Here is a 72089-nt window from a genome sequence, read left to right as displayed (position 1 = left end):
GCTCAGATGGATGAGCCACTATAACAAAAGGATAGGCGGTAGTGCTGCTGCTGCAGAAAATATATTGTCAGTGACGGATGGCTCCCTACTGCTTTGAGATTTTGATACAAGGAAGTTAATGAAAAATTTTTGAAACCTTTGAAGTGGTTTTTATATACTTACCCAGTGAAGGAAGGTATGTAGGCAGAAGGTGATATTCTACATCAGAGCCTTAAATTGTCCGCATCAAAAACTCCAACAGCACCGGTAAACCATCACATGAATATATTGCACTTGAAATGGGAGCGGGGAGTGTATCCTTTGGAGACCACTACAAGTTATAAATACGTAGCATAAGCACATAGTAACATTTGCCAGACATTTTGCAGCACCAGCAATAAAACTTCCAACAAAGTGTGTTAAGCCATGCACAAGGCTTCTAGCATACCATCAATAAAAATGCATTCTAGACGCCTTTACTCTAGCTGGTCAAGGTGGAATTAGTACAGTGATGATAATAAGCTACATAACTTACTCTTTTAAGCAAACAAGAATATGTGATTTGGGTCTCATTAACCTATATTATAATGATGCTATGTTTCCACATAATTTAATTGAATTGAGATAATGGTCATTTAAATTATCTTATGGTAAGTTTACTTAAAGAGAGAGCGAACTGATGACACACTAAAACAAGATGAGATGGAAGCAAAACTTACAGAATGTGAACATTTGAGCTTGCTATCATAAATGGAAATTTGGCTATCATGAAACACCAATAGATGTGTTTGATCATTATGAAACTGGACTTTCGTTTCTCCGACCAGAGGGGATTGACGGCCAGCTGGTGCTTGTATGAACCTGGATTTCAGCTTCTCCCATTTATCGATCCTCCACATACATAGCTGTATCAAAATAATTGAGTCTAAATAAACAACTTATTATGTTATGGACATCAAAAACCCAGAGGTAGCATTAAAGAGAAAGCTTCAACATAATTTTCGGGACCTAAATTGAAATTCAATTGCATTTAGAAGCAACTGCAGAAAGCCACTGTTGAAACTTGTTGAAAATTAAAGTCTTTCCCCATTTGCATGATTGACTAATCTTTTTAGTGTAGCAAGTGATTAGCTTTGCCAGTGGTAGAATATTTTCCTCTCTTGATTTCATTTGTAAAACCTACATAACTTATATTTTTCCTCCCTTAAGACTTATTTTGATTTAACATCACAGCCAAGGAATTTGAACTCAGGACACTTGGCACAATCCCAAGTTAAATAACACATCATGATCTAGAAGCCACATCAAAAACTCTAGCTAGGTAAGACCCCATTATTGGTATTTAATCTAACACTAACCAAGATATCCAGACTTATGTAAAGTTCAAAAAGAACATTTTCATTGCACTTTGCATTAGATATTCCCTCAAAACAATTTGACCATTCAACTTCACCTATTTGGAGAACGAAAACTTATACTTGGGCACTGTTCAACACCTATCACTAACTAGGAAACATACAAGTAGACTATATTTACATGGTAATTCAACTATATTAGAAAATTTTCCAAAGAAAATGCTTGTAGTATGCGGCCATTGATTACCCTCAATGGGTTATGATCAATTTCAAATTGCAACTCTCATGATATCTAACAAGGTACTAAGGAAAATATTTTGCTCCCCAAATAAGCAAACAATCAATAGAGCAAGCCCTTAATGATTTGAATGTGCTGGTTTTCTTACTATCGAGAAAAACTTAAAGCACCCCAAATAAACGAAAGAATAACTAATAGCAATAAACACTAAAATATTGAATTTTATATTAGTTTGACTCTAACCTGCACATCAACCCTTGAAGACACTAATGCATTTAAAGTTTGGGAAAATGCAAACCCTGTGATTTGATTTTGGTGACCCTTGAGTTCGGTTTTTACCTGCCAGCAACATTCAGCATAAATTATACTTCCACATTATGTATCATGCAATGAGTTTTAAATATTCAATAAAACTATTGATTAGATTATTTAGATAGCTATACTTGAGCTTTGACAGTTTTTTAGTAGGGTTTTTTTATACTGTAGTGGACTCATGTATGCCTTTTTGTCCTTTTGTTGCACATATGTTTTTTTGGGAAGTGGTACATTTCCCTATAATAATAATAATAGTAGAAAAATGATTTTAGTTGTTCTTATAGAATTATACTAACTACCAATTCCTAAAATAAGATAATAACATTAAGACTTTCCCACTAATAAACTGAGCCAACAAGCATATATCAAATTGCATGGTATGTGTAACGAGTCAACCAAACCAAAATAATATATGCATTATCTTTCTCAAAATAACATTATAATCAAATATAGATTAAAACTAGCAATAAATGAAGCAAACTCCAATTGAAGATGTCCTGTGACCAGTTACACACAAAACTAGCTTCAAAAATTAAGTAAAGAATATGACAATTCAAGGGAGAAACTTCACCTCATCAACTCTGACATTGTATATTTGAATAGTAGAATCCTCCATTCTAATGGCAATGATATTATTATGTTGGGGATGGAATGCCAAAAAGGTAGTTGTTGGAGGTAGAGGCATAAACATTGTCATGACTTGAGACATAGTAAGAAGTCTCCTTCAGTTATGTGGATATCTATAAATATTGCAAAAGAATTATCTCAATCAAGTATTGTTAATCGTATATGAAACACCGAACAGACCTAATTCTAGTTCAAGGGTGATAATGCCAGCCCCTAAAGAGCTGATGTTTATAATTTTATCTTCCCATGTGTTCTTTCTTTAAAAATTACTTTTTTAAAACAAGCTCAAACAATGACATGAGAGGATGATCAACAAACATGCAAGAATGGATTCAGATGGGACCCTATTTTTGTCAATAGCCCTGCTTTCTAACATTCTTATTAATCGAAATCCATCACTGTTGGCTAATATTTTGATACCATTGTCACTCGTTGTAACTGCAAGCAGAGATCCTTCCTTACTGAATCTCAGTCTAGGACTAGCCTGCAAAGAATAGAATTGAATGAACAACTGCTACATATTTACTGCTAAATACCATTGGTGCACAAGTAAACAGTAAAACTACAAACCAGCAATCCGCCATCTGCATCAACAGATGTCAGCATATTTGTATTGTTCATATCCCAGAATTTAATTTGAAATTTGTCACCAGCAGCCAAGAATCGATTTCGTGTTGCATCAAACTGGACAACTCTTAGAGAACGCTTTCTGAAACCAGAATATGTCTTTTTGATAGCTCCTTCACTCTCATTCCACTCAACTAAATGAGATTCGCCTTCTTCACTTGTTTCACATGAGAATAGCCTGCGAGATAAAATATAGAAGTATTACTCTATTTAGAAGATGTAAGAATAGTTAAAAATAATGGCACATCAAAAGCAGACAAGTGCCAAGGAGCTTTCCATCAATGGCAGTAGAAAATATATAGTGCATATTTCAAGATAGGAAGATGGATAATATGAGATTCAAAGTGATGGTAGCCATCTTATTTCTATCATTGAGTTACCATATAAAAACAGATAATGATACAGATCACCAATACATCATAGATGAGTTAAAAAAGATTAACCTGAATATTTTCTTTGTGGTGAGGGCAGACTGAATACACAGGAGCTTCATGGCCTTCAAATTTATACTGCCTGCGTCCAGCTACTGCATCCCATACCTGTCACAGAAGATACTACTCTAAGCTTCCCAACAAGCCAAACTCATTAATAGGATGAACATTGCAACGAGGATATATTAGTTATGTTTTCCCTAGAGAAGCAGTTCAAGTCCTTTTAAGATGATCCCTTAATAGTTTTATCATCTCCACATGAACAAATGCTCCACCAACATGGGCATCAATCTAAAACAATATGTTTTGAAACCGTATGTAGCCATTATCAAGGAAGAACTGATATTCAACATATACAGAATTTACTTCTAAGTGCTGTCTTAGTTCTCCAGTTGGATTGCAAGTACATATCTGAACAATATGTTTTGAAAATGCAACACCTAGACTGGCGAGATTCCAGTCAACCCAGCTAACTTCTCCAGCAACGCATCACCTCCAGACAAACTACTGCAGTACTCCACCTACAATCACCACTAATCACCAATCTTCCAAGCGCAATAACAAGAATGCAAATGAATAGAAATGATATATGGAAGAATTATGATTGAAGGAAATCTTGAATTCATTATTGGTCTCTACTATTCCACAATAATAATACTGATACAAATCATCAATACAGAATACAACCCTTCCCTCGGCACTCATACAACCCCAGCATTAGGGAGGCTGGATCTCTCCCTAAATTCCCTGTATTTCCTCAATTTCCGCTTAAGCCCTTTCCTTTCCTTTCCCGCTCCATATAATGCTCTTTTCCCTCTAATTCACTTCTATCTTCAGCTGCTGCCATGTCATTCTTCAGTTTACCCGTGGTCCCCTCATTCTGTTGAACCGTTAATTCTCTTATTGCCATTTTCTTGAGCTGTTGTGAATCCTGAACTGAATCTGCTTCAACCTGGTGTCAAGCTCCAGAATCTCTACCAACTGTTGCCCTTCCCTCTCTTCCCTTTGCTTCGGTTTTAGCCTTCTTACTTACATAAACTCGCGTCCTAACAAAGCCCTGCCCATTGAAAGGAGCAAGGTTGGAAAAAGATGAACCATGTTGTCATAGGATTCCCAGGTATTATCACAAGAAGGAAGACCTCTCCACTTAACTAGCAATTCCAATTCACTCTGGCTGGAATATCTATAATCCAAGACATCTTCAGGCTGGACCACCAACTCTAAATCTTCCTGGAGATCCTCTGGCATCTGCTGAGACTCAGAATCAGACCCCAATTGTTTCTTCAACTGTAAAACACAGAAAACAGCATGTATCTTAGCAGATTCCGGCAGCCTTAATTTGTAAGCGACTTGCCCCACTCGATCCACGATCGCAAATGATCTGTAAAATCAAGGACTGAGTTTTTCATTTGGACATGATGCTAATGACCGAAAGTGGTATGGCTGGAGTTTCAGATATACACGATCACCAACCTGAAATTACACATAGCTGCATTTTTTATCTGTTGTCTGTTTCATCACCTCCTGAGCCCCATGTAAATTGGATTTCAATTCATCCAAAATAAAGTTCCTCTGTTGCATTAATGCATTCACATTCTGAACATTGGATTGGTCATCTGCCCACCGTAATAGAAAAGGAGGTTCACGGTCATAAACTGGTTTAAATGGTGACATGCCAGCAGAGGAATGAAAGAAAGAATTATACCAGAATTCAGCCAAAGATAACTATTTACACCAACTTCGAGGCTGCCTTGCGCAAAAACAGCGAAGATATTGCTCTAAACATTGATTGACAACCTTCGTTTGGCCATCCATTTACAGATGATAGGCCGAACTAAACTTTAACTGAGTCCCTGAAATCCGGAATAATTCTTGCCAAAAATGACTCATGAAAAGGCGGTCACTATCAGAAACTATCAAAAGGGGAAAACCAAGGAGATGAACGATCTCCTTAACGAAGACAGCTGCAACATCACAAGCTGTAAATGGATGCCTAATAGCAACGAAATGAGCATACTTCAACAATCTGTCCACCACGACCAAACTAACATTCTGCCACTTAACCGTAGGCAATCCCAAGATGAAATCCATAGACACCTCTTTCCATATTTTGTTCGGTATCGGCAGAGGCTGAAGAAGGCCTGATACTTCATCCTCTAGCAAACTCCACATTCAGCTGCAAACCTCTGCACATCCAGTTTCATTCCTTCCCAGTAAACCACGGAAGCAAGGTGTTTGAAGGTACAAAAGTAGCCAGAATGGCCACCATAGGGAGAAGAATGGAATTCTGTGAGCAATTGGGGAATAAACCTGGAATGTGTGGGAATTACCAACTGTCCCTGATATAAGGGAGACCTCCTCTGATTGAATAGCCAGTATGCGAATTTGGATTGCTGATAATATCCTGAATCAGTTGCTGCAATCTGTCATCTTTACCAACCTCTTGCAGAATACAATCAACCCCTTGATTTTGAACTGTAGACATGGCCTGCAATGTAGTAGTAAAAGAGGGATTTCGGGACAGCGTATCAGTGGTTTTATTCTCACAGCCGGGCATGTAAACTATGTCAAAATCAAATCCAAGCATCTTGGCAAGCCAATGCCGCTGGTCATGACAAACAATCTTCTGTTCTGTGAGAAATCGTAAACTGCATTGGTCTGTGTGAACCTGAAAGTGTCAGCCCAGGAGATAATGTCTCCACTTCTGCAGAGCAAGCACAACAGCCATGAGTTCACGTTCATAAACCGACTTCCCCTGATTTCAAAGAGAAAGAGCTTTGCTTAGGTAAGCTATCAGTCGACCCTCTTGCACCAACACTGTGCCTAGCCCCTTTCGGAAAGCATCAGTCTCTACTATAAATTGTTTCAAAAAATATGTAATGGCCAACACTGGCCCTGTGATCATAGCTTGTTTCAGGTTCTGAAAGGTTTGTTGTGTTTCAACGGACCATTGGAAAGCATTTTTCTTCAAAGAGTTTAGTTAGTGGTTCAGCGATCTTGCCATAACCTTTAACAAATCCACGATAGTAGCCCGTCAACCCCAAAATTCCTCTGAGATCACGTATATCATGCGGTACAGGCCAACCTGCCATGTCTGCTATCTCCTTCGAATCTGCCACCACCCCACTGCTGGAAATAATATGTCCAAGATACTCAATATGATCTCTGCTGAATGAACACTTATTCTTATTTAGAACCAGCTGCTGATCTTTTAAAATCCCCAGAACAATCTTCAGATGCCACAAATGATCCTACTGTAGATGAGTATATCAGTGAAGAAAACCAAAACGAATTTTTGTTAATTCGGCCGGACAATGTCATTCATCAAACTATGAAATGTCACCAGAGCATTTGATAACCCAAACAGCATCACCAAGAACTCATAGTGACCTTCATGCGTCTGGAATGCTGTTTTTTCTACATCCTCTTCCCTCAGCCGGATTTGGTGGTAGCTGAATTTAAGGTCTAACTTCGTAAATACTGCAGTGCCACTCAACTCATCTAATAATTCATCAATTATGGGAATCAGAAACTTATCCAGAACTGTTACTCGATTAAGTACAGAATAATCGACACAAAAATGCCACCCGCCATCCTTCTTTGTAACCAATATAATAGGGCTGGAAAATGGACTAATACTGGGTCGAACTACCTCAGCAGTGAGCATATCATGCACAATTTTCTAAATCTCACCTTTCTGGTATTGAAGGAATCGGTATGGTCTTAAATTGGGTGGCTGAGCACCTTCCTGAAGCCAAATAGCGTGGTCATGTCTCCTCTGTGGTGGAAGCTCTGTTGATTCCCAAAACAATGCTTCGAATTCAGTCAATAATTCTGAAACCTGGCGATGTAAAGGATGGTCCTCTTGATCCAGTTGTAAGTCTCGGGACTCCAGGGCCACCCAAAATCCGTCGCCACCATCACAAACCAACTTAAACAAGCTTTTGAGAGAAGATTCCAGCTTAGTGAGAGCAGCATTCCCCTTTAGTGCTACACGTTTCCCTTCCCACTAGAGCTTCATTGTGTGTGTCTTCCAGTTGGTCTTCACTTCCCCCAACTTATTCAACCAGTCGACACCTAATATTGCGTCCACAGCACCCAATTTAAATGGCAAAAAATTATCTTTAATCGTTATCCCCTGTAGCTGCAGAATAACCTCTTCACATTCGCTCATCACCCAGTACCACGGAATAGTTGGCAGCTTGAATCGGAATCCTTAATTCTGTCACCATCGTCTGAGACAAAAAATTGTGGGTCGCCGCACTATCAATTAAAACAAACACTTTTTTCCCCATCAATTCCCCCATGAGCTTCATTGTCTTCGGTGAATCAATTCCCATGACAGAGCTCAAATTTAGACTGATTTCTATCTCTCTGCTATCCACCGGAAGTTCTTCGATCTCCGTTTCCTCCATTTCTTCCTCACTACAAATCATTACCCCTAATTGGTGAAACCGACACCTATGACCCAGCGAAAACTTCTCTTCACAGCGAAAACACAAGCCTCTCTCAACCTTGGATCGACACTCTTCGTCGGAAAGTGCCCTTTCGCCTCAGAACTGAAGACGATGCTACTGTGCTGGTGGTGGGTTTAAAGGTCGGGTTGGGGATCTGGGAGCTTTGGGTTATGCTTGGTTGAAGCACAGCAATTGGCCTTAATTCATTTAAGCCACGGGTCGGACCTTGTTGCGGATTATGGTCTGGGCTGGCCTGATTGCGTTGGCCTGAAGGAATGGGCGTGTTTGCTGGGCCACTAGTGCTTGGTTGGTTTGGACTTGATTGGGCTCTTAGGTGATGGATCCGGCCGGGTCGGGTTACGTATTTGTCATCGATTATCAGATTCTTCTTCTCCACTTTTTTGGCTCTGTTCATCACTTCCAGCAGCATCTTGGGATGGAACATCTTGACTTCCATCCTAATTTCATCAAACAACCCGTTCAAAAAGATCGTCTTTATGGTGTCTTCTGTCAATCTGTTTAGAACTTTCATCCTAATTTCATCAAACAACCCGTTCAAAAAGATCGTCTTTATGGTGTCTTCTGTCAATTTGTTTACTGCCCCTAACAGCAGCTCAATCCTACTCCAATATTCTTGCACAGTTCCCGTTTACCAAAGGGCGAATCACTCTTTTTCAACCATCTCTCAATTCTTCCAAAAAATTCTTAATTGTCTCCATATTCGATTCTAATTTTTCCATCCGAGTGTTCACGTTTTTCATATCATTACCTAATTCTTCCAATTACCTAATTCTTCCACTTCTCCTTTCATTGACTTCACCTCACCCTCCAGACCTTCCACCCTTGACTCTTTCCAAGTCATGTTGTGATACCAATTAGTGAGATTCCAATCAACCCAGCTAACTTCTCTAGCAACGGGCCACCTCCAGACAAACTATTGCAATACTCCACCTAAAATCACCACTAATCACCAATCTTCCAAGCACAATATCAAGAATGTAAATGGCAATACTAACTCAATGTACAAGAATAGAAATGATATATAGAAGAATTATGATTAAAGCAAATCTCGTATTTATTATTGGTCTCTACTATTCCACAACAATAATATTGATAAAAATCATCAATACAGAATACAACCCTAACCCTCAGCACTCAATACAACTCCAGCATTAGAGAGGCCGGATCTCTCCCTAAATTCCCTGTATTTCCTCAATTTCTGCTTAACCCCTTTCCTTTCTTTTCCTGCTCCATATAATGCTCTTTCCCCTCCAATTCACTTCTATCTTAAGCTGTTGCCACATCATTCTTCAATGTACCCATGGTCCCCTCATTCTGTTGAACCGTTAATTCTGTTATTGCCCTTTTCTTGAGCAGTTGTGAATCCTGAACTGAATCTGTTTCAACTTGGCGTTGAGCTCCAGAATCTTTGCTTCCTGTTGCCCTTCCCTCTCTTCCCTTTGCTTCGGTTTTAGCCTTTTTTCTTACATAAACTTGGGTCCTAACATAGACAAAGCGTAATTTAATTAAGAGAAAATGTTAAGTACACTGAACTAAGTATATGATTCAAAGTCACCAGCCAAAAAAGCATATACATACCAAGCATAAGTCCATCTGGCCTCCAAACACTCCTATTCACTGATATTGGAGCATCATTCAACAAAGCCATCTGCTAGTACAAGTTAATTAATGTAGAGACAAGAATCAGTCCATTCGTCTCTTCCTAAATTGTCAGTCATGGTTAATATTAAAGTGTTTGACAATCAAGCCAACAAGTATACTAAATCCAACTTTCATAAGTACTAGGGTGGATTTATATGAGTAACACTTACTACCTACTATTATTAAATTCATTGTCAAGATCACATTGATAAAGGAGGAAGATTTTATGCATTGTACTCATAGGAAGTTAAGATGGTGAATACCTGCAATGGCATTGAAGCAACTGATATGTCCCAAACCTTGAAAGACTTGTGTGCCAGCCTTGCCAGGGATCTGACCTCCCAAAGGCTAATGTCACCAACATTTGTCCCCACTACAGACCGAAAAACATAAATTTCAATCAATAACAAAAAAACTGTGGAAAAGGTTATATAAATTTTTCAGTGACCAGAAATTCAACAATAGCTATTTTCTATTTCTTTACCTAAAAGAATAGTTCGTTGTTGTGGATGAAAATCCATGCTCATGACATTAGATCCTTGATTTAGGGTTTGCACCAGAAAAAAATAACTATTTTCTATTTTCTATTTTTTTTGCCTAAAAGAATAGTTTTAGTGATGTCATCTTGAGAATATACATTAGGAGTATGTGCTACACCAGAAAAATACACCTACAGACACCAAACAATTATTAAAGTAGGAATCAACCTAGAGAATTGCAACAAGCAACTGATATAAAGGTCATTTAGAATTTTATAGAAGCTATCAAACTTTAAAAAACAAAGGATTATCTAACTCATCTACACCTCATCAAATTGGCCAGTGCAGATACGCTTCATCAAATTCTCTGAATCAGCTGATTGATAATCCATCCCAGTCATACCTGTTGGCCTGATGTTTTAAAAATCTCAATAAAAATAAATAAATAAATAAATTATAGTAATTCAACCAAAAATATTAAGCCTAAAGCAGGGGGAAAAGCAATGCAAACTACACAATAACAAACATCCTTACCAGCACTAGAAAACTGAACAAGACCAGGGGGCCACAGCAGGGTGAGTTAAGGAAGGACTACTGTTTGACATCCAACCAGCAATAGCACCAGAAGATGGGGAAACAACAGTCTGAAATGGCTGCACCGTAAGACACATTACAATTGTTATTTGAGCATGAACCAATGTTGTATATGGCAGATAGATGCAAATTACTCACACCATGAGCACCAATAGGCGGAAAAGCACCAGCTTTAGGAATTGGTCCCACAAGGGGGGTGCTTGTAGGAGCAGGACGAGCCCCATTAGACGTAGGATTGCAAAAATGATCAGTCAAGAGTGTCTTAATATCAGGATTTGGACAAGGATTCTTGCAAAGTTAATACTGCCAATTTAAACTGAAAAGATTTTAAAAAGAAGCAAGTTTTAGAAAATAACTCTCATCAAGAGGAGGTATATTATCTGCTAGTGTAAAATATATCAAAAAAGCAAACCCAAAGTACAAATCAACTAATACATAACATACCAATAAACATAAATAATTTTAAAATGCATTTTCTAGGTTTTGTTTTCACCAAAAAACCTCGCTGCAGGACAATGGCACAAATAAGAAATTAACTGCTATCAAAAGATTCAAGAAAAACCTCCAATATCCTCAGAAGTGAACTTTCGAAGGCTGGGAATGTAAGTCTGTCACGAAACAGGGGGTTTGCTTCAATTAGCTTTTTGAGTTCTACAAGCATAATAATACGAGCCAATTTTGTGCCTCCACACTTGGAAAGTTGCTCATTTTGCCTGACAACAAATTGCCAACAGAAAAGATCAAGTAAAAAATTTCATAGCATAACATACCAATCAAAAGAATGATGGTGTGGTCACCTAAAGTTATCAAGAGTAAGGAGCTGAGTAATCTCATTGAAAAGATCTTCATTGAAAGATGCAAAAACCTTAAGGTCCTTGACAAGAATCCCAACAGCCTTTGCTCGATCTTGTCTGATAACACAAAGGAAAAAATTGGAGCATTATTATGCAGATATGGGTTCATACTCTTACATTAAAAAAAAATTACTTCTCTCCTAATGAATAAGAATATTATTAGTTTTAATATGTCATGATCACTTCAATTGGTTTAAGATATTGACACAATGAATCAAAAGTATATCAATTTCCTTTTAAATTATAGTTATTCACATAATGCAAGACTAACAGTGATTTATTTGAAATAAAATTCATCAAAGTTTAATAATCCATGGCTTTCAAGTACCCAATTGTAGTGTTTCTGGGCAGCACAAACACTACCATTGGTAAAACTACAATCTGTCTACAAATAAAAGAAATAATTTCATTAGCTGACAAGATTGTTGTATAATTTTCTTGATTAGAGAAACCAAAAAGTGTTTCTATGAGAGCTCACCTTTTGCCACTGAGGAGCAAAAAATTCATTTACTGAAAGGCCTATCTTCCATATGAAAAAGGGGAAACCCGAAAACCCCACTTCAACCACCCTAGCATAGAGGCTGCAACAAATGACATAGCACAAGTTTATCCTTTTCAAAGATGACTTTGAAATCAAATTGGATAAGGTCCAAATAGTCTAACCATGTGTGATAACGAAACCACCAAAAATTAGGACTACTATAAAGCAAAAACACCAGTTCTCATGGCAGCAGCCAGAGTTTGGCAGACTGATGCCAAACACTGTAACATGGATATAAAGGCAAGGTGCACTACAAAAAGTAGAATGAACTGATAGAAGAACCTAAAATCACAGCAATCAATTAAATATCAGAACCTCAGGCACCAAAAAATAAGAAGTTTTCTGCAGCCACCACTTTTAAATGATTTAAAAAGTGAATTTAAACAAACATATTGTTTAGGAATTTATATCCTGAGTATGTAATCATCATCTTTTACGTTGCTACCAAAAAATTTACAAAGCTAATCCTAAGAATTCATTATACTGTCATTTTGGAGAATACTTGATGATAAGCATTCGATATAGATTCACTGATTGATCAAAAAACAGTTGTTGCAACATAACGAATCAATAAAAAAGATGAAATTAAATAGAAAGGTATTTATGTATGAAAGGATACAACGTACTTGTAAACACAGCCATTGCAATTAAAACTTACCTCTTGACCTCAGGACTGTACCCAATGAGGTAGTAATGCATGTCCGTGTCATGAATATTTCATACATGTAGCCACTGCATATAGAACAATGCATCTGATACAAACAAGATAAGTATGCTGAAGACACCTTCGTGTAAGTATCTACATCTGGATCCAGAACAGTGCCTGTCTCCTCTCTTTTACTGACTTCCATCATCATATCTGCACAAGCAGAAAGAAAAATAGCTCTGTACCTATCAACTACGCGTGAGAATTGATTAGGTGGCTATGATTAAAACTTCACTGAATTAAACTTAAGGAAGCCTACTTCCTCGGTTTCCAACACAAAGACATTAGGCAGCAAATTCAAGTGTATCCCTCAGTCATCACAACAATGTGCAGATCTTCTTGGCTTATATAAGCTAACGTTTTCTAGGGAACAAACTCATTCAACCGGTGACCATTGAAGGAAACTTTTCCCCTATTACCCGTGAAAAAAACAGAGACAACATTGAGTTTGAGTTAAAGAAAGAAAGAAAAAAGAGAGAAAGGGTAAAGTTATAACAGGGTATGGTTTTGCCTGAAACTTCCTTTGAGAAGACGAGATTATTCTTTGGAGAGACGGAGCTTCTTCCCCGAAGGACATCCAGTGCTGCTTTCTTCTTCATCTTCCATGCTTGTCATCAGGTTCTAGTCCTCTTCTTCTCCTTCTGACGACTCTGTCAATTCCTTCTAGAAGGAGCCAAATCAAAGAAAAAATCATATAAATAAATTAAAGTCAATATTTCCCTTCAAAACCTATAATAATTTTAACAGAAACCAAGGATAAAAAGAAAAAAAAAGAATTTGATGGTTGTTAGAAATTTCTTAGAAAAATATAGAGGAAGCTAGTTGTATCTTAGTAGTGGAGAGGGGTGTGAAACTGTGTGGTGGCCACTAGTTTTTTTTGTGGTACAAGAAAATGAGCGATTTTCTCAACAACCATCTCAATACTTTAAAAACATTTATAATCAATTTATTTTAACTATAACAATACATTAACTGTAATATTGTAGTTTCTCTATATCTACTTAATATCAATTCCTTCCCAAAGAGCCAACCTTAAAAAAAAAAAATCATGTCAATCAAATTAAAGTTAATAGTGTTAAACTTATTTAACATGAACTAAGGAGAAAAAAATATGAATTTGATAGTTGCTAGAAATTTCTTTGAAAAATACAGAAGAAGCTAGTTGTATCCTAAAAGCGAAGAGAGGGCGAAAGTGTGTGGTGGCCACTAGTTCAACAATAATGCTCACCATCTACACAAATTCTTTTATGCAATGTAAGGTCAATATTGCTAAAAACACAATTAATTATAATTAGCACTGAAAATATAATATTCTTTAAAATTACTCAAATTTAAACTAATTAATTCAATAAATACCTGTTTTTTGTATTCTTGTTGTATAGTTGTATTCAAGTCATTATCCCCAATCTCTACCTCTCTCACATTCTCATCTTCAAACTTGTAAATGACTTTATCCAACTTTGGTGTGCATATGCTTACTTGACAAAAAATCTCCAAATTGGGGCAACTTTCTATAATTAACTCTTCCAGAGATGGAAAACTAAAAGAGTAATTTCCAGAGCAAAAACTTGTGAGACTATGTAACCTTTTAAGTGACAACTTGTTTAAATTGTTAAAAACAATCTCAGTACTTTCTGTTGCATCTCCTTCGTTTTCAACTATTTCAGTCAACATTGTACAAAATATTATGCTCAGTTCTCTCAACTGTACCAAACTTCTACACATTGAAGGTGTAATTAACGTCAATAATTTGTCACATGAACTTACCTTAAGAACTTTAAGGTTCTGGAAAGAAGTCATCAATCTGTAACATTCAAATAATTCTAGAGCCTCAAGATTTGGAAGACCATACAGGCTCTTAATGTCTTTGTAGTGACTTCTAAATAGTTTGAGCTATTTTCAAATCTTTGAAGGAGTCGAAGTGGAATATTTGCAAAGTTGTAATCAATGATTCTAAGAGTTTTAGATTGACTCCGCCAACAAATATTTGTCTTACCACCATATAATTCAAATAACTCCAAACTGAAGTTAATCTACAATTCATCAAAACAAAAACCAATTAGTTTTTGATAATTCTTACAACAAAACTTTAATTATTGTGAAGGAAAAACTACAGGAAAAATCAATACAATACTTACAAGTGTTTCTGAGCATGATTAAATTCATGAAAAATGGAAATGCAATTAATTAAAAATCCCATGGAAAAGTCTGAACAGATTATAATTACTCAACCTTTCAATGTATTACCTGGATGTATTCTGTACTTATCAATTCACAATCTGAATCATAATGTGTGCTTTTATAGGTGATGAAAATCATTATATAAGTTGACTAATGACAAAATAAATTCAAACAAATAGAAAGTAATTAGTTTAAATTTGTTCAAATCAAATAAACAGTGATTTTTCTTAGTTTTTGATTCGTGGAAAAATAGAGATGGTAAGAATTCCATGATTAAATTTTTGAATAAATGTAATATATATAAGAAGAAAGTTAATTTTTTTATTTTGAGAAACAATGAAATAAGAGATTCTTACCTTATTATCCAAGAAGATAGATTTTGGATCTAAAATATTAAGCTCAGTTTCCACATTGTTTTCTTTTAAGCTCGCATATTTGGTACAATCTTTGACCACCAACTCTCTCAACTTTGGCATTTCTAAAGCATATAATCCAGGGTAGAAGGCTGTAAGTTCTGGTAGATCTTCAAGCTTCAATAAGGTTATATTTGGGAAGACAAAATTGACAACTGCATTTGCTTCATCTTCTTTTGCAACAATCTCCTCTAAAGCCTTGCAATTTTGAATCTTTAGTTGTTGGAGTTGGTGGAGGATTTTGGCAATAAAAGATGGAAATGCATATTTTATGTTTCCACATTTCCACAAGAACAAGTGTGTCAAATTTTGATAGAATGAAGTTGGATGTTGGTTGTAAACAATCTCCATAGAATTATCATGGTGGAATGCCTTGCACTTCAAATTCAAATCAAGAGAGATATCCTGCAGTGAAATTTAACAATTATTTTATTATAAAGTAATTAAAAATAATTGTTTGTCTTTCTTCAAAACTTAAAAAAACTTGTAAGAGGTAAATAAATATTTATACTAAATTAATTGAATACATACCTGTTTTTCCTTTTTATGTAATTCTTGTATGGTTTTATTAAGATCATTCCCCGCATTCTCAACTTCCATTTTCTCATAACTGATTTTCTGTAACTTTGGAGTGCTCAAGATTCCTCTAAAGAAGGTCTTTATATTAGGACAATATGTTATATTTAATTCTTCGAATGAACAAAAATTGAAAGTGTAATTCTCCAAGCAAAAACATGTGAGATTTTCCATCCATTGAAATGACAGCTTGTTCAAATTCTCAAAAACAATTTCAGTTGTTGCATCTTCCTCAATTTCTAATATTTCCATCAACATTTCACAATGTGATATCTTCAATTCTCTCAATTGCACCAAACTTCTAACTGTTGAAGGTGTTGTTAAGTTAACCAACTCACAGCAACCATCAACAAAAAGACATGTAAGATTTTCAAATCTTTGAAAGAGCCAAAGTGGAATAGGCGTTGACTCATAATAAGAGATTTCAAGTTTTTTAGATTGACTCCACTAACTAATCTGTTCCCAACCATCATTTACGTGAAATATCTCCAAATCATGGTTGATCTACAAAACCATAAAAACAAAATCCAATTAAGTTTGTAATTATATTATTAAAATAAAAGTTTAATTAATAACTTATTTTGTTTTACCTTTATTGATTTTTTAAAGAAAAAAATCAAAATCAACATTAAAATTACATTCAAAAACTATTTATTTCAAAACCACTAATTAAACATACTTCTTGATTTTTTTTCTTGGAAAACCTTAATTGTTTAATGTAATATATAATTTCAATATTCATGAAAAATGATTAAACTCATTAAGCTTTCCAATAATATGAAAGACCATACGCCTATTACATATTTTTCTCATAAAAATAAAATTATTTTTATGATTTTTAGAACCTAATAGTACCTTAAAGAGTTCATAAAAAAAAAAAGCTATGAATTGCATAGTGCAATTAAAATATATGATTTATAACCTATAACATTCAAAAAACTCTATCCCAACGAAGAATTCCCGCTCCAGTCATGGTCTATTGAGTCTGGAACACTGTCTTTGCATCTTGATATCCAAACACAACAAAAATAAACTCTTTTATCTCTCAGCCTATCCTTCATCTCTCTAGTTTTCTTTCCATCTATCTTGTGTAGCAATATTGGAGACTTTGGTATAAATTTTGTGCTTTTAATTCATTGTTTGAAACAATAGATCAATTTTTAACTTCATTTTTAAGTGGGTTTATTCTGTAATGTGTTGTTAGCTTTGGTGTTTGAATTTGTACAAGTTGTTGTTATTGTTCACTAATTGTTTGATGAATTGCTCGATCAGTATACTATTTATTTTTTAAAATTTATGTCTTAGCTAATTCCTTGCTTGTATTCCTTTTACTTAAATATTTATACATACAAAGAGTTCAATACCTAGCAAATTGGCAATTACCCTAATATAATTTGTTTCAAAATTAAACTGAATTTTATTCTTGTCCACGACCAAATCATGTTGATAAAATTTTGAAATGAGTAATATAATGTGCACTTACAATGAACACCAAATTAGATATCAATCGGTAATCATCAATATATAAATTGGTAATCACTATAAATACACATAGCAATGACATTTTTGTTTTGAAATGTGTGTTGGACAAAAATTAATAACCTTAGGGACAAAAATTTCAGAGATAAAACTATTTCAAGCCGAGCAGAGAAATACTATCAGCCCATATGGTTTTTAAAAAAAACTATTTTTAATTTTTTTCAATAAAAAAATTATACCTATAATAAATTATTAAATTAATTATAATTTCCTGTTATTCACAAATAATTTAGTATTATTAAATTTGTTAATTTTTTATGAAGATGTATTTTAAGTTAATTATGATTGAGGATTTTTATTTTTTCCTTTAATACTGTAAGAAATAGGGATGGAATTTTTAGAAGCTGCTGAGTCAATTGTTTTGAATTTATGTAATATAATATAGACAATTTTTATAGGAAGAAAAAGGGAATAAAATTGGATTCTTGTACCTTTTGGTCCAAGCACATGAGATTTGGCTCTGAAGTGAACATATTCAATTTAGAACAATATTTGACCACCAACTCTTTCAATTTTGGCCATTCTGAAGTATGAATTCCAAGATAGAAATCTGTAAACTCTGGTAGATATTTAAGCTTCACTTTGGTTACCTGTGGAAAGGAAAAATTGGCAACTGCTTCTGTTCCTTCTTCTAGAGCAACAATTCCCTATAAAACCTCACAACTCGTTAACTCAAGGTGTTGAAGTTGTTGGAGGCTTTTGGCTATTGACAAAGGAAACACATATTTTATCTTATTATATTCAAATAGGGTCAAGTGTGTTAAATTTTGATAAGAAGAAGTTGAAAATTCGTTGTTGCAAATCTTTCCCAGACTAATATTCATCAATTTAAGGACTTTTAAATTAGGAAAGATAACTTGCAAACAAAGTTAATTGTTGTTTTAATATTTAAGAACTCATAAGAAAATCTTAAAGAAATAATTGACTCCTACAAATTTTTCATGACATGCCATTAATATTGACTATGTATTTCAAGCATGAATTAATGAAATCAATATTTTCTAGTGAAATTCAACTTAAAATTTAATTCACTTGAAAAAGAAAAAAGAAACATAAAATCGAAAATAAGCATATATAACAAATAATTGAATACTAAAACTAAAAAATGAGAATAAGCTTAAGAGAATATATAAGAATACATAATAGAGAAGTAGAACAAGTTATCATCTATCAAACCTTTTCATTAAAAAATGACGTAATTTCATTGGACTGCAAAGTAAATTCTGAAACGCTTGAGATTCCTCTGTAGAAAGTGTTCATATTGGGGCATCTACTTATAATTAACTCTTTCAATGATGGGAAATTGATAGAGTAATTCCTTGAGCAGAAACATGTGAGACTTGGTAACAAATGAAGTGACAATTTGTTCAATTTTTCAAAAACAATTTCTTCAATTGTTGTTGCATCTCTCTCATTTTCTAATATTTTAGTCAACATATCACAATTTGATATGCTCAATTCTTTCAACTGCACCAAGCTTCTAGCTATTGAAGGTGTTGTTAAGTTAACTAACTCATTGCAACCATATACCATGAGAACTTTGAGATTCTGCAAAGAAGTTGATGATGGCACTAGACTCACCAATTTGCTACACCACAGTAAATATAGAACATTAAGATTTGGAAGATCAAACACACTCTTAATTTCTTTGTATTCACAGCCAAATAGTTGGAGCTTTTCCAGACTTTCAAATCTTTGAAGGAGTTGAAGTGGGATATTTGCTGACTTATGTGAGAATTCAAGAACATTAAATTGACGACTCCATCTAATCACCATGCTCTGAGTCTCTAATACAAATACCTCCAAATCATGGTTGATCTACATAACCATCAAAGCAAAATCCAATCAGCTTTTTAATTATATCCTTAAAACAAAAGTTTAGTTAGTGGCTTATTAGTTGAAGCCTTCAATTATTTATTTTTTAAATTTAAAATCAATATAAAAATTAAAAAGTTCAAAAGCTGTTTTCAAAAACTACTAATTAAATATGTCTTTTAATTTTTTTTGAAAAATCTTAATTGTTTAATTTTGTTTTTGATCATGTTTCCTCATTTTGAAATGATCTATTTTACATAAATGATAATAAAAATTTTCAAAAACTGAAGATTGAGGCGGTTAGAATTCTTCTAGTATTTAAGTTCAATATTAATGAAAAAAAATTCAGCTCACCAAGCTTTATTCAAAAAGAAAAAGGAGAGGCAGTTAAAATGTATGATTTATAACCTATAACATTATCCTCTATAACACATGCAAAGAATTCAATACATATCAAATTGGCAATTACCCTAATATAATGATTTGTTTCATAATTAAATTGATTTTTATTCTTGTCTATCACTATAATAAATTATTAAATTAATTATAATATTCACATATAATTTAGTATATTAAATTTTGTTAATTATTTTCGAAGATGTATTTTAAGTTAATTATTATTGAGGATTTAATTTTTTTCTTTAATATTTTTCTGTAAGAAATAGGGATGGAATTTTTAGAAGTCACTGAGTTAATTGTTTTGAATTTATGTAATATAATATAGAAAATTTTTATAGAGAAAAAAGGGAATAAAATTGGATTCTTGTACCTTTTGGTCCAAGCACATGAAATTTGGCTCTGAAGTGAACATATTCAATTTAGAACAATCTTTGACCATCAACTCTTTCAATTTTGGCCATTCTGAAGTATGTATTCCAAGATAGAAATCTGTAAACTCTGGTAGATATTTAAGCTTCACTTTGGTTACCTGTGGAAAGGAAAAATTGGCAACTGCTTCTGTTCCTTCTTCTGGAGCAACAATTCTCTCTAAAACCTTACAACTTGTTAACTCAAGGTGTTGGAGTTGTTGGAGGCTTTTGGCTATTGACAAAGGAAACACATATTTTATTTTATCACATTCAAATAAGGTCAAGTGTGTCAAATTTTGATAAGAAGTTGAAAGTTGGCTATCCCAAATCTTTTCAAAACTAATATTCTTCAAGTCTAAGACCTCTAAATCACGAAAGTGAACCTGCAGTCAAAGTTAATTGTTGTTTCAAAATCTTAAAAAGAAATAATTAACTCATGCATTTATCATGACATTCCATAATATTAACAATGTATTTTTTTTTTCTCTAAAAATATTAACTACAGAAGCAAGCATTTATCATGATAATTCAGTTGTTTTGAATTTATACATATAAAGAAGATTTTTTGAATTTTGAAAATGAACAAAATTAGATACCCATACCTTCTGGTCCAAGCACAAAGAATTTGGTTCTGAATTGAACAACTTAAATTTGTCACAATCTTTCACCACCAACTTTTTCAACTTAGGCCATTTTGAAGTATGTATTCCAGGATAAAAAGTTGCAAGTTCCGGTAGATTTTTAAGCTCCAAAAAGGTTACTTGAGGAAAGACAAAACTAGCAGCTGCTTCTGTTATTTCTTCTGTAGCAACAATTTCCTCTAAATCAATACAATCCTTTATCTCAAGATATTGGAGTTGCTGGAGGTCTTTGGTTATGGTATAAGGAAACACAAATTTTATCTTTGTACATCTGCACAATATCAATTCTTTCAAATTTTGAAAGGATGATGGAAGTTGGCTGTCCCAAATCTTTCTAGAAATAATATTCTTCAATACCAAGACCTTTAAATCAAAAAAGATAACCTACAATCAAAGTTAATTGTTGCTTCAATATTTATGAACTCACATGAGAAAAATTAAAGAATAGTACTTGATAATGAAATTGAACTGAATTTGAAAATTTAAGTCACTAGTAAAAAAAAATGCAAGTGAGAATACTACAACTTTGTGTTAACAAATGAGAATAAAACTAAAAGAAAATACGAATATAAATATATAATATACAAGAAGTTATAGTAAATCAAACCTTCTTATTAAAAAGCGGTGTGATTTCATTGGACTGCAAATTGAATTTTGAATGCTCAAGATCGTCCTCATCCTCATCGTCATCATCTTCATATTCGGTTAAGCATAAGAGTTCAACATTCTTGATTCCGCATAATTTTTCCCAGTAGATGGTAGGATTGATCATCAATTTCAATATCATCAAACACTCTTGTTCACTAATTTTTGGATATGGGTACCGCCAATATTCTACTAATATTTTGTACCTTATAAGCTTTCTAGAAAAGAAGTTTTCAGGCAAAACCTTGTGATCTTTAATTTCCAATTCTACACTGACGAGGTTAGACAAGAGCTTCAATTCCTCAAGTACTTCAATCTTCCACTGAATAGGGCACGCCTCCAAATAAAGTTCTTCCAAATTGGATAATTTTGATATCACATTTGGAGCAATAACTTTCAAATGACAACAATAGCTCAAATCTAATAGTCTTAATTGAGTTAATTGACCCATTTCCGTAGAAAACTCCTTAATGTTAAAATGTTGCAAGCTAAGGACCTTTAGCTTATTAAGCTTTCCAATAATAGAAACACCTTCCATGCTGCTATTCCTTAAACACAATGTTTGAAGGTTTGTCAAACAATGAATTAATGATGGCAATGACGATTGTTGTAGTCTAACCAAATTCAACACTCTAAGCTTTGGCATCACTGTGAAGAAGTCCTCTGGGATTTTGAAAGAAGAGTTCCACATCTTGGTCATATGAAAATATTCAAGATTTGGACAATCGAAATCATTTGGCCAAAGTTTACTAATAATAGTACTATTATCAAGTAAGAAGATCTTTGTGCATTTCTTGAGTTTGTCTTTATTTTTCCATTCCTGTTCAACGTCATTTCTTGTTGTAAACACATAGTGATCCACATATGCAATTGTTGTGGCAACATCACGAACAACATCATGCATAGCAAATTGGCCGTTTTTGAACCCATCAAGCAATAAACAAGCATCTTTGAGGTTGTAAACCAATTTATCTAGTCTAAGTCGTGCTTCTTCCATTGTCAAATTAGCTCTACCAAATACATCCAAACACACAACATGTTTGAACAAGTCTGAAATTGAAGTATTATTTTCTATTAGACTAGAAATTAAAAACGTTTTCCTAAGTTCCTCATCTTTTAAATACTCATAACTTAAGGCAATATTCTTGTATTCCTTATCTAGGAGTGCTGAGTACTTTGTTGGAGAGGGTTTTCTTAATTCTTGCAATGCACAACTCCAAAAAGATAAACGATTTTTATTTTTTAATGCTTTTCCTATTGTACAAATGACAATAGGTAAACCCTTGTATTCCTTACAAACATCATTCGGTAGAGAATCCAATCTATGTGTTTGAATAACATCACCTGCAAAGAAATCTAGGATTATACAAATTGATTTTCATTTTACATGTATACTTTGGATTTAAAAACAAGAAAAGTTCTAAATGTTGAATTTAACTCATTTCCAAATAAATTAATCAAAAAATTTTTATCTAAATGAGTTCTACTTATAATGTCAAATAATATTCCTCCTATATATATTAAAACTATGCTTTTATATGACAAATATAATAACAAATTTCTAATTCGACAACAGGACAATCCCTTAGACTTAACTAACTTAAGCTAAACCTTTACTTTGATAATATATAGAACTGATGTCATAAATAAGCTTATCTTTTAATGACAAATGATTACTTTAATATTTTATGAGTTAAGCAATAAAAGATACAAATAAAAGTTCTACAACAAATCTACCTGTCAAAGGCTGCCATTTTGGTGAATAAGGTCCAAGCTTCTTCTTCATTTAAAATGCCCATCCTGAAATTATTTGTGGAGCCCATCCTCTCCAACACATCTAAGTCTCTTGTTGTAAATAAAAGTTTATTTCTTCCACGTTCATCTTCGCAAGGAATTCCTATTGTCTTATCAAGCTCTAGAGCTTCCCAAATATTATCTAGAATTAAAAGGATATTCTTATCCTTCATTCTTGAATATATCTTATCTGCCATTTCACTTTCGTCTTCGTTTCTGAATTTTAGACCCAATTGGTTTGCTATTGTTGTCTGAATCTTCTTTACATCAGTAGGTTTTCCTGAAACCTGCAAGCCAAAATAATAAATAAACATTCAGAACCGGATAATAAAGCAAACCTTAACTGATAAAACAATATTGTTGGTACGTGCTGTCGTTGACACCCAAATTAAATCCTAAATTCCTGTAACAAAAATGTAGTAAAGGAAAGTAGAGATCGATCCCTCGAAGAGCCTTGATTAGTACATCGTTACAAATAATCGAAACAAAGAAATAAAAAGGGGGGTTTTGAACTGAATGCAAATTATAATGGAAAACAATAAATAAAAATTCAGAAAAGTAATCTAAAAGGAATAAATTGATTTAACAAACCTTGGTCTTCGGTCACATCCACCATTGGAACTACGATTGATCATCGAAACAAAATATCAAATTAATTAATTGAATATTCGTTGTGGTATTAAATTTACCTGTCATTCCTTACGATTAGTTAACCAAAAACATGTATTCCAATTAACCCTTATTGATTAATAATTCGGATACGATCTCGAATTTAATTAAACAATAGCATTACGAATTAGAAAGACCAACGAAGCAAGACAACACAAACGTACGAAGTTGCATTTAATCCAGTTGATTATTTTCCTAGGATTTAAAGTTTCTGACGCAGCAAACGATAAACCTAGTTGCCACTTCGATTAGGTGGATTGAACAATTACGGATTCAGCACCTAAACTAGCAATAGATTATATTAATTGATAAACTAATTGCGCATATTAGAAATCAACCAACACAATCATGAAAAATAATTCAGAAAGATAACCAATACTCAAATAATTAAAAGATGCATTAAAGAACAAAAATAAATCTCACAATCATTGTAGTTCCATGGTTTCAGATCCCTTCAACCAAGATAAATTACTCAGCCACTGTAGAACATGTTTTGCTCTCTAATTCTCTCTCTACAATGGATGATCATTCTCAAATAAAAATAAGAGTTTATATATATTTTCTTCCTACTAAAAATCTGGAAATTGAAACTAATCCTAATCTCCTAATCCAATCAAGCAAAGTGATACATATCTTCCCAAAAAGAAAGGAAAAGGAAAAGATATATATTTTTAATATAAATCCTTCTTCCAAAAATATCATTCCTTATTTAGCTCAATTAATCCTCTTTTCCAGCTGGTGATTATCCTTTTCCTAGGAAGCAAATCTTAATATTTTCTGGACTCTTGCAACAGATCTGGACGTTCAGATCTGCTTTCCGGATTCTGCTCTCATCTTTCACGTGCCCACGCCTAGTCTGCATTACGAAATTTTCAGTTTAATATATCTGCTGCAGTTTTTCCTCTTTTTGGCCCTATTTATTCCAAAATTGCTCAAAGCTTCCTAAATGCAAAAAGATAAGTAATTCCATTAGATTAAATCAAATTTCCACATAACACAAGGGAATTATAAATCAAAATAGTAACAATTAATGGCCTTATCAAATTCCCCCACACTTATCTTTTGCTCGTCCTCGAGTAAAACAAAAACAAAGCAAAAACAAAGCAAACACGAAAATGTTCCATCAATCTCTTTTCTCATGATACCAAAAAGTGCACACACCTTAAGATTCAACCCAACCAAGATTCAAGCATCAACACACATCATTATCAAACTTTACAAGGAAGTATGCATAAAGACAAATCAAGATAATCGCATTCTAAAGCATGTATAAAGCTTTGGTGAATCATCCTCACGGTTATCACTCATATCACTCATGTGTTTAATGGTCCGGTGTTTCGCTCAAATTCTTCCAATGCAAACATTCTACCATAAGCTTGCTCATGCACCAAATCTCCACCACTTAGATTATATACATGCATAAATCAAAAGGACTTTATTTTAGGTTGTAATGGGGCTTTGGGTAAAGGTGAGGATTAATGGATACAAAAGGTTAAAACCATGAATATTAACAAAACATCTAAACACCTAAAGGGAACAAAAATGTAAAGTTAAAGCCACCATATTCACCACATTTCTTTGCTACTTGCCATTGCCTTTCTCTTCTCTCTTTTTCAACTTCTTTTCTTTTCTTTTTTTTTTTTCTTTTTCTGTTTTCTTTTTTTTTTTTTTTTTTCAAATAATTAAAAGAGTTGGGTAGCAAAGATAACAATATAAGGCAATCTCAATAGCACTCTTCATGCCAACTTCTTTTCATCATCTCTTCTTATACAATTAAGTTCCCTTTTCCCCCAAATTTAAATTTCTCAAGACAACAAATTCACCAAGCAACAAATTTTAGTTTAAATGCCCTGCTAATTTTCATGGTTGGGTGAGAATATTTGCTTGAAGGCTTGGGTTTGTAATATGGTTTTAGCACAAAGAATCAAGAGTTTTGTAAGGCTCAAGGGGCTAACTAGGGAAATTAAAATAGGATGGCTTTTTTAAGCTAAAGGTTTTAAACAAGAATGCCTTTATCATTTCCATGCATGCATATTTCAATGTGGTCTCAAAACGGTTCAAAGCAAGTTCTAGAGATATATTCACATGGAAGAATATCACTCATCAAAGAAAATATAGATTGATATGAATGTTTCAATCTTTTTCAGCTCAAAACTCACGGGTTAATTAAATTCACCTTAACTTCAAACAAACTTAAGCACTCAATTATCAAAATTTGTTTAAGTGCATACCCCTAATTAATCTAACAAATCAGTGTACAATGCTCTCCTATTGAATCGGCTAAATTCCAAGGCATGCATACAAATTAATTCATTCAAAGTGAGATTAATGGACTGTTTAGCTGACTAAAAATAGGGAAGGATACACTAGCTGCCATAAAAATCAAACTTTATCCAACAAGAAGCAGCAACATAGACAAAACAAAGCAAAAATTTTAGGCATAATAGAATACACCTAACACAAGAAAAACAGAAAAAAAAAACTGGCAGAAAAAAAATAGAACAGATAGACAGAACAAACTGAAAGCAGAAAAGAAGGATAAAACATAAGAACAGAGCAGAAAAAAAAATAAATATAGGACTGAAAGACAGAACAGTAAACAGCAGAAAATAAAACACAAATACACCCTCCCCCACACTTAAACCAAATATTGTCCTCAATGTTTAAACAAAACAGAATAATAATAAAAACTAAAATTTAAAAGAAAAAGGAAAGAAAACTTCTCTGGATTTGGGGAAAAGGAACAGTAGTTCGAATTTTTGGAGAGTTGCAATTGATGGAGGATTCTTCAGATTTTGATAACAGCTCTGGTGTAGGAGGCCTCCGATAGGTGGGTTTTTGCTGCTCTTTGATGCTTGTGAACGGGTTCTGACTATGGCGTTGCAGAATGAGGAAAAGGGGCTGCTAGGTTTTTATTTTAGTTGGAGAGAAATTGTGAGGCGTAGGTTTGGCAAATATGGTCTCTGGAAGCATATAAACCCAGCCTTATAATTACACTAAATCATATGACCCCCTTGAATTTAAGAAAATAGCAAAGCAGAAGCTAGACTTTTGACGGAAGCACATGACCCAGTTTCAGAATACCAAAATGCAGATTTCTCCCCCATGAACATTTACAGACAGCTCACTGGAACCTGCAGGAGGAAGAAGGTGATTGAACAGTAACATGAAAATAAATTAAAATAAACCTAAGCGAAAATCATAAAATAATTGCTAATTAAATATCTAAAAATCATAAACTGAAATTTAAAACTAAAATTGGAAAACATAAACCGAAATTAAAGCAAATGTCTAGAAAATTAAAATTTAAGCATTAATTAAAATAAGATTGAAAGCTTGGGTTGCCTCCCAAGTAGCGCCTTTGTTTACAGTCATTGGCTCGACGTAATGCCTTCATCTTATTTATCCCGGATCTTTCAGCTCCACTTCTCCGATGTTTTCAGCTGGCACTCCTTTGTAAAACAGTTTGAGTCTATGGCCATTAACTTGAAATACTTTTGATGTCGCTAAGCTCTGAATCTTTAGCTTCTTCGAAATTTGCACCAGTTTCTCTTCTTGTTGCTCATTTAACTTGCTGGAAATGATCACTGGTAAGATTTTTCCATCTCCTAGGTACACATATTTAAGGTGATTTGGAAGAGGTTTCAGTTCCAGCTCTGGTACCTGCAAAATAGAAGGTAACAATTTTTCATTAGGCACTGGCAGCTCAATATAAAATAAATTACCTGTATTTTTCAACTCTCTGAGCTCATTCATCTCTGTCCCTGTATTCTGCACATCTGAAATTAATTTAAATTTATCTCTTTCTTTCAAAATATTTTTATGGTTAGCCACCTTTAACTGATCATCACCACCAATTATATCCTGCGCTAGAGAATCAATTAAATCAACTGAATACATAGGAAAATTCACATCAGAATATTTCATAGCATCATAAATATTAAATTGGACAGCTTCACCATTAAACTCCATGGTCAGTGTGCCTTTGTGAACATCAATTTTCGTTTTAGCTGTTTTTAGAAAGGGTCTTCTTAGCAAAATAGGTGCAGATTGGTCATTATTTTCCATGTCAAGAACATAAAAATCAGCTGAAAAAATTAATTTATCATTAACCTAAACAAGAACATCTTCAATTAACCCCTTGGGATATACATTTGATTTATCAGCCAACTGAATAACTGTGCCAGTTTTTTCTAAAGGTCCAAGATTAAGAGCAGAATAAATGGAATATGACATTACATTAATAGATGCTCCTAAATCTAACATGACTTTTTCAATTTTTGTGCCTCCTATTGTGCAAGGGATGCAAAACATACCTGGATCTTTGCATTTTTCAGGAAGATTTTTGCGAATTATGGCTGAAACATTTTCTCCTACCTTGATTTTTTCATACCTTTTGAGTTTTTGCTTTCTTTTCAATGTACACAGCTCTTTAAAAAATTTAGCATATTGAGGCACTTGTTTTATTGCATCAAACAGTGGAATATTGACTTCACAGTCTCGAAAGGTCTCATATAAATCCGCATTACATTCGTACTTCAGTTTTAAAGCTTCAGGAAAAGGAGGAACAGGTTTGTATTCGCTGAAAGAAGGATATTTACCTGCCGCTACCTTTTCAGAAGAATTATTTTCTGTTGTCAATTCTTCTCTATTTTCTGCTGGCTGTGCTGGTGCAGGTTGTGCTTTAATTGGCATCTCCAGCTCCTTTCTACTCAACATTATGGCACTAACATTCTCCTTTGGGTTCATCACAGTTTGTGACGGCAGTTTGCTTGAATTTTGTGCCTCCAGCCTACTGATTACAGTAGCCATCTGACTCATTTGATTTTCTAGATTTTGAATGCTCATTCTGGTTTCCTGCTGAAATTTCACAGTGTTAGTAGCCAAAGTTTTAACAATATCCTCAAGAGATGTACCTGAATCAGAATTTTGGTTTGGTTGCTGTTGTCTAGGAATATATGGCTGTTGATACGGCTGAAAATTATTCGAAGGCTGATTCGCATTTGCATTCCCATAACGAAAATTAAGATGATCTCTCCAACCGGAGTTGTAGGTATTTGAATAGGGATTATAATTATGATTTCGCTGCTGCTGTCCTAAAAATCCGTCCATTGCATTAGCATTTTCAAAGCAGTCCTCCTGAAGTGTTGGGCACATATCAGTTGGATGTCCTCCTACCGAACAGATTCCACAAACTTGCGTTACCTTTGTTTTTCCTATAGCCATTTGACGTACAAGAGTAGTTAGATCATCAAGTCGTCTTTCAAGAGAAGATACATTTACCTCATTGACGTGCCGAGACGAATGGTCTAATCTATTTCCAAATTGTTGTGAATTCGACGCCATAATTGCAATTAAATTCCGGGCTGCTTCAGGTGTTTTGTCAGCCAATGCTCCACCACTCGCTGCATCAATAATATTTCTCTCATTCGATAGAAGTCCTTCGTAGAAATATTGAATAAGCAGCTGGTCACTAATTTGGTGATGTGGACAACTTGCACAAAGTTTTTTAAAGCGCTCCCAATATTTGTATAAAGATTCTCCAGTGTGCTGCCGAATGCCACATATTTCTTTCCTTATGCTGGCTGCTCTTGATGCTGGAAAAAATTTCTGCAAAAATAATCTTTTCATCTCATGCCAAGTAGTAATACTTCCAGCAGGTAGATAATACAACCAATCTTGCGCATCATCTTTCAAAGAAAACGGAAAAGCCCTCATCTTGATTTGTTCTTCGGTTACTCCATTCGGTTTCATTCCGGTGCACACCACATGAAATTCTTTTAAATGTTTATGAGGATCTTCACCTGCAGAACCACGAAAAATAGGTAAAAGATGAATTAGTCCAGATTTTAATTCGAAGGTAGTATTAACATCTAAATTTGGAAAAGTAATGCAGTGTGGTTGTTGATTTAAATTTGGAGCAGCAAGCTCTCTTAAAGTCTGATTTTCAGCCATGTTTTCCTCTGTTTCGTGAACTGATTTGTGTGCTTGCAGTCTCCTTTTCGCTTCTTTTCTCAGCCCTTTTGCAGTCTTTTCAATTTCTGGATCAAACTGTAAACTAGCTTGTTTCAAAGATCGCGTAACGAACATACAAATTAAAAACTCCCCAGCAACGGCGCCAAAATTTGGTACGTGCTGTCGTTGACACCCAAATTAAATCCTAAATTCCTGTAACAAAAATGTAGTAAAGGAAAGTAGGGATCGATCCCTCGAAGAGCCTTGATTAGTACGTCGTTACAAATAATCGAAACAAAGAAATAAAAAGCGGGGTTTGGAACTGAATGCAAATTATAATGGAAAACAATAAATAAAAATTCAGAAAAGTAATCTAAAAGGAATAAATTGATTTAACAAACCTTGGTCTTTGGTCACATCCACCATTGGAACTACGATTGATCATCGAAACAAAATATCAAATTAATTAATTGAATATTCGTTGTGGTATTAAATTTACCTGTCATTCCTTACGATTAGTTAACCAAAAACATGTATTCCAATTAACCCTTATTGATTAATAATTCGGATACGATCTCGAATTTAATTAAACAATAGCATTACGAATTAGAAAGACCAACGAAGCAAGACAACACAAACGTACGACGTTGCATTTAATCCAGTTGATTATTTTCCTAGGATTTAAAGTTTCTGACGCAGCAAACGATAAACCTAGTTGCCACTTCGATTAGGTGGATTGAACAATTACGGATTCAACACCTAAACTAGCAATAGATTATATTAATTGATAAACTAATTGCGCATATTAGAAATCAACCAACACAATCATGAAAAATAATTCAGAAAGATAACCAATACTCAAATAATTAAAAGATGCATTAAAGAACAAAAATAAATCTCACAATCATTGTAGTTCCATGGTTTCAGATCCCTTCAACCAAGATAAATTACTCAGCCACTGTAGAACATGTTTTGCTCTCTAATTCTCTCTCTACAATGGATGATCATTCTCAAATAAAAATAAGAGTTTATATATATTTTCTTCCTACTAAAAATCTGGAAATTGAAACTAATCCTAATCTCCTAATCCAATCAAGCAAAGTGATACATATCTTCCCAAAAAGAAAGGAAAAGGAAAAGATATATATTTTTAATATAAATCCTTCTTCCAAAAATATCATTCCTTATTTAGCTCAATTAATCCTCTTTTCCAGCTGGTGATTATCCTTTTCCTAGGAAGCAAATCTTAATATTTTCTGGACTCTTGCAACAGATCTGGACGTTCAGATCTGCTTTCCGGATTCTGCTCTCATCTTTCACGTGCCCACGCCTAGTTTGCATTACGAAATTTCCAGTTTAATATATCTGCTGCAGTTTTTCCTCTTTTTGGCCCTATTTATTCCAAAATTGCTCAAAGCTTCCTAAATGCAAAAAGATAAGTAATTCCATTAGATTAAATCAAATTTCCACATAACACAAGGGAATTATAAATCAAAATAGTAACAATTAATGGCCTTATCAATTGTATTGAATGTTTCTTCACCTCCGCAAAAGCAAACTCCTCAAAGAGCTTTTCCTCCTCGGCTTTCCTACGTAGTTCCCGCACAAGCGTGGTCTTCCCAAGACCACCCATCCCATAAACACCAATCTTGTACACATTGTCATTATCTAAAGCTTCCCATACATTCGTCCAAGTGGAGTTTCTTGATTCAAAAGCCACATAGTCTTTATTAGGTCTAGGCAGGGGATCCGGTGGAGGATTGGAAATGGTATCCCATTCCTTTACTTTCCGGAGAAGTTGATCAATATCATCTCGCTTTAATTTAAAAGCTTTCTTGCTTTGTTTGTAGTGAATGATGAAGTTGGGGCACAATCCCTTGAAACATCGAGGGTCGTTTGCTCTCGCTTGAATCAACTGCTCTGCTTCGGTAATGGTATTCTCCACATCTTTCTGCCAGTCCTTAACATTCTGTTTGATCTCTTCCACATTTCTTTCAGCAGCAGTAACCTTACGCTGAACTTCATCTCTTGCATTTTTCAGGTTATTAACTTCCTCTTGGAGATTGTCAAAGTTGGTCTTGTAGTTGAGCAAGTACTTAAATTGACGCCAAGTAGGAGCAACCAACCACTTGCAAACTTCGAGAACAGGACTTACCACACTCGCGATACTCCCGACAACATCAACCATTTTTTTTAACTTTTTTCAGGTTTGAAAAACAGAAGTAAAGAAAATGAAAATAATTAAAATACAACTGCCGAAATTAACAATAAATACGAGAAATGATAATTCTTTCTAGTAATCGAGAAATAACTGAAAGCAAAAAGTGTTTTTTTTTAATTTTTTGGTTGAAGAAATCAGAAATATTGAAACAGAACAAAATAAAGAACCAGAAATAGGGCAAAAAGATTCTGAAATAAAGAAAGAAAAACAGAGAAAGTAACAGGGCAACCAGGGTGCGAACTGAAGAAATCAGGGGAACTAGTTTCCGAGAGGTTTGTGACAGGGCAAGTAAGGCGCAAACCGATGGAAAAAAAGGATGTGGTTTCAGAGAGGTTTGTGAGTGAAAGTATTTCTGAATGATTGAAAGAGAAGAAATGTGAAGATGATAAAGAGAAATGAAAGTTCCACCAAATTCAATTTATTGGCATCTTGCAGGAAGCAGCCACATAACAACAGACTTTTTCTTTTGAATATCTCAATTAAAAATATGAAAATAGGAAATTTCTCAAATAGAAGGATTTTGAATTTTTTTCTTTTTTGATTTTGGAGAGTAAATTTGGCTTTCACCCTTCTAACCATCTTCATCTTCACTAGTTGTCACTAGTTGGGTCTCTCATACACTCATTTTCTTAGTTTCAAATCTGATAAATACTACATTACAATTCCACAAATTGTGAATAGACTTTAAATAAATTCAACATCATTCACATGATGGGTCTCCACTGTGATCTCTCTTTCCTGCTCTCATAAATTCATTTGCACTTTTTAGAAAGTTGCCTCATTACATTAACTCTGACTATTCTCTTCAAATTAATGTCTGATAAAATCAATTTCTTCCTTTCTTTTTCTTGCTTGCATACCTTATCAACAACAAATTACAATTTCACACACTGTTAAATTATTTTTAGAAAAAGAACCCAAAACTCCTACTAGAAAAACTTGGCATGCGTCTCTCTTTCTGATGACATTATCATATATATTAATTAATTAATTAATTAATTAATTCGTATTCTTGATTTGAAGAATCAGAGAGGGAAAAAGGTACCGATTGTACCTTCAATCTTCAAATTATTATTATTTTAGTCTTTACTCTTTTTTTAATCTATTATTATTATTGTTAGTATACATCACAAAATTATAATAAACCAAAAAGTCCAATCTCAACACAAGGTTTTGTATCCCATTGAAATTCCAATTTAATAGTTTAGTTTGAGTTTTGTTCAAATTTTTATATAATAATATTGTTAATCAATCTGATGATATTATTTATAAGTTATTAGTATTATTTATTTCATTAATAATATTATTTATTCTTATAATAATCTTAAACAATATTTTTTATAAACTCAAACAAACTTAATCTTGAACTAACAATTATGGATTCACATCAAACTTCAATCGATCTATATTCATATAGAACTCAACTTGAATATAATTTTAATTGCTTTTGTAGTTTATGAGTACTTCTACTACAACAAATTGTTGCAACAAATTTATTATATGATTTGCAAATTTATAGATTAGGTAGAGGCCGCGTGAAAAGGTTTACGATGGTTTTAAGTTTATTGTGAATGATGGATTATCATCTCAATTTATTTAGAACATAAATGAAATGAAAGTTCCACCAAATTTAACTTGTTTGACACTTGAAATTACCACTCACCTCATTAATATGTGGTGAAAAATGAGAAGTCATGAAGTGGTAGGTAGATAAATATAAATAAATGTTTAGTTTTGACTAAACTGTATAATTATAACATGTGATTGGATAATAAGATTTTTTTCTTATTTTAAAATTACTTAATTAGATATTAATATATTAAGTTATATGAAAAGTATGTAAAAAAGTCTGTATTAATATATTTTTTATTATTTATATATAATAAAATATTTTAATAATATTTTATTATCAATTGTGATATAATATATTACTTTATTTAGTTTTTATTATCATTAGTAATATAACATTATTTTATTTAATTTATAACTAATAAAAAAATTTAATAATTTTTTATTATCCGTAGTGATATGACAGATAATAAAAAGGTTAATATGATTACTAATTTCATCATTTGTATTAATAGAGTACCAAATTAATCTCTTGATTTAATTATAATTCTATTTTTAACTATTAATTTTTAGGACAAAAACGCTCTTATTTTTAATTAGTATAATAAATAATATAAATAATATTTTAAAATAATTATACTTAATAATATTTGAGTAAAATAATACTTTAGTAATCTTTTATTATATTTAGTAAAAACAATAATTATTTATAGTCATCAATTTTTATAATACTTTATGTTTGGTAACCTTGTAAGTAATGTTTTATTTTTTATAATCAAACATTATTCTAATCAAACATGTTAGATAATTAATATAATAAAACCAGAGACATTTATCACATAACAAAAACTATACTCTTCAAATAGTAAAAATAAAAATATCGCGACTGAAATTATGAAAAAAATCTTCCATGATTGTTAAGGAAATAAAATAGGGAATTTCATGTGCAAGGAGAAAAAAACCTTTTTTTCTTATTTTTCAAAGTGGGGAGACTAAATAAACTTTTAGATTTTGGAGACATATTCACATAGGGGGTCTTTACTGTCATTTCCCTTTTTGCTTTTCCTTATTTCATTCTTCATAAACTTGTTTACATCTTCAAAAAAGTTGTCACATTACAGTGACTTTACTTTACATATTAAAGTAGGGTAATGTTAAAACCAAACTAGTACCATAAGCTTAAATAATGAATATAATTTTTTACATAAATAATTATATATTATCATATAATTGAGTGTTGTTTTATCTTTAATTTAAAATTATTCAATTATTTATCTACATGCGTTTGCTTAAGAATAATTTACAATAGGTTCTATAATTCTATTTTATAGTATTCTTTCTCTTCATTTTTTTTATTATTTATTTTTACATTATACAAGTTTATGTATTTTTATTATAAAAAATTTAGTATTTAAAAAAAAAACCCTTATATTTTTCATATTTATAAGTTTTCCCACGTTTCCGTTTCCTATATTTTTTAAAAAATGCGTTTTCACGTTTCCGTTTCCTCGTTTCCACGTTTCTCCGTTTCCGTTTCCGTGCTACATAGCAGCTGCCTTCACCAGTAGCTTGGATGAGCTGTGACAGTCACAGATTTAAAGCTTCTCCACTATCTCTCCTTCGTTAGGTTCGCCACTGTAACCGCAGAATTAAATGAATGATTATTACCAAATGCTATCCATCAAATCCCTCAGCTCATCTACATAATTCAACTGTAAAATGGACTTGATTTTCTCTGAAAGCCACACACTTCTTTCATCTTTCTTCTTTGGTCTCACAAAATCTTTAACAAAAATACTCAGCAGGCAAAGATATTACACGTCCATGGATATATACAGCAGCCAAATACCCCAAGCTCCAAGGGGGTCAAATCTGGGTGGTTTTCCAGTACATTAAATAGCTGGGTCGGGTCAGTTCGTACTCCCAAAGACAAAGAATCATAACCTACAAGTTCCTTCAATTTATTACAAGACTGTACCACATTTCCTTCGGTTTTGAGTATGAATCAGAATTAATAGTAGGATACCTAACGGTTGCAGGTTGACCTGGTAATTTACTCATCCTACCTAAAATCAAACATAAATAACATTATCCCAAAAAAAAATTAATTATGGTAATTAAACAATAATATTAGAAAATAAAATTACTATTTTATTATACTATTTCATTTTTTAAAATTATCATGGTAAATTAACAAAAATTAAAAATAACTTTTAAATATCCAAATCAAATAAATACCATTTTATTTTTTCTTTGTTTTACCTTCACCTTCCTCTCTTTCTATATCTAAATGTATCTTTATCGTATAGTTGGATATTAAGGAATAAATTGTAATTTTTAAATAATTGAAGTCTTTTTGAAATTTTGTAGGAGTTTATTGGAAAAAAAGTTTGGGGCTTTTAAAAAATTTTGAATTATCAATCTACCCATTAATAGTTTTAAAAATGACAATTACATAAAAAAATTAACAAAATGTAACAAATTATAGATATATATGTTATATTACAATTATTAAGATCATACATTAGTTTTATAATATATGAGGGTTTGAAAAGATTATATATATTGATTTGTGAGTTTTTAAACCAATTCTCATATTTAAAATATTTAGATTAGATATAAAACTGTTATTTTTCACTTTTTTTAATTAATGAAAAGAAAATTAATATTTTACCTTTATACCCGTGTGAAAGGGCTTTTACACTAAACCTTGGGTGGAAGGAGTGATTTATCCTCTCTACATATAGAGAGAGACCCACGCATCCTCTGTGAGAGTTGAAGAAACACACAGGACCGTCGAGAATCAAATCCAAGGAAGAGAATGACCAGCATAGTCAGTACATTTTTTCCCAGTGGTCGCGTTTTCCAGATCGAGAACTCCGCCAACGCTGTCGAAAACAGCGAGTACTTTACTCAGATCACTTAGTAACCTTCGATTTTCCTTTACTTTCTGTTATAATCTCTTGATTTATTTCAAATTTCCTTATTTTTTGCAGGACTGTCATAGGAATTAAATGCAAAGATGAGATTGTTACGGTAAATTGGACTTATTCTTATTCTTACTATTCTACTATTTAAAAATTTGTATTTGATGGTGATTTTGTTTTGGTTTTTAAGGGAGTGGAGATGCTAGTTGCGTCTAAGAGTTTGATAAGACTTTCTTTTTAAGGCAAAGAAATAGCCTGTAAGTTTATTAATTTTCTGCACACCCTGGTGTTAGACAATCCTAAGTTTAAATACCAGAACAAATAAACAAATTTACCTAAACTTAAGGCCACCAACGTCTAGTGATCCCTTAAGTTCAGCAACTTCCTATCCTAAACTTGAGGAATACTCAAAATCTATTCAACAGCAACTAGTACCTAATCGTGAGATATTTGCTCACTTATTTAACTGTTCATAAAATAATTAACTAACAATTACGTAAAACTCAGCTACGCCACCCTATAGTCATGCCACGTAGTCCTGGTATCGCGCATTCTGGATGTGCATCCTGGTTGACCTTCTTAACATACTTCTTAACGTATCATTGCCCTCCCCTTGAAGTGGTACCTTGTCCTCAAGGTCCAGATTGAGGAATCGATCTTTCAGCTGCCTTGTATTCTCCCATGTTGCATCCTCTTTTGGAAGATTCTTCCATTGTACCAAGCTTTCTTCCATCCATCCGGACCCTCTTCGAACCCAGCGTGTGTCCAAAATAGCCTCAGGAACTACTATGACCTTGCCATCATCCTTCATTGGTGGTAATTCAGAAGTAACAGGGTGGTCATTTCCTACATACTTCTTGAGCATAGAGACATGGAATACAGGATGTATACGGGCTCCCTCTGGCAACTTAAGTTTATAAGCAACTTTTCCGATCTTTGTCTCCACCTGATAAGGCCCGAAGTACCTGTTGGTTAGCTTCTGATGAGCCTGTTTATAGACGCTGTGCTGCCTATAAGGTTGTAATTTAAGCAATACCAAATCCCCCTGCTGAAATTCAACTTCTCTCCTCTTCAAATCTGCCATTTGCTTCATTCTATTAACCGCCACCTGTAATTGAGATTTAAGCTGCTTAAGGATGTTGTCGCGAGCTCCTAAGGCCTCGTCCACTTCATTGACAGGTGATGTGCCACTTGAGTAGTATGGAATGGTTGGTGGTGTTCTCCCATAGAGAGCTTGAAAGGGGGTCATTCCAATTGAGCTGTGGAAAGTGGTATTATACCAAAATTCAGCCCAAGGAAGATAAGCACTCCATTTTTTTTGCTGTTGTGACACATAACAACGTAAGTACTGCTCCAAACACCGATTTACCACTTCGCTTTGTCCGTCCGTTTGAGGATGGTAGGATGTACTCATGTGAAGTTTGGTTCCCGAAAGTTTGAAGAATTCTTGCCAAAAAAAACTAATAAAGATAGGGTCCCTATCACTTATAATTGATTTTGGCATCCCATGAAGCTTCACCACTCCCTCTACAAACTTGTCTGCAACCACTTTCGCAGTATACGGATGTGATAGAGGTACGAAGTGAGCAAACTTACTCAGTCGATCCACAATGACCATTATCGTGCTTTTCCCTTGAGAGATAGGAAGTCCTTCCACGAAATCCATGGTTATATCATCCCATACTTGACAAGGTATGGGTAATGGTTGCATGAGCCCGGCTGGTGACAGTGTTTCCGTCTTGTTTTTCTGGCAAACTACACAAGCAGCGACATATTGTTGGATCGACCGATGCATGCTCGGCCAATAGAATTGTTGTGCCAAGCGCTTGAACGTCCTTAATACTCCAGAATGACCTCCATAAGGGGTGTCATGAAATTCATGAAGAAGCTTTCGCACAATTGGAGAGTCCGACGGAATGACCACTCTATTTTTGTAGTAAATCAACCCATTTCGCCATACATAAGGAGTTCCAGGTTTTTTTTATAGCTTGCTGGCCTATCCGCACCATATAAGGATGTTGTTTTGCTTCATCCTTAATCTCATCCCACAAAGAAGCATGTGAAGCATACAAAGTATTAAGGCTGGGACTTTCTAACCTTCTTGATAAAGCATCTGCGGCTGAATTCTCCTTCCCAGGCTTATATGAGATCTCGTAGTCATACCCAAGGAGCTTAGACACCTATTTTTGTTGCTCAGGAGTGGTGATCCGCTACTCTAACAAATACTTAAGGCTCCTTTGATCAGTTTGGATGTAAAATTTACGTCCAAGAAGATATGGCCTTCAGGTTTTGATTGCTTTCACAATGGCTAGCATTTCTTTCGCGTAAATGGACCAGGCTTGCTTTGCAGCTCCTAATGCTCGACTCATGTAAGCTATGGGTTTCCCTTGCTGACTAAGGACCGCTCCAATGCCTCCCTCTGATGCGTCTGTTTCTATAACAAAGGGAATATCAAAATTCGGCATAGCCAAGGTTGGGGTTGACACCATCGCTTGTTTCAACACTTCAAATGCGTCTTTGGCTTCTTTGGTCCATGAAAATTTACCCTTTTTTAGTAGATTGGTCAAGGGACGAGCTAAGATTCCATAGTTCCGCACGAACTTCCTGTAGTAACCAGTAAGGCCTAAAAAACCACGCAATTCAGTCACATTAGTGGGTTCAGGCCAATTAACCATAGCTTGTATCTTTTCTGAATCCACCTTTACCCCTTGCACCGAGACAATGTGACCCAAATATTCTATCTCTTGCTGACCGAAGGCACATTTGCGGAGTTTAATAAAAAATTTATGGTGTCTCAAGATTTCAAGGATCTTTCGAACATGCTCAAGGTGTGTCGCCCAATCCGTACTATAAATTAAAATGTCGTCGAAGAAAACTAACACAAATTTCCGCAAAAAGGGTCGAAAAATTGAATTCATAAGAGATTGAAAAGTTGAAGGAGCATTACACAGTCCGAAGGGCATGACCAAATATTCATAATGGCCATTGTGTGTGCGGAATGCTGTCTTATGAGTGTCAGCAGGATGAACTCGCACCTGGTGATAGCCGGACACCAAATCCAATTTAGTAAAATAAGCAGCTCCATGTAGTTCATCCAACATATCTTCCACCGTTGGAATTGGAAATCTGTCTTTGATAGTGACTGCGTTAAGGGCCCTGTAGTCAGTGCAGAAGCGCCATGTTCCATCTTTTTTCTTTACCAGCAGAATGGGTGAAGAAAAGGGGCTAGTGCTGGTCCGAATTAATCCTATATTGAGCATATCCTGTACTTGTTTCTCTATCTCTGCCTTCTGAAAGTGGGCATATCTATAGGGTCTTACATTGACTGGCTCTGTCCCCTCCTTAAGATTGATATAATGATCAATTTCACATGAAGGAGGTAGTTGTTTAAGTTCTTGGCATACATCCTCAAATTCTTGCAAGAGGGGTTGCATCTCTGTAGGAATTTCCGCTCCTGCATCACACTGTAAACAAATCGCAAATAAAGAGTTCCCTTGCTTTACTTCTTTTGCTAGAGTGCTGAGTTCAGTGGGTCGGATAGGCTTGCTATCCATTCCCTCCAATTGATGAGGTTGGCCTTCCCATATGAAATCCATTGTCATTCGTCTCCAGTCACACATAACCGTACCCAACTGTTCTAGCCAATGAATTCCTAACACCATGTCTAATCCGATTAGTGGTACGGAGTATAAGGTTAAGGTGAAGGGAATTCCTTGAAGCCATACTCTGACATTTTCGAACCTTCCTTGGCACTTAAGGGGTGCACCATTGGCTACCTTTACATTAAAAGGCTCAGTTGGCACTGCTGGCAGTTGTAATAACTCTGCAATTTTTTCATTGATAAAGTTATGTGTCGAGCCACTATCAATAAGCACAACCAACTCATGGGAGCCAACCTTAGCTATGATCCTCATGGTACGAGCAGCCGACCATCCGGTAAGGGCATGAAGTGAGATTTCTGGGTCATCTTGTTCCTCCTCATCATCTGGGTTTCCTTCCAGTAACAAGAGTTACGGACCCTTACACTTGTGTCCTAGCACGAATTTATCATCACAATTAAAGCAAAGTCCTTGTGCTCTTCGTTTCTGCATTTCTTCCCATGATATTCGCTTCATTGGTGAGGCTGGCTTAGGATTGTTAGAAGTCATACTCCCTCCAACAGTGGTAGAGAATCGAGTCACCTTCTTTTGCTTGCTGAGTTGTTCATCCTTCATCCTGGCTAAGCCAATTGCTTCTTTGAGGGTCTTCGGTTTGAACATGCGAATTCCTTCAGCTATTTCAAACTTCAGTCCACCCATAAATGTTCCCACTAAAGCCTTTTGAGTCCACCCCTGAACTCTATTACCCAATCTCTCAAATTCACGCTGGTAATCTCGTAAAGAGCCTGTCTGACGAATCCTTGATAGAGATTCGTCAAAATCCTCACAGTCGGTTGGTCCAAATCGTGACCACAATTCCTCTACAAAAATACTCCATGTGACTTCTTTTCCCTCCTCTTGATAGGTTCTGTACATCCACTGCCACCATTGGTCTGCTTCTTTCTCAAGATGAAACGAGGCCAACGGCACTTTCTGTGACTCTGTAGTGCTTTGAAACCTGAAAAATTTTTCTGCCTTGTGGAGCCATTCAGTGGGGTCGTCTCCCGCAAACTTGGGAAACTCTAGTCTAGTGAGCTTAGAAGAGAACATGGGACGCTCTCCTTCGGCTTGCCCACGACCACTATTACTAGAGGAATACCCACTTCGATCAAAAGCTTGAGTGAACTTGATTGCTGGTTGTGATTCTGCGGCTTCCGTAAGTTTGCTAATCGCAACCTCCAACCGTTGAAGCTTCTCCCCGAACCCCAACTCTAAACGAGTGAACCCATCCTGCAAACTGCCCACGCTGGACTCCAGATTTTCAATTCGTTCCTTATTGGTTGTCATCGGAACCTAGCTCTGATACCAAGTTGATAAGACTTTCTTTTTAAGGCAAAGAAATAGCCTGTAAGTTTATTAATTTTCTGCACACCCTGGTGTTAGACAATCCTAAGTTTAAATACCAGAACAAATAAACAAATTTACCTAAACTTAAGGCCACCAACGTCTAGTGATCCCTTAAGTTCAGCAACTTCCTATCCTAAACTTGAGGAATACTCAAAACCTATTCAACAGCAACTACTACCTAATCGTGAGATATTTGCTCACTTATTTAACTGTTCATAAAATAATTAACTAACAATTACGTAAAACTCAGCTACGCCACCCTATAGTCATGCCACGTAGTCCTGGTATCGCGCATTCTGGATGTGCATCCTGGTTGACCTTCTTAACATACTTCTTAACGTATCAGAGTTCTTATAGAAGAATCCACTCTGTTCATCGGCTTTTCGGCATTGTACTCTTTCGTACTTGTCTTGATTTGATCTTTTGTTCAATAATATTTTTACTAGTTATTTCCGTGTTTTCTCTTACTATCTTATGCCTCTTCTGTATGTTTTTAGCATACGAAAGAGACAGTGATTTAACGGGAAGTTTCAACGGTTTTTAATTAAGATCTTAGAGGTTGACAGTTAATTTGAAGTAAGACCCTCTATTAGAAGGTAAATTAATGTGAAAAAAAAAAAAAAAGAGATTAAAATACAAAAAAGGAATCTCTGTCCCTTCTGTTGATATTGTGCATGAAGTTTTAAGGAAGAAAGGTTTCATTGGGAGCTGCTGCAGAGAAGTAAAGCATGATCTTTTAGGAGGTGTTTGGTTTGGGTAATATTTTATTATCAAAATAGATAGATTACCTTAAAGATAAATTATTTAGAAGATTACTGGGTATAAATGATTAATATGTTTGATAAAATTTGATAAGTATAAATAATTATTGTGTTTGGTTAAAGATAATAAAAGATTACTAGTAAATTATTTTACTTAAATGCCCTTGAATATAATTATTTTTAAATTTTTTTATATTATTTGTCATATTAATTAAAAATAAATTTATTTTTGTCTCAAAAAATTAATAAATAATAATATAATTATAATAAAATCAAGATTACCTCGGTAATCTTTAAATACCTAAGGTAAAGGTGGTAATCAAATTACCATCTATATTACCTATCACATCAGTATTAGTAATAGAAGATTACTGTAATATTTTATTACTGACAAACCAAACAAGAAAATACAAAATAGATTATCAAGCTAATCTTAAAAAACTCAAACCAAATACCCCCTCGTTGTTTTCCTCTAAGTTGATTTAATTTCTTTTAATATTCGTTGATTCAATCAATGTAACTCAAAATCATTTATTAATTAGTTCGTTGTCGTTGGTGATGTAAACATTTTTGATTTGATTTGATTAATCATTTGGTTAATATTTTCTATTTTTATTTTTATTTTTTGAACAGATGATTAGTCGACATTGGGTTACCTTGTATTTTGTGCTTTCATGTCTTGTTAAAGGTTTGAATGCCAGTGCAGGCGATGCTAATCCTCTCTACAGGTATAAGCTTATTTTCTCAATACTTCTTGTTTTTAGTGTTTCTTTTTCCAAATTTCTCAATCCATAGAAATTGTATTTTGCTTTATATGATTTTAACTTTTAACAAATATTTATAATCTTTGTTTGCTACTTAGTTGATTTGATCTAGACATAAAACTTTGACCTACCATATTACTTGAAATTAGATAAGAATTTAACAAATGATCAGGTTGACGGCTCATATAACTGGATTGTAAGGGTCAACCTAAGAGACAAATAAGTTGAGCAGTAACAAGAATTGTGTATCAGTGTAACTACTTGTCGAGGCAACTCATTGATTTTTTTTTTTTCGAATTTATGTTGGTGACAAAGGTTATGAGCGTATAAACATGAATTTCCGTATTTTACTGTTAAGTTCATCATCTGTCTAGACCAGTATGTTTCAATAATGGCTCTATAATTGACTTTATCATCTACGTCTTTTGAATTAATTTACTTGCTTTATGGTATCTTCAGATTTTGAAATTAATTTTCTTTACATGTTACCTACAATTGCCAAATTCTATGACTGAATTCATAAGGTTCTGACATGTGTGTGTGTGTATGAAATCCTGAAGACTTTGTGGCATATCTCCAATTTTAGGGCTTGTGTTGAACAATGTGAAAAAACTGGCTGTGTTGGGGAAAGATGCTTTCCACATTGCAAATTTTCTTCTGATGGTATCTCAATTGATGGTCCATGGTACATGCAAGAACCTCTTTACTTACGATGGAAGCTATGGGATTGTCTAAGTGATTGTCGCTACAATTGTATGGGTGATAGAGAGAAAGAAAGATGCTCTTGGTAATGGACCTATTAAGTATCATGGTAAATGGCCATTCAAACGTGTTTTTGGGATTCAGGTTTGTTGTTTTATCAACTTTATACTTTAATTTAACCAATTTGGAGCATTTTATTTTTATTGCACTTTTCTTGGGTATATATTTCAACTTCTTGTCTGTTTAATCAGGAGCCGGCATCTATGGCTTTCTCCACTCTCAACCTTGCAATGCATTTCCATGGTTGGCTTTCTTTTATCATTCTTCTATATTATAGATTTCCTCTAAAACTGTGCAAGAAGGCATACTATGAATTTTCCACTTTATGGCACATGTATGCACTCTTATCACTAAACTCTTGGTTTTGGAGTGCCATTTTTCATAGTCAGTAAGATTTTTATTGTTTTTTTACTTTTTGTGATTGAATAGCATTTTTGACGTTTTCAATCCCATTTATCTTTGCAGTGTCTAAATTTCATATTTAGAGGCATGTGTTGTTCTCCATTGTATTAGGCAGGATAAGCTAATAAAGTTGTACTCCTTGCTAACTTTGTAGACATTCTCTAGTATAAGTAGAAATTGGAAAATTCTTGAATGTGTTGGGTTGGAGCTTGACAAGAATCACTATAATGTTCTCTCTTTTACTTATCGCAAACCCCACTCCATCTCTTTTTATGAGGAAATAGAATAGTATTCCATTTCAAGATTGGTGTGAGAGGGATTGATACCTAGATCTCTTGCTCCATGAGAAGAAAATTAACTAACTAGGCTCCCTTAAGAAACTAAAATATTTGACCTCAACAGAGCTAGGACACAAGGAACGAAATGTTAATGTTTTTTTTTTTATATTACATTGACGTAGCCGACCATATTAAATTGCCAAGAGTAGTTTCTTTTGTCATTGGTATTTGAATGAATGACATTTATTTATTTATTAATTTTGTTTTTTCTTTCAATTTAGGAAATGAGAAGTTCATAATGATGAGATACATGTGGCAAAGATATCCAATAACAAACTTGCCTTTAAAAGGTCTTTCCACGTTCTTGTCACTTGTGCAAACTATATATTTACCTAGTTTTAGCTAAACAAATAAGAAGTTCTTGAAGTCTATTTAAAACAATGAGGTCTTTAGATGGTGAATAGGCTAATTGATGCAATCTTATAAAATACAACTCAATAGAAATAACGATGAATTGGTGGTAAAATATAAAGGAAAAGGGAAATGACTAATGTGTTGGAAAGGAAATATTTTATTGTATATGAAAGAGCAAAACAAAACCAACAATATATTGATTAGAATCGAAAACAATCCTTAAACAATTACAAATATATTGCAATTCGAGAGGCCAATATCCTCCACTAATCAAGACCAATTCCTAATTTCTCCTGGCTCTCCTATTAATTGTTATTGAATTTCTAAGAAATAAAATTCTCTACATTATTGTATAGTGTCAAGAATTCAAGGATATTGTTGAGTTGTATTTTGTTATATTAGAAAGATTATCAAACCATATTAGGATAGAATATATATTGTAGGGATTTGATTTAATTTGTTTCCTTCTATACCTTCTTTGTAACTATATAAATTGTAACATTTTACTCCCTGTCAATGATGAAAAACAATATTTTGAATTCATATGATATCAGAGCCTGGATTAGACATTTAAAATTTTTTTCGGCGTTCTCTACTCAGTTTTCGACGAATCCAAGTCCTTTCTCCGATCATTGAGTCTCTGTCATTTTTTGGTGATCGTGCTTATACCAGTGTGACCAGGGTTCTCTCGCTGACAAATCTGTCAAAGAAGCATTGTCGTTCACGGCCTCATGTGCCTACACGCGTTACTTGTTCTCTCGGTATCTTCTTTCACCGATCTTCTGTTCTGGCGATCCAGTGACAACATCGCCTCTCTTGTTGAACTTAGACAATGTCGACGAGTCTATCTATGGTAAGCTTGCCATCATCAGATGCTAGAATCTACTACACGCGTTGGCCGTTCTTTTCCATAGGATGTGATTTTCGATCCACTGTTCCAGTGTATGTGGGACGGCACCGCCATCGTCAATCGATTCAGTAGACACCGGTGATCCTTTCTGTTGAAGACCTACCTCCACTGATTATTGAATATGTTGCTGGTGACATCACCAAAAAACTCACCCACTATTCACACATCTAAAAGTTGTTTTCCAATATTCAACAGACTTTTGATTAGTTTTGTTAGCCTCGGTTGCTCTGAATCTTCAATTTTCTCTAGAAAGCTTCATCCGTTATCTGATTGTGATTCAATGTGTCAATTAAGAGCTCCAAACCAGGTTCTATCTTTCCTTTTAATTCTCTTCCAGTAATTACTATAGAATAGGAAGTAATAATTATACCTCATGGGTTGCATCCGTTGAATTATGGTGCATGGGATAGAGTCTTGAAGACCATTGGTACGTGCTGTCGTTGACACCCAAATTAAATCCTAAATTCCTGCAACAAAAATGTAGTAAAGGAAAGTAGGGATCGTTCCCTCGAAGAGCTTTGATTAGTATGTCGTCACAAATAAATTGAAACAAATAAATAAAAAGGGGGTTCTGAAGTGAATGCGAATTATAATGAAAAACAATAAATAAAAATTCAGTAAAATAATTTAAAAGGAATAAATCAATTTAACAAACCTTGGTTTTCGGTCACATCCACCATTGGAACTACGATTGATCATCGAAACAAATATCAAATTAATTAATTGAATATTCGTTGTGAAATTAAATTTACCTATCATTCCTTACGATTAGTTAACCAAAAACATATATTCCAATTAACCCTTATTGATTAATAATTCGGATACGATCTCGAATTTAATTAAACAATAGCATTACGAATTAGAAAGACCAACGAAGCAAGACAACACAAACGTATGACGTTGCATTTAATCCAGTTAATTATTTTCCTAGGATTTAAAGTTTCTGATGCAGCAAACGATAAACCTAGTTGCCACTTCGATTAGGTGGATTGAACAATTACGGATTCAGCACCTAAACTAGCAATAGATTATATTAATTGATAAACTAATTGCGCATCTTAGAAATCAACCAACACAATCATGAAAAATAATTCAGAAAGATAACCAATACTCAAATAATTAAAAGATGCATTAAAGAACAAAAATAAATCTCACAATCATTGTAGTTCCATGGTTTCAGATCCCTTCAACCAAGATAAATTATTCAGCCACTGTAAACCATATTTTGCTCTCTAATTCTCTAATTACAATGGTTGATAATTCTCAAAAATAAAAATAAGAGTATATATATTTTCTTCCTACTAAAAATCTGGAAATTGAAACTAATCTCCTAATCCAATCAAGCAAAGTGATACATATCTTCCCAAAAAGAAAGGAAAAGATATGTATCTTTAATATATATCCTTCTTCCTAAAATCTCCTTCCTTATATAGCTCAATTAATCCTCTTTTCCAGCTGGTGATTATCCATTTCCTTGGAAGCAAATCTTTAATATTTTATGGACTCTTGCAACAGATCTGGACGTTCAGATCTGCTTTCCGGATTCTGCTCTCATCTTTCACGTGCCCACGCCTAGTCAGCATCACGAAATTTCCAGTTTAATATATTTGCTCCAGTTTTTCCTCTTTTTGGCCCAACTTATTTCAAAATTGCTCAAAGCTTCCTAAAAGCAAAAAGATAAGTAATTCTATTAGATTAAATCAAATTTCCACACAACATAAGGGAATTATAAATCAAAATAGTAGCAATTAATGGTTTTATCAACCATCTCACTATGAGAGTTGATATTATAACTGATAAAACTATATGGACTACGACTGATGCTTTGTTATGTAGCATGCTATGGAATACCATCGATCCTCAACTCCATTCTATTTTTGAAGCTTATAGGACGTGTAATGATGTATAGACTTAAGCCAAACTCCTATACACTAATGATATTAAAAAATTATACTCTATTGTATCAACTTTGGTTACTTTAAAACAACAAGGCATGAGTATGTCTGACTTTCTAGGTCAGATGACATTCTTGAAGATTGAATTCAATTTATTATAACCTCTTGGAAAAACTGCAATTGAAGACTTAACCCAACGAGATAATTTTTTTATGGTCCTCACATTGATCGCCATTAGTTCTGACCTTATTTATGTTCAAGATCAAATTCTTGCAAGTGCTGTTGTCCCCACCTTTGATGAAATCTTTGCTCGTCTACTCCGTGTGTCTTCCCTAGGAGTTTTGACTAGATCTTCCGGTACCTCTACTTTTGACTTATCTACCCATGTCTCTCATAATCAACAGCCAGACGAGCGTGGTGGCCGAGGAAATAAGCGGTAGTGCAGTTATTGTAATAGATGGGGTCACATCAGAGACAAATGTTATAAGCTTCATGGTCATCCTCCTCGAACTGCTAATATTGTTCAGACTAGTACCTCTGATTCTCCTATTGACACCTCTAGAGTACAGTCTTCACCATCTTTGACACTCATAGGTACTGATCTTGAAGAATATCTCCGGTATCAGACAACAAAACAATTTTCATCTTCTATTGCTTTGATTGCTTATCCGAGTAATTCAGTTGTGTGTCTTACTCACTCTTCCTCTTCCTAGGCATGAGTCCTCGATTCCGGTACTTCTGATCATATCTCTAATAACCCTCGTCTATTTTCTCACTTTACTAAGTCTACTTTATTACTTATTGTAACATTAGCTAATAGATTTATCGTTACTGCAAAGGTAGTAGGTTGTGCCCATCTTCTCTTACTCATGCCTCTGGAGTCTGTCTTTTATCTCCCTGATTATCCATTTAATCTTATTTCTGTTAGCAAACTTACTCGCTTCCTAAATTGATCAAATTTTATCAAACATAGTAATCATTTATACCTAGTAATCTTCCAAGTAATCTATCTTCAAGGTAATCTTTCTATTTTAGTAATCAAACATTACCCAAACCAAACGCCCCCTTTATCTTTTTTCCTTCTACCTTTGCTATCTTCCGACATTTCTTTTTCATCCACAACTTTCAACTTCCCAAATGACCGAATTCCAGGGGATTTCTCTATTGATTCCATCATAAAACCTCCATTTTAGAGTTTCCCAAGTCATCACTATCTTTAGACTGATTAATTGGACCTATATTTGTATCAAGGGGCTTTGGAGGAGTATCCAAATTTTTCATAGGAGGCATGGCTGGTTAAGGATCTTTAGTAACTTCTTGTAGCTCCTTAGCTATCACCCAGGTTTGTTCAATGGTAGTTTGATCACTCTCGCTACGATTATCACTCTTCAAAATTCCAAAACTATTTGAGCATTCTCCATTTTCTCTGATAATAATTCCTTTATTGCTCAAATTCTCGGGAACAACCTTTTTCCTTCCTTGAATTGCTTGCCATTTCGCCTCCTCTCCTTTCTTTTCTTCCTCATTCTTTCCATCATTTTTTTTTTCTTAGAGCTTTCTTTTGGAGCTTGCATGCAATGCTTCTTATCATGGCCAAAAGACTTGCACCACTTACAAGCAATTGGTCTCCACGGATATTCCACTCTAACAATATTAACATCACTATTAGGCATTTCAAGTTCAAATTCATCTAGAAACCCATCTTTCACGTTAATCACCACACACACCTTAGCATACACAATTAGTCTTCTTTCTTCCGTGACTTTGTCCATGTATAAAGATTTCTTGAGTGCACTAGCTACGTAGCTTAGACTCTTGATAGTCAAAAGTCTTGGGGAATACCATAAAGATTCATCCAAATTGGGATCATAGATAGTCCCTTGGTTTAGGTTGAGGTTTTGTGACCACTTATTTATGACAAATGGTCTTCTCGTAATTCTCCATATTCCTTCTTTAAGAACTTGATCCCTTATAAACTCATTTTCAATTTTATCATAAAACAATCTTGTCTTGATGATAGTAATTCAACCTTTCCTAAGCTTTTCACATTAGCATCAATATAGTTTTTAAAAAAATAGAAGGAAAGTTTTTGTTCAACAAAATAACCTACTAGCCAGCCTTCCCATTTACTAATTCCCATCACGGCTATTTCTAATAGAGCTGCCACTCTAACTTTCCCTCATCCTTAGAAATAGGTTTGTAGAAGCTTAACAAGGTGTCACTTCTAGGCCTTGCGAAAAAACTCTTCCAATCAGATTTCTTCGGCATAGGAAACTTTATTATGATTTCCTTCAAGTTAGACAGAGAACCAGCCTTATTTATTGAGCTTACTATGTTTTTTGCGGTTGAGTTGGAAGCTATATTTATCAATTCTTTATATGAGTCCATCGAAGCATAAAGCACTATCCAAGGTGGCAACGTTGCATGGGAAGCACAAATTCTATAGCACAAAGTCTCCAGGAAAGAGAAAACACAATTCAAAACCTAACACAAGACATAAAGGTGATCCCAAAGAAATCCTAAAGAAGAAACTCGAACACCCCAACAAAAGTGGCCACTCAAAAATAATCACAAGAAAGGAAAGCCAAAGAAGTCAAACACGGGAAAAGAGAAATAAGATACTGGGCAGGAAATTTCAAAAAACAACTTGACCTATCCTTGGAAGAACCACTACCAGAAGAACTCCACCAGAAAGTAGCCGAAAAGAACCAAGAACTAGAAAAGAAAAGATCAAAGATAAGACTGAGGCAAACTGAGAAAAGAAATGGAAATGTGATAGGGAACTAAACCACAGCTTTAGAGGCAAACCAACTTAAAGAACCGACTCTAATGAAAAGATAAGAAAACGTCAAGACAAAGAAGAGAAAACAGGAGAATACAAGGATTTTTCATCGGAGACTAGTGGGGTCCCCAACTAGAAGGATTGGCACCGAAAGGGCCACTAGTCGGACGTAACTTAGAATGACTAGACGAGATGACTTTTAACAATGGAAGGACATGAAGATTAAAACTCTAGAGAGAAGGGAGAAAGCATGAGGGTTGCAAGTTTGGGTTAAAGTTTGTATATGAGAAAGCTAACTTATACACTAACATCTAATAGGAGTTGATTGATATTTTATATAGCATGATGGCTATTTTAGAATATTTAATTAAAATGACTCATTTATAGGGGTGTATAAAAACTGATCACCACTCTATGGGTTATATATCTTAACAATAATGAATTTTTTTATTATCTTGCATATGTACAAGCACAAGATATATATAGAGAAGTTACATGAAATGAATCCCTATAATTAAGTATGATCCCACAATCACCGTCCTATTCACTCAATTACAACCCCTTAATTTTCTATAATTAATTGTAATCTTCTAAACTAGGAAAGTATGAATAACAAGAATTTGTACAGCTCATTATGGTATATTTCAACACTCCCCCTCAAGTTGGTGCATAAATGTTACACATGCCCAACTTGTCTACAAAATTTGAGAATACTCGGTTTGAGACTGCTTTGTAAGTATATCAGCCAATTGATCCTCTGATCGAATCTTGGGCAATTCCACGATCTTTTCATCCAGTTTTTCTTTAATGAAAAATCTATCCACTTCGACATGCTTTGTACGATCATGTTGTACTAGATTATGAGCAATATCACATGCTGCTTTATTATCACAAAATAATTGAATAGGTTGGTTATTTGAATAACCCAAATCCTGTAACAAGAGTCTTAGCCATAACGTCTCACAAATTCCAAGTGCCATACTTCTGAATTCAGCTTCAGCACTTGAGCGAGCTACAACATTCTGTTTTTGACTTCTCCATGTCACAAGATTACCTCCTAGAAAGGTAAAGTAACCAGACGTAGATTGCCTGTTATTGACATCACTTGCCCAATCAGCATCAGTATATGCTTTTATACTTTGATAGTCTTCATTTTTAGTGAACAATACTCATTTCCCTGGAGCAGATTTCAAGTACCTCAGAATGCGCATAACAACATTCATATGTTGTTCTCCAGGATTGTGTATAAACTGGCTAACAATACTCAAGGCATAAGCTAAATCTGGCCTGGTATGTGATAAGTACATTAATCTCCCTACAAGTCTTTGATATCTTCCTTTATCAACTGGTACTTGACTGGTCTCTTCACAAAGCTTTAAGCCCTCTTCTACTAGGTATCAACTGGTTGACATACAAGCATACACGTTTCCTGCAATAAATCTAAGGCATATTTTCTTTGAGATAGAAATATTCCTTTATTAGATCGGGATACTTCAATCCCAAGAAAATACTTTAGAGAGCCTAGATCTTTCATTTCAAATTCCTTGGACAAGTAGTTTTGAAGAGCTTTCCTTTCTTCAGGATCATTTCCTGTAACCACCATATCATCCACATATACAATGAGTGCAGTGATTTTTCCTTGCTGCCTTTTTTTGAGGAAAAAGTATGATCTGAATCACTCTGATTGTAGCCAAATACTTTCATGGATTTTGTGAACCTTCCAAACCATGCTCTAGGAGATTGTTTTAGCCCATACAATGATTTCTTTAGCCTACAGACCTTCTGGTTATGTTTTTCTGGTATCTTATACCCTGGTGGGAGATCCATGTAGACTTCTTCGAATAGTTCACCATGTAGAAAAGCATTATTCACATCAAATTGTTGTAATGGCCAATCTAAGTTTGCAGCTAAGGACAACAATACACGAATTGTGTTAATTTTAGCTACAGGAGCAAATGTTTCTGTGTAATCAATCCCATTGGTCTGAGTGTATCCTTTTGCTACCAACCTTGCTTTAAAGCGTTTAATTGTGCCATCTGCCTTGTACTTCATAGTGTAAATCCATCGACATCCAACTAGTTTCTTTCCGAGTGGAAGATCAACGAGTTCCCATGTTTCATTTTTTTCCAGAGATTTCATTTCCTTGTTCATAGCTGCCTTCTATCTTGGGTCTGCTAAGGCTTCCTACACACTGTTAGGAATAGATACAACAGATAATTGATTCATAAATGACATGTTTGATTTCGAAAAACGATGGTTAGACACATAATGACTCATGGGATATTTTACTTTACTAGATAATTCAGGTTCATATGTGGGTTTAGGAACACCTCTATTTTGACGTTGTGGTAACTCTCTTTTGTGTGGCTCAAGATTATCTTCAGCAAGTGATTAGTGTGGTGTGGTATGTCAGATAAAGGTGTAGCCATATTTTTAAGGATCTCAATGTGAGGTTGAGTTGGAGGTAGCCCCACTTCTTTGGCTATACCTTGATCTAATGTCAATTCACCCACTTCTTGATTTTGTCTAGTCTGACTATCATCATCATTGAAGTCCAATGTTGGACCACTTAGATCTAAGTTAATCACATCCATGTTACCATTTTCATCATAATTGAGAGTCTGAATTTCCTTTCGGTACTCCCCCTGACATTGAGGCTCAGAGAAATACATTGTATCTTTATGAAAGATGACATCCATTATGATAAATAGTCGACGGGTTGGAGGATGGTAACACCGGTACCCCTTTTGATGTATGGCATATCCAACAAAAACACATTTCACTGCTTGAGGAGTTAACTTAGTGCATTGATGCTTGTGGAGATGTACAAACACTACACACCCAAAGACATAAGGGGGTAAATTTGGAACTGATGAGGCATCAACTATTTCATTAAAGATTTGGAATGGTGTTTTAAAATTAATAGTGTTAGAGGGTACCCGATTTATTAAATAGGCTGCAGCAGTGAGTGCTTCTCCCCAACAAGATAATGGCATATGAGTATCAATTAATAATGCTCGGACAACTTCTAACAAGTGTCGATTTTTCTGCTCCGTAACTCTATTTTGTTGAGGTGTGTTAGGACACGTAGTGTGATGAATCATTCCTTGTGCTTCTAGATATTGTTGAAGTTTAATATTCTGATATTCTCCACCATTGTCACTGTGAAGAATTTGAATCTTTGCATTATATTGAGTTTCAACCATTTTATAAAACTTTTGGAATACTGAGTTCACTTCAGTTTTGGATTTCATCAAGCATAGCCATGTCATCCTGGTACAATCATCAATAAATGTTACAAACCATCGTGACCCACCTAAAGTAGTAACCTTAGATGGACCCCAAACATCAGAGTGAATGAGCATAAAAGGAAGTGAACTTTTATTCAATCGTAATGGAAAAGAAACACGATGACTCTTTGCAAGTTCACACACGTCACACTTGAAATTAGCAACATCAACTTTTGTAAATAAATTAGGAAATAATTTTTTCAAATATCCAAAAGAAGCATGTCCTAAATGGCGATGCCATAACCAGATTTCTTATTTTCTTTTATCCTCCTCATGACTACCCATTTTCAAGGCTTGTTGTAAGCTTTTGGTACTTTGTGATTCCAAGTCCAAGTAATATAGCTTTCCTTGCCTAATACCACAACCAATCGTCTTCCTGATTTCGATGTCCTTAAACACACAAAAATCAGGCCAAAAAATTACAACACAAGATAGGGTAGTTGTTATTTGAGAAACTGACAAAAGATTATATTTTAAAGATGGAACAACTAACACAGAGTCTAAATTTAATGTATCAGTTAGAGTTAAGGGTCCTCTCCCAATGACTGGGGTAGATGTTCCATTTGCAGTAGAGACAAATTTTTGGTTGGAAGGATCAAGTGGTGAGACCTGTCTAGAATCAAATGTCATATGATCTGTAGCACCAGAGTCAATTATCCATGCACTATTAAAAACAGGTGTAGAAATATTTAAAGCCTTACCACCATTGTTTGCAGATAATGTCAATGCTGAGGTTTGTTTAGTAACATCATCTTCGATCTTTGTTTCAACAGTTGCTGCAGTTGAAGACCTTTTCTGATTTTTCTTTAAGCGACTATGATCCCACCATTGTAGATATCCCACGAGCTCAAAACAACTAGTTTTGGTATGACCAGATTGATTGCAATTAGTGCTTTTAAAAGAAGACTTGTTAATCCCATTGTTTGTTCTACTATTTTTTGATCGATTCCTAACCACCATGGCACTGGATTCAGAAGTTCTGAAATCACTTTTCAAGGTGGTACGACATACAACTTCTCGTCGAACTAAAGAGTAACACTCATCCAGATTTGGCACTGGATCTTTACGCAAAATTTCTCGTTAGATTGATCAAAAACCTCATCCAATCCAGCAAGAAATATGTGAACTCTTAACCGTTCAATGGATTTACGGTTAGCTTTGACATCATCTGGATCCTTCATAATCACCTTATCACGATGGTCTAATTCTTGAAAAATTTCGGTGAACTCCCCATAATACACAGAGAGAACTCATCCGTTTTGTCTTGCTGAGAAAGCCCTTTGATTCAAATTGAAAACTTGCAGTTCATCATTTCCATCACAGAATGCTTTTGACAAGACATCCCAAATTTTGTAGGCAGTGTGTAAGCGTAAATAACGCCTCATAATTTCTGGAGCCATAGACATTAATAACCATCTTTTTACCTTTTGATTTTTAGCATACCATTTTTCATAGCCTTCATCTCCTTCTGCAGGTGGCTTAGTCTTGCCACGAATATAGGAGATCTTGTCCCTTTCAGCAATTTGCATTTCCACTAGCTGAGACCATATATCATAATTTGTTTCTGTAAGGATTATTCCTGCATTGAATATTCCTTCAGATTGGACAACAACAAGAATTGTTTTGGATCCTGATGGTTCACTCATATTGTTTTTTTTTTTAAAACACTCACAAAAGAAAAAATAATTAGGAAACGTGTAGTGGTCTAAAACCTTGCTCTGATACCATCTTAACAATAATGAATGTTTTTATTATCTTGCATATGTACAAGCACAAGATATATATAGAGAAGTTACATGAAATGAATCCCTGTAATTAAGCTATGATCCCACAATCACTGTCCTATTCACTCAATTACAACCCCTTAATTTCCTATAATTAATTGTAATCTTCTAAACTAGGAAAGTATGAATAACAAGAATTTATACAGCTCATTATGGTATATTTCAACAATATATAATATGCTTGACTGAAATTACCTCTTTCATTAAATTGCTTTGACTTAGTTTGACCATGTCAAACTTCATACACCTCGCATACTGCAACATTTCACCATGCATACCAATTTGTTGCTATTAATCTTAAATTTTTTGTTCTGTTCATTTTTCACACCAAAAAAGGGAAAAAAAACATTGGTGTATTGTTCATCTTCATCTTGTATTACTTATAATGCATAGATGTACTTGAATTTGCCTTATAGGGATGTCGCAGATGTAACATTTGAAGCTTTTTGTTTAAAATGTTTTTGGTTAAATCAAATAATTTGACTATTTTTTTGTTAAGCTTTGTGGATGACTTTGTGATTGAACGTGGTTAGAACCGACTAATAATGAAATTAGGAATGGAAATCATAGGTTTTTTGATTAATTTTCCACCATGTGTGATTTCCTCTAACATAAGACAAACACTAATGAGATTGTGATATTGTTCATGAGGATCCTTAGGATGGATACCATTTATAAGAATGTTTAGGGTAGATATCATTCAATGGACAAAAATGGATAATAAGAATTCAATACAATTTATAAAACAATTCTTAAAAACTTAAACTTAAATTTTATTGATAACTTGAATTGATTGATTGATTTTGATTATAAGACTCAAGCCTTATATAGACTTATTTTTCTAAACTGGACTAGGAAAACTTAAACACAAAAGGAAAAACTAGTTTAACTAGAATATGAATCTTAATTAATTCTAAATTTCGGGAATATGAACTTAAAAAAAAACTAATAGACTCTAATTAGAATTGAACTTTTAAATAATAAAATCTTAAAAATCTTTATTTTTAAAATTAAAATAAGGTACTTCTCTAAAATAAAAATGAACTTTTAACTTATTAGCAAAATTAATATTATTAAAAGACTTAATTAACTAAATTGGACTAGGAAATTTATTTTAAACCAAACTCCATTCAACTAGGAATCATTTTCCCTCATGCATAAAACTTCCTACATGGCTCCACATCATCTTGCATGCCCATGTCATCATACCATGTTGTCACACAAGCTGCCACATCATGTGTTGTTTCATCTTATTGCATTTGGCTTGTTTCTTCAATGGTTTTGATGTTTCCCACCTTACCACTTTCTTTTCATGATCCTCAATTATTATTCTTTCATTCGTCTTTTTCACCCAACCTCCCTTTACGTGGATCTTTATTTGACCTCTTTTTTTTCCATTCACAAGTTAAAAGTCTTTGTCTCCCGTCATTTTCCCCTACAAAAAAAAAAAAAAAAGACTTGCCCTAAAGTCATCATCATGTGCAACGTACCATCCAAACATCTAAAAGGATTAGACTAAGGTTTGAATCTTGGCTTCATTCAATGATGAAAATTTTGTTTCCAAAGATATAGTCATTTCATAATATTCCTCTAAAGTTGATTGGTAGTCCTATAATTGTTTTTAAGAGTTATCATGGATTTACCTTGAACATAAAAATCATCTTCGTCAACAATGTCTTTGATTGTAAAATTCTTTTGAAGGGAATGAAAATGTTCTTTAATTGAAAGTGTTTCTCTAATCTCTTCGATTGCTTTAAAATTCTCAAGTTGCTCTTCTTTCTTTACTTCAATCTCTTCAACTTGAGCAGCAAAGGTAGCTCCCACCTTATTATCTTATTTAATTTTAGAACTCTTGAGATTGAAGAGAACATCATTTTGATATGATGTTTTCTGCAATTCTCTAACTTCTTTATTAGCTCCCAGTTTTAGTTCATCATCCTTCAATGGTATGGAAATCAAAGCTACCTCCTCTTGCAATGGAGTGTTTTCTTCAACCTTGTTAGGCACCACAATAATCCTCATTTGCTTCCACTTGAAAGAATAAGTATTGTTTCGACCCTTATATGTAGCATCCATATCAAATCGTTATAGATGTCCTAAGAGTACATGACAAACATCCATCTCAATTACATCACATAAAATTTCATCTTTATAGTTTTGCCTAAAGATAATGAGAACCTACATTGTTCCACTACTTTTATACTTGGACTATTTTTAATCCAACTTATACTATATTTAGAGATGAGGTTTGGTTTATTTATTTATTTATTTTGTTTGACCATTGATCCAAACCGTAAAACCATCCCAAAACCCTAACAAACATTACATTAATTAACCATACACAAACTTTGATTCTAAGACACATCATATTGGTATTAGAGCCAAAGTTTGTATACATTTGAGAGTTATAGTAGGATAAGACACATTAAGAGGACTTTCTTTGGAACAAACACAAATCATGGGACTCCAACGACAACAAGAAGAGATGAGGGAATAAATTGCTTGATTAACATAGACAATTGAAAAAATGACTACCCAACAAAAACCTCAAAACTCTCAATTACCAAGGTAAGGTTACCAAGATGGTACGAAGGAGCCTATAATTAAGAATGGACCAAAAGAACAACCATGGAAAAAGGAGGTAATGGCAATATTCCAGAAATGATATTAAAATAAAGATTCCACCATTCAAAATGACTAGTTAACCAAAAAAGTAGTCAAAATAGGTTCAACAAGTGGAAAAGTATTTGAATGCTAGGACTATGTCAAGGTATCTAAGTTTAAATTTGTTGCCTTTGAATTTATGGATTATGCTAATTTATGTAGGGAGAATTTGAAAACACAACTTAGGCAAGATGAGGAAAATGAGATTAAGAATGAAGATTAATGCAAAAGCAGTGTGGTCCTGAATATTATAAACATGAATTATATATTAAATTACAAACCCTTAGGAAAAATAGGTATGTATGTCAAAGATTATGTTGAGGAATTTGAGATGTGAATTGCAATAACCCTAAGATCAAACTATTGTAAGATTCTTAGGAGGTTTGAATAGAGAAATTGTTAATATCATGGAACTACAACCTTTTGTGTTTTTGAGGGATGTAATTATATTGGCTTTTAAAGTGGAAAGGTAAATTAGGCATGACCCAATTTGTTGGTAGGAAAGCAAACCTAAGTTATATGGTTACACAGAATACCACTAATAAAAGTAAAGAAGGAATGAATAACAAAGAATCTAGTAACAAACCCATGTCTTCAATAAAAGGAAAGGAAAAAGTTGAAGAATTTATTATGATGGTTTTCGAAATACTTACTCTTTCACTAAAGATGAGAAAAACATCATTCTAGCATCACTTAGCTAACAAAAATTGCAAAAAGATAAACTTATAATGAAACAAATGAAGACAAGAAGCTTGTTTGTAAGTAAAGTAATCAATAGAGCTTTACACAAAGGAAACCATGACATTTAACTTGTGGAGGGACAACAAGACTGAGGCATGGCGACACAAGACAAGGATAGTAGCCTTATGTTGTAATACCATATAATGCAAGATAAGCATTGATGGGATTGTGATATTGTTCATAAGGTCGCTTAAGGTTGATATCATTCAAGGGACGCAAAGGAAAAACAAGAACTCAATACAATTATTTAAAAAGCTCAAATTTGAATTTTATTAATAACTTGAATTGATTTGATTACAAAAACTTGAGCCTTTTATAAAGGCTAGTGACTCTCCTAATTAAAATATAAATCCTAACACTACTAGAATAGAAAACTTATTAAATTAAAACACTTACTTAACTAAAACTACAAATATTAATTAATTTTAAATTCTAAGAAACTATAATTCTAGAAAACTATGATTTTAATAAATAATATTAATAGACATGTTGACCGCACTGCAGCTGATCACTGTAAATAAAATTTTATTTATACCTACTAAGTTTTATGAAGACTCATAATTGTAGGTTTTTAAGAAAAAAGAGAACCAGAGCAAATTTTATAAACACTTAGACAGACAGCCCATAAAAGAGTCAGAGTGAAGGGGTAGTAGCCCCAATTCTCTAAGCAGGTTTAAGTGCTCAAGATGTTAATGACATGTTCAGAGAGATGTTCAAAAAGCAAGGAGGTGCTCCAGCTTAAGCTAGTAAGTTAGCATGCATACCATCAATACAGGCTCAAGGCTTTGTTGAGTTGACTTATACACCAATAATCGTATTAGCGATAGCACCAGGTAAGACTCAGTTGCATCTTATCTTCAATTTACCTAACATGCATTAGTCCTAAAAGTTTGATGGCTTTGAGGATCCAATTATAACTAAGAAGTGGTCAGAGTTGGTAGAGAGTGTTATGACCTTGTTTGATATGACTGACCAAGAGAGAGTCTGATACACCACCTATTTCTTCAAGTTAAATGTTAGAATATAATAGAACCTAGTTTTGGAGAGGACCAAAACATCATAAATGTCTCGGTCGGAGTTCAAAAAGAGATTTGAGGTTGAGTATAGGGGAGCACATGTGACATGCGTCTAGGCTCAAGAGTTTCTTATACTAACTTAGTGTATAGAATTTGTAAAGGAGTTATCTAATAAGTTCAACCACTTGGCATGATATGCCCCTAAGATATCTAACACAAAGATTAGGTGGATAGAATAATTTGTGTGTAAGCTCGATCTAGCTATAACATGAGATGTCATGATAGGTAAATAACCACCCTAGACTTATAGTGAGGCATTGAGCCTGACTTTAAGGACTGAGGTGTTTGTTAAGAGGATGAATGACTAGGCTTCGTCTCATTCAACTTAAATGCCAACACTAATACCATAGTTAGAAAATAGTAATGCCTTGATACAGAGGGGTCCCTTATCAAAAAGAAAAGGAAAGAGGCTATTCCAACCCAAAGAAAACAAGAAAGGTTGGAAGAGAAACAAGAAGTAGAAAGGGCTTGAAATTCCAGCTTGTTAGAGATGTGACAGTTATCATAAAGGAGAGTGTCTGATAAGGCAAACAATTTGTTACAAGTGCTGTTAACTAAGACATATGGCCAAATCTTGTCTCGATGCTCTAGAATAAGTCAAGCAGCCAATCATGAGAGCTACTACTAGAGTATACACCATCACCTAGGGGCTAATTGAGGCTAATCCAACAACTTTTACTAGTAAAATTTCCTTCCTTAGTACTCTTATTTACATATTAATTGATTGTAGTGTTATGCATTGTTTTATAACCAAGAGTCTAATAGACAGATTAGAAGTACAACCAATGATGGTTGTCGAATACACCAAAAATTAATAACTCTATTTTAACTTCCTACAAGATAGTAGTTAGGGCAAATAGAGGTCAATCCCACAAAGAAGTGTAGTCAATTTTCTAATGAACAAACTCTCATTAGAATCTAACCATTGGACAACCTTAAACAAGATCTTTCCTAATTCTAGCAACTAATGTTGATATAATTGATTCCACAAGTGTTATTCAAATTAAACAAACCAAACATCAAATATCATTAAAACAAAATAACATCAATTAATTTCTTAAGAAGATTAAAGGAATAATGTTACTGAATTGACTACACCATCAACTTGTGTTTTGGGTTTAAAATCCTTTCGAGCTGAAAAGAAAAACTTAACCAGACATGTTAACCCTCAGGAAAAAAACTAATTCATTTTCCTATCTCTCCTCTAAATTTTTCAAAACATGAAAGCCTTAAAAAAAAAAAAACCTCCCTCTCATGCACAACTCAACTTTCTAATTTGTAGGCATTCTAATCTCTTCTTTTTTCAAGACGACAAATTTTCTGTTAGAATTTATGAGCAAATTTTGGATTTGATAGAAACTAAATTTGGTTTAGGAACTTCACAAAACAGTAGCCTTAGATACGATCTTTCAATACATCTTGAATCATCCCAATCTGACTTTTGCAATTCAAGTTACAACCTAATTACTAAACCATGCTCAAACAATAACGAGATTGGATCTTCTAACTCTAATCCAAAGTTTGACAACCTAAATGAACTTGGATTTGAACATGTAAGCCCAATTCAAAAAGTTCAAGAATTCTACTTCAAATGCCAATGAGGTTTCTTTCTTATTCCAAAACTCTAAGGACATCAAAACCTCTATTGAACTTACAGAGGTTGAATCTACTAAAGTCTGAAAACTGCACATTATGTTCCACTTTTAATCTGATGCCTCTAATCCACTCTTAATTCACAAAATAAATTAATCAGCTTATTCAATCACAAAATCTAACACAACACTACATATGGAGGAATAAAAAAAAAAGTTAAATTTTTAACACCTATCAAATTCCTCTACACTTAGCTTTTGCACGTCCTCGGGCAAAATAGCTCAGCACTTAAAAAATACAATACTCAAACCATACCAAGAACACCATCATGATGTATAAGTGACTTAATCCAACATACTTAAGGTAACTCATACTGTAACAATTGTAAAATAAACTAAAGTCGAACACTCTCATCTCTTTTCTCATTTATCCATAATTACTCCAAATTAGTTAATAGAACCAAGCAACGAATCACACCCCTAAACTATTTCTCTTTACTATTACAAACTAGGTAGCAAACTAGGGATTTACTATTTTTATTTATTTATTTATTTTTTAAAAAGTTTCTAACTCATCACCAACCTTTTTCATGCGAATATTAACATTTGTGAAGAAGATGCCTGATTACTCCAACCTTGTAACATTCTTGGCACTTATACTCTTGTTTATAACCTACACTTCATACGAATACCAACATTGGTCATGAAGACACCCAATTACTTAGTAGGCCAAAACAACAAAGTATTCCCCTTCTTTAATATGTGTATATATAATTTTTTTTTTAAAGATTTTTTTTCTATTTACTTAAACTTGAGTTTAGGACTAGCTTAAGAGAAACTTCGATACTAGGTTCACACAATTTCTCAAATCATATTATTTCAATCAATTACAAGGATTCAAATGTGCTAAACTCTAATTTACAAAACAATTGGTAACATCCTGAGCTAGGAAGTATGCTTATTACAAAAGCCAAGTTGAAAACTTATACATCATTAGATATTCAAGAGAAACATCTCAAGAAAAACAACAAATCAAAACACACATAAAACACACTCACTAACTAAATCTCTAAATTCCCTTCACACTTAAAACATACATTGTCCTAATGTACGACCTAAATGCAAGGAAAAATTATTAATCGATGCATAAACAACATAAAAGATAAAAGAAAAGATTGTAAACTAAATACTCCCTTGGGGTTGCCTCCCAAGTAGCACCTCTATTTATTATCGTTAGTCTGACAACGTGATTCTTAATTTGAATAGATTGGATCCTCCAAGTCTACTATCTCAACATTTTGCACTTGAAAACCTTCATAAAAAGGTTTAAGTCTATGACCATTCACCTTAAATACCTTTGTTGCTTTTAGGCTTTAGATCTCTATTGCACTATAGTGAAAAACATTAGTAATAACAAATGAACCAACCCAATGAGAACACAACTTACCTAGAAATAACTTAAGCCTTGAATGACACAGGACATCTTTTTGTCTAACAACAAAATTCTTCTTAGAGATCACTTATCATGAAAAGCCTTTGTCTTCTCCTTGTATATCCTAGAACTCTCATATGCCTCGTTCCGTAATTTCCTTTACTCTCCAGCCTTATTCAAATTCAAATTACATTGCTTGATCGCCTAAAAAGCTTTGTGCTCTAACTCCACTGGAAGATGACATGACTTTCCAAATACTAACTTGTAAGGTAGCATGCCAATTGGTGTCTTGTAAGTTGTCCTATAGGCCCACAATACATCCTTCAACCTTAAACTCCAATCCTTTCTATTTGGCTTGATTGTTTTCTCTAAAGTAGACTTAACTTCTCGATTAGATATTTCAGCTTGGCCACTAGTCTATGGGTGATAAGATGTGGAAACCCTATGAACAATATTGTATCTTCTAAACATTGTCTTTATCATCCTATTGCAAAAATGTATGCCTTTATCACTAATAATGGCCCTTAGAACTCCAAACCTAATAGAAATATTAGACTTCACAAAATCTGCAACAATTTTAGAACTGTCAATCTTGGCAGCATTAGCTTTCACTAACCTAGAAACTTAATTAATAGCCAAAATTATGTAAACATTACCAAAAGATGAAGGAAATGGTTCCATAAAATCTATGCCCCAAACATAAAAAATCTCTATAACTAGAATAGGAGTTTGTGGCATTTGATTTCTCTGGGTTATATTACCTGTTTGTTGGTAATTCTCACAAGTCTTACAAAACACATAAGCGTCCTTAAATATTGTTGACTAATAAAATCCACATTCCAAAACCTTGCGAGCTATTATTTTTGGACCAAAATGACCTCCATAAGCATAAAAATGACAGAAGGTTAAAATAGATAAAAATTTAATTTTAGGTACACACCTTTCTATAATTTGGTCAACAAAAAATCTCCACAAGTATGGATCATCACACACTTAATACTTAGCATCATGCTTAAGCATTTCCTTCTGAGCTTTAGAACGATCATGAGTCAACATTCTACCAACTAAGTAATTAACAATGTGCGCATACTATGGTAATGCCTAGTTAATAGAAAATAATTGCTCATTTAAAAATGTCTCTTGCAATAGTACCTTATCTTCCTCAAGCACTAATTTGCTCAAATGATCCGCCACTGAATTCTCTGCTCCTTTCTTGTCTTTAATCTCTATATTAAATTCCTGCAATAATAGAATCCACCTAATGAGCCTTAGTTTGGCCTCCTTCTTCATAAGTAGGTACTTAAGAGTTGCATGATTAGAATAAATTATCATTTTAGTGCCAAATAAATAAGATTAAAACTTTTCTAAAGTAAAAACAACAAATAAAAGTTCTTTTTCAATTATGGAATAATGGATTTGGGTAAAATTTAAAGTCCTTGAAGCGTAGTATATGGCATGAATAGCCTTGCAAACTCTTTATCCCAAAATAGCTCCTATTGCATAATTACTTGCATTACACATAATCTTAAAATGACAATTCCTGATTCGGTGGTTGAATCACTGGTGCCATAGTCAAAAGCTTTTTTAGTTTATCAAACACTTCCTTACATTCTTCATCAAAATGGAATGGTACATCTTTTTGGAACAACTTACACTAGGGCAATGAAATCTTCAAAAAATCCTTGATAAATCTATGATAGAAACTTGCATGTCCAAGAAAAGATTGAATCTCCCACACATTTGCAAGGTAAGGTAAAACAGAAATAACATCTATCTTAGACTTATCTACTTCAATTCCTTTAATTGAAACAATATGCCCTAAAACTATACCTTGTTTTGCCATAAAGTGACTTTTTCCCTAATTTAAAACAAGGTTAGTTTCTACACATTCCTTCAAAATCATTGTGAGGTTATTTAAAAATTTATCAAAAGAATTACCATAGACACTGAAATCATCTATAAATACTTATATGATATTCTCTACATATTCAGAAAATATACTAACCGTACACTGTTGAAAGGTCGTTAAGGCATTGCACAATCCAAATGGCATTTGACGATAAACTTATATACCAAATAGACACATGAAGGTTGTCTTTTCCTGATCCTTTGGTGTTATTGGTACCTAGTTATAACTTGGCATGCCATCAAGGAAACAATTAAAAGGGTGCCTAGTTAATCTCTCCAACATTTGATCAATAAAAGGAAAGGGGTCCTTGCAAGTTGCAGAGTTCAATTTCTTGTAATCAATACACACTCTCCATCTTGTTTGAACACGTGTAGGTACCAACTCATTATCATCATTCTAAACTTCTATTATACTAAATTTCTTTGGAACCACCTGTGTTGGACTCACCCACTTGCTGTCTGAAATTAGGTATATGATACATGCTCAAATAGCTTTAGAATCTCTTGTTTTACTACCTCTATCATTGGTGTATTGAACCTGCGTTGAACCTCCCTAGTTGGTTTGGCTCTTTCTTCCAATAGAATGTGATGCGTACATACAACAAGGTTTATTTGTTTAATATCTACAATTATCCAACCAATTATTAATATATATTTTCTAAGCACATGAAACAATTTCTCCTCCTACACTTTATTCAGTTTGTTATATATATTCACTAGTAGTGTCTCATTATCTCCCAAATATGCATACTCTAAATGGGTAGGTAATGGTTTCAATTCTAATATAGGGGCCTACATGATAGAAGGTAAAAGTTTCTTGTGAGTAATAAGTAACTGAATAAAGAAAACTACGCACTTATCTGAAATCACTGGTAAAAAATGCAATATAGCTACAGTTTCCTTCAAATACTCATTCAACTCAATTTCTTCCTATTTGTCCAACTTAAAATGCTTGTCAATTTAAATTTCTAAATTATCCTTGCTTGTCAACCCAAAAACTTTCTGTGCTAAAAAATCAACAATATCAATTGCGAACATGGAATGATCTTCACTAGGGTACCTCATAGCCTCAAAAATATTAAATTGAATCTTTTCACCATCAAATTCCATTGTCAAGGTACCCTTGTGATAGTCAATAACTAACTTAGCTATCCTAAAAAATGGCCTACCTAATAAAATAAACACAAGGTTAGGAAAAATATCATCATTAATATCCACAACATAAAAATCTATAGGAAAAACTAAACCACTCACTTGTACTATTACATCCTCAATTACCCTTTCAGGGTAAGCATTAGTACAGTCAACCAACTATATAATAACACCAGTCTTCTTTAAAGGTCCTAAATTTAAAGAAGCATATACAAATAGTGCATAACATTAATAGTTACTCCTGAATCTAACATGGCTCTTTCAAATCTGGCATTACCTATCCTGTACAAAATGGTAAACATACCTGGATCTTTACACTTAGGGGGAAACTTTCTTTGAAGAATTGCTTATATGTTCTCCCCCACACTTATTTTGTCATTACCCCTTAGTTGTTGCTTTGTAGCGCATAATTCTTTAAGAAACTTTGTGTACCTTAGCATTTGCTTAATTGTATCTAATAAAGGTATATTTACCTCTACCTTGCAGAATGTCTCTAAAATTTCCTTCTCTTTTTTCTCTTTCTTGGACGTTGCACACCTAGTGGGAAAATGAAAAGAATTAGCTTTAATTGAAATAGAAAGGTTAGAAGTTACCTTAGAATGACAAATTTTTGTATCCTCCTTAATATCTATAGCTTGAATTTTTTCTTGATGGTGTCTCTAATTTTTTTCCACTTCATAAAGTTATGACACTCGTATTCTCCCAAGGGTTCGCTATGGTTTGTGAAGGTAATTTACTTGAACCTTGAGCATCTAATTTGCTCACTGTAGTAGCTAGCTGACTCATCTAATTCTTTAAGTATTGAATGTTCGACTCTATCTCTTACTAAAATTACTAAGTATGAGTAAAAAAAGTCTTAAACATATCTTCTAATAATGTACCTAAGTTAGCAGGAGTTACTTTTTTTTTTTTTTCTATTGATAGGTCTGTTGGTTTTGCTAAAATCCTGATAGCTTATTCCATCTATAACTCAGATTAGGGTGATCTCTCTATCTTAGATTGTACGTATTAGAGTAAGGATCATACCTCCTCGATTGTCTTGGAAAACCTCCTACCATATTCATTTACTCCTCTTGAAGAACTAGGCACATATCAATTAAATGGCCAACTATCAAACATATGTCACGTGTCTTTGCTTGTTGCATATTTCCTATAGCTATTTGATAAACTAGAGAGGTAAGATCTGAAATTTGTTATTGAATGGAAGATATACTTACCTCATATACATTTCTAGTCAAAACATCATATCTTGCTCCAAACTACTAGGAATTTACAACCATGTTTGAAATTAAATGCCTAGCTGTATTAAGGGTTTTATCTACCAAGGCTTTTTCACTTCTTGCATCTATCATATTTCTATCCATTGATAACAAACCCTTATAAAAATATTGAATCAATAATTGCTCACTTATCTAATGATGTGGACAGCTAGCACACAACTTCTTGAATCTTTCCTAATACTGATACAAGGTCTCTCCATTTAATTGACGAATACCACAAATCTCCTTCCTTATATTTGTAGCCCTAGAAACTAGGAAATATTTTTCTAAAAATAATCTTCTCAGCTTGTTCCAGGTTGTAATGGATCTAGAAGGAAGGTATTACAACCAATCCTTTGTATCATCCATAAAAAAAAAAAATAGGAAAGCTCTTTACTTAATATGTTCCTCAGTCACACTAGTTGGTTTCATACTTGAACATTCTACATGGAATTCCTTAAGATGTTTGTTTGGATCTTCACCTGTAAGACCACGAAAGGTAGGTAACAAATCTATCAGTCCATATTTTAATTCAAAGGCTACATCAATATTAGGATACTCAATGCATAATAGTTGTTGATTAAGATTAGGAGCAACTAACTTCTTTAAAGTCTTGTTATTTTGATTAGCCATCTCCTTAGTATCTGAATTGTTGGAAGCTAATTCAACAACTATATTTATGCCAGGTGATGTAACAATTGGTTGCTCAAGATCTGAAGTCATAACTCAGCTTATAGAAGTCTACCGAGCCTATTTTCTCAACCTGTACACAGTTTTTTCAATTTCTAGATCAAAACTCAATTCACTTGAAAGAGAAGATTAAGTCATATACCATAAAACAATTAAAAACTTTCTAAAAGAATAAAACAAAATCAATAAAACTAGAGAACCTATGACTGAAAACATAAAATTAGTTAAAATCCCTAGAAAACGATGGAATTTGGCCTCGAAAGGGTGGGGCTAGTAAATGATGGAATTTTTATGTTCAATGAACAAAAAAGGAATAACAAGAATTCAATGCAATTTGCAAAATAATTCTTAAAAACTCAAACTTAAATTTTATTGATAACTTGAATTAATTGATTGATTTTGATTACAAGACTCAAGCCTTATATAGACTTATTTTTCTAAACTAGACTAGGAAAACCTAAACACAAAAGGAAAGACTAGTTTAACTAAAATAGGAATCTTAATTAATTCCAAATTTAGGAAACATGAACTTAAAAAAAAAAAAGACTTTAATTAGAATTGAACTTTTAAATAATAAAATCTTAAAAATATTTTATTTTTAAAATTAAAATAATGTACTTTTCTAAAATAGATTTGAACTTTTAACTTATTAGCAAAATTAATATTATTAAAAGACTTAATTAACTAAATTGGACTAGGAAATTTATTTTAAACCAAACCCCACTCAACTAGGAATCCTTTTCACTCATGCATAAGGCTTCTTACATGGCTTCACATCATCTTGCATGCTCATGTCATCATACCATGCTGTCACATAAGCTGCCACATCATGTGCCATTTCATCCTATTGCATTTGGCTTGTTTCTACAATGATTTTGATGTTTTCCACCCTACCACTTTCTTTTCATGATCCTCAATTATTATTCTTTTCATTTGCCTTTTCCACCCAACCTGCCTCTTCTTGGATCTTTATTTGACCTCTTTTCTTTCCATGTTTTATCTTTTTTTTTTTTTTAACTACAAGTTAAAAGTTTTCGTCTGCCATCATTCACCCCAATAAAAAAAATAATAATAATAAAGAGAGACTTGCCCTAAAGTCATCATCATGTGTAACATACCATCCAAACATCTAAAAGGATTAGACTATGGTTTGAATCTTGCCTTCATTCAAGGATAAAAATTTTGTTTCCAAAGACATAGTCATTTCATAATATTCCTCTTAAGTTGATTGGTAGTCCATTGATTGTTTTTAAGAGTTATCATGGATATACCTTGAACATAAAAATCATATTCATCAACAATGCCTTTGATTGTAAAATTCTTTTGAAGGGAATGAAGATGTTCTTTAATTGAAAGTGTTTCTCTAATCTCATCAATTGCTTCAAGATTCCCAAGTTGTTTTCCTTTCTTTACTTCAATTTCTTCAACTTGAGTAGCAAAGGTAACTCCCACCTTATTATCTTATTTGATTTTAGAACTTTTGAGATTGAAGGGAAAATCATTTTGATATGATGTTTTCTCCAATTCTTTAACTTCTTTATCAGCTCCTGGTTTTGGTTCATCTTCTTTCATTGGTATGGCAATCAAAGCTCTCTTCTCTTGCATTGGAATGTTTTTTTCAACCTTGTTAGGCACCACAACAATCCTTATTTGCTTTCACTTGAAAAAATAAGTATTGTTTTGACCCCTATATGTAGCATCCACATCAAATTGTTATGGATGTCTTACGAGTACATGATAAACATCGATCTCAAACACATCACATAAAATTTTATGTTTGTAGGTTTTGCCTAAAGATAATGACAACCTACATTGTTCCATTACTCTTATACTTGGAGCATTCTTAATCCATCTTATACCATATGGAGCGAGATGAGGTTTGGTTTCTAACTTGAAGTACTCTACCAATTTGTTAGATACAAAGCTTTTACAGCTAAAATTATTAATCATGAGCTTGCATACCTTACCATTAATCGTCCACTCACTTTGAAAGTTATATGATCCATAAAAGACCAAGAACATGCGATTCAATCATGGAGGAATTTGGCAAGAGTATAATAGGCTAGAAAACATTGAAAACATTAAAGGCAAATGATATGGTAGGAGTTTAGTGACATCTTCACTTGTGAAAATATGAAGAGGAAGTTTGATTTGGTGGAAATTCATGTGGAGAGAACAAGAGAATTTAATTGAAGTTCAGATTCCTAGTTATTTAGGAGTCATATTTTTATTTGTTGTAGGAATCTTAATTAAGTTAAAATATTATTTAAACATTTAGATAGAATAAGGAATTGTTATATGAATAAATTAAAAGGAGTATTTAATAGGAAACCTTATGTAATTAGGACTATTAGTATTAATAGCAATAGTTAGAATCCTAATTGTAAAATGAATCTTATTTTGCTACCTTTTCGGATTGTTCCCTATATAAAGGGGTGTGTAAAGCAAAATTAAGCAAATATAGTTTGAAGAGTAATCCCATAAAGTGCTACTTGCCTTTATTTCAATTATTATCTAAGCAGTTAGCTTAATTAATGGTGAATTACTATAGATTCTTATCACTTTTCTTCTTTCTTTTTTAGAGTGTGGCAAATCAACCTAACTTCTTCTTTTTTTATGGCGTGGACTAACCTTACTAGAGGATATCCTCTGAACATCACAAGTGCATATGATCCTTTGACTTGAGGTCGCTAAATTGTCTTATATAAGGATCAGTATTGTTTGATGTCGTAATTAGGCTATCTATAAAGGTAGTAATCAACCATATTATGAGATACATGAAGACTATAGTTGATCGATAAAAGATTCATCACTCTTGAGTATAGGAGAAAATATATCATGTGAGAATACTAAAGGACATCCACGACTATTTGAATCTATAGCTACAATAGGATAAAGTTATAGCCTAATCCATATGGTCATTGATGTGTATTCGTTCATACTGACGAACCACTAAGATAGACACATTTCTATTTCTTAATCTCGAGAGATATCAGCTAACAAAATGATTGGATTACATGTAATTGTGATGTTGTAAAAACTATGAAATATCAACTGACCCTATATTATTTGGGTGACCATAATGCTTTACTAGAGGCCAATCTTGGTTTGTTTTTGGATTTAACTCGAATCTAGATACTATTGATTTGATAAAGAGTTTATGGGTCATACACATAAAGGAGTTGAATTGACCTTAGAGGTGAGAATTATTTGTTAACAATCTTGGTGTTTAAGGTTGAGAGAGATTACGAATGGACTAGGTTTGCCTATTATGGTTGAAAGGACCCAGTTGACCATATTTTGACCAAGTGTACAACTATACATATTAATGTGTCCACCTTGCACTTAGAGGGATGATGTCGATCAACACCGTGAACAAAAATGCATGTCAGTTGGTACACTCTTGTTATAACGATCATACAACTGTTTCTCGATGCATGTCGATTGTACATGTATATACTAGTCGTGCGTGTGTGTGTTGATAAGTGTCATGCTTGGTTGAAATTCTAGTCGTGCTTGCATACTTGTACATATTAATTAAAGCGTGAGTTTGAGAAAAATACACAACACAAAATCATAGAAACCCTAGCCATATTTTATATGTTCTCTCCTTCTATCATGAACATATCCATCCAGCCAAAGAGTTATAGTAGTCTTTTCAATTGCATTTACTCTCTTTCGTGTCCATGCTTTGTATAGATACCAAAGTGCCACCTCGTGAGGGTTAGATAGCGCACCGTTTTAAGCCATGTGAAGTTTAAAAGAGCTATCAACATAAGTATAAAATCTAAAACACCTTATAAGTGTTTTTGCATGTTTCATGAACTTTATGTTAAAAATGGGTATCTTGGTTGGGGTTTTTCATGATTGTTTGTTTCTAAAACTTTTAAATTCCACTACCTTACTAGTTATCGATGTCTTGAAAACCC

The 72089-nt window shown here is 33.7% G+C and overlaps 2 protein-coding genes, 1 non-coding gene and 1 pseudogene across 3 annotated transcripts; 2 read left to right on the top strand and 2 right to left on the bottom strand.

Annotated features, from left to right (window-relative positions):
- Positions 1–11125: 11125 nt before the first annotated feature.
- Positions 11126–13276, bottom strand: LOC123206598 (protein TOPLESS-RELATED PROTEIN 2-like). Its single transcript, XM_044623776.1, has 5 exons — positions 13125–13276; positions 12818–13018; positions 12097–12199; positions 11562–11675; positions 11126–11477 (listed from the first exon to the last, which is right to left on the bottom strand). The coding sequence occupies exons 3-5, from the start codon at positions 12123–12125 to the stop codon at positions 11297–11299; spliced, it is 324 nt and encodes a 107-aa protein (XP_044479711.1). The 5' UTR covers positions 12126–12199; positions 12818–13018; positions 13125–13276; the 3' UTR covers positions 11126–11296.
- Positions 13277–21440: 8164 nt separating this feature from the next.
- LOC123206602 (disease resistance protein At4g27190-like) lies at positions 21441–23565 on the bottom strand. The gene is made up of 2 exons (XM_044623778.1): positions 23222–23565; positions 21441–22828 (listed from the first exon to the last, which is right to left on the bottom strand). The coding sequence occupies exons 1-2, from the start codon at positions 23268–23270 to the stop codon at positions 21441–21443; spliced, it is 1437 nt and encodes a 478-aa protein (XP_044479713.1). The 5' UTR covers positions 23271–23565.
- A 5858-nt stretch (positions 23566–29423) lies between these two features.
- LOC123206608 lies at positions 29424–29530 on the top strand. The gene has a single exon (XR_006500100.1). It is a non-coding gene; the product is annotated as a small nucleolar RNA R71 (small nucleolar RNA).
- Positions 29531–36424: 6894 nt separating this feature from the next.
- Positions 36425–44450, top strand: LOC123206591 (annotated as a pseudogene).
- Positions 44451–72089: the final 27639 nt, after the last annotated feature.

Source organism: Mangifera indica, unplaced genomic scaffold (assembly GCF_011075055.1).
Source record: "Mangifera indica cultivar Alphonso unplaced genomic scaffold, CATAS_Mindica_2.1 Un_0042, whole genome shotgun sequence".
In the NCBI taxonomy this organism is placed as follows: Eukaryota; Viridiplantae; Streptophyta; class Magnoliopsida; order Sapindales; family Anacardiaceae; genus Mangifera; species Mangifera indica.
This window is presented reverse-complemented; position numbering and strand designations above follow the sequence as displayed.

What these genes read in the sequence shown, in the direction of transcription:
- LOC123206598 (XM_044623776.1), bottom strand. Translation starts at nt 12,125, where the DNA reads ATGAATTTTTTGCTCCTCAGTGGCAAAAG. An exon ending in TTGCTCCTCAGTGGCAAAAG is followed by an intron (nt 11,676 to 12,096) that starts GTGAGCTCTCAT and finishes TTGTGTTATCAG; the next exon opens with ACAAGATCGAGCAAAGGCTG. An exon ending in CTTACTCTTGATAACTTTAG is followed by an intron (nt 11,478 to 11,561) that starts GTGACCACACCA and finishes ATTTGTTGTCAG; the next exon opens with GCAAAATGAGCAACTTTCCA.
- LOC123206602 (XM_044623778.1), bottom strand. Translation starts at nt 23,270, where the DNA reads ATGAAGAAGAAGCTTGGACCTTATTCACCAAAATGGCAGCCTTTGACA. An exon ending in AAAATGGCAGCCTTTGACAG is followed by an intron (nt 22,829 to 23,221) that starts GTAGATTTGTTG and finishes ATTTCTTTGCAG; the next exon opens with GTGATGTTATTCAAACACAT.